This window comes from Lampris incognitus, chromosome 8 (assembly GCF_029633865.1).
Source record: "Lampris incognitus isolate fLamInc1 chromosome 8, fLamInc1.hap2, whole genome shotgun sequence".
NCBI classification, from domain to species: Eukaryota; Metazoa; Chordata; class Actinopteri; order Lampriformes; family Lampridae; genus Lampris; species Lampris incognitus.
The window spans coordinates 12,220,054-12,292,142 of record NC_079218.1 but is presented as its reverse complement, the minus strand read 5'-3'; the positions used below and the strand labels follow the sequence as shown (position 1 = coordinate 12,292,142).

Below are 72,089 nucleotides of genomic sequence, written 5' to 3'. Positions count from 1 at the left end.
GTTGTAATAAAACATCAGCGAGACCCAGTTATTTTACCAACTGGTGAGGAACTGAGAGATTTTACATTTCAGACAAGCAGCCCATTCGTTGCCATGCACTTTCCTGTTACAAACTTCAACACACGTTTGTCCTGCTCAGGTTATTCTTTTAAATAACAGCCATCCTGCTAGTAAAGTTAGTATAGATTTACCTTCAAACCTACTCCGCTATTAAGGAATATCCAAACTGCCTGTCACAGGAGGAGAGCAAAATGTTGGTTACGTTTCCAAAGCAAGCAATAACTACTTTTACTCGCTTTGGTCCAGGCAGTGTATTTGGTTCAATGAGCAGAAATTCACCACAGATAACTGGCCATCAGCTGAATGAATTTCGGGTCAGAGCACACGCACACACAAATGTTTCATTCGCAACACACACATCGATCATTCACAACACACACCCCATTCTGGATCTCCTCCACTGGATGTTGGGTCAACATCGGTGCAGGTTTCAACATTTTGAATGTCAACACAGGAAATTAAACATACACAACCCAGAGCTCTCAAATGTGTTTTCTATCTGGCTCCGAACCCCCTCACCCCCCACCCAAATCTTGTTCCTTCCTCCAACCACATTCCAGAAATACAGATCTAGTTTGAAACTCGGGCGGGAAGAATGTGTACGGGGGGAAGGGAGGGGGACAAACTGCAGCGGAGACTGGAATTCTTGGGGTGGGTGGGTGTGGAAGAGGGGGACAGTCACCCATTCATTGGCTGCTTCTCTGAGACCCATTTTTGAACGGCAGGAAGTGGAAATGGACTTCACCGACACCGCCCTCAAATAAACAAATCATTGTCATTGACTTCAATGCATGCACAAACACACACAGAACACTCAGCATTTTCACTTCAGTGTTCTTTACCCACAAAAATGTAAAACATCAAGTCAGACTTAATGAAGGGATAAGCACACATCCTCGCAAACACACACAATAGCTCTCAAAAGAAACTTATGTCGATGTTCATGGTATCAAAATACATATATCTTGTATTACCTTAGTTAGTTATCACTTTTCTAATGAGGAATGCATTCAACTGCAATCCTAAGTTTTTGAAATTGCAAGTCATTTACCCGTTGTCTCTCCCAATGAGGTCATCGAAGGCCCTGGACAGATGCTTTAGTTTCCTGAGTCCACTGGACACACACTCCAGGTCCTGGTCATACTTTCTGTGAAGGAGCAGGGATATGAAAAATAAAATCTCATAGCATACAGCACATCCCAAACAGCTCATTCTACTTTCACAACAAGATGAGAATCTGGATCAAGGAAGGAGGAATTATTATCTACCTGTCAGCTGTGTGATTTATAGATCTTATTGTTTGAACTGGCATGAAGGTACATAAGGTGGACAAACACTCACTGCCTCTGGCTCTGTGTGTTGGGTGATGCAAAAGGACTCCGCAACGCTGCCATGCGGACAAGCTGCCTCCGGCCTCTGCCTGTTTTCACCCCCCGACAAACATCAGCATCGGCCTCAGGGGTCCCCTTTGTCCCCGGCATGTGTCTGGAACCTGGGGTGCATTTGGGTGTGGTTTTGGATCTCGGAGTGCGCCTGGGGGTTGCCGTGGTGACGGGGTTTATGGGTCGGCGAGGGGTTCGCCTCGGGGTTTGTGAAGTTGACACACCCTGCTCTTCCTCTTCCCGTATCTGACATGGGGTCGCCACCAAACACTCCTCACGTGATGACTCCCTGCTCCTCTGCAGCCTCTGAGTGAAGAACGAGACACAGGGTTAAGGGAGAGAATGAGGATAGAGGAGGTGCAATAAATCATCCAGGATGAAGAAGAAAAAGAACATAACGGGATTTTCTTCACATTTTATCAACACGAAATAAGCTTATATCTGTTCTGTTCAGTAAAAAGCACTACATGGACTGGCCCCTTCCTATGTTTTGGACCTCTTTTGCCCCTAATTTTACCTCCAGGTCTCTCAGATCCTTTGGCCAAATTCTTTTGTCTGTTCCAAAGTCTCTGTTAAAACTAAAGGGGATTGTGTTTTTGCCAATGCTGTGTAACACTTAAAAACTGTTTAAAAACTCATTTGTATTCCCTTGCATTTGAGAATACCCGAGGTGCTTTGCTTATCATGCGTAGTCTTTTCTTTGTAACTATGCTTTGTTCCAATTAATAACTATGTTATCTACTGATGTAAAGCTCCTTGTCTCTTTTTAAATTTGGTATTGTACAGCACTTTGATCAATGTAGGTGGTTTTTAAATGTATTCTGCAAATAAACCTGACCTGAGTAAAAGTAAAGTCGACGATACTTGGTCTTATCTGACAGAGAGGTAAGACTTAAAAGTCATCCATCGATGTGTGTCTGGTAAAATCATACAGATTGCTATACCTGATACACCCCAGTAATGGAGTTCCGTGCGCTGCGGGTGAGTTTGCGGGCAGCGCTGGGTTCGGCCTGCGCCGCCTGCAGGCTCTCCCAGGTTGGGTTCTCCGGCAGGGAGTTGGTCTGGACGGACTGCAGAGGGAGACGCTTCCGCAGAGACATCTGCAGAGAGTTGAGCGAGGAAGAGGAGCGGAGTTTACGGAAACGGTCGGGGGCTTTGGGGGAGCTGTCCTCCGCCCCATCCGACTCATCCAGGGCGGTGTGCGCTCGCCAGACTCCCACCATAGCCAAACCAACACTGTTCATAAAGGAAGACGCCATGCAGGGCCTATCTGCAAACAAAGAGAGTGCATTCAAAATAGTGCTGGGCGATACAGAGAATTATCATGACAATCATATGGAGTTTTACACAATACTGAAATAGAGTGATATGTTTGCATTTGCAGAAATACCAGATTTAAGAATCCCACCGAGGGTCATCCTATTGAGCTGTACAGTAACACCTCCATCATTATAGTATAATCAGAGTTCTGATCGTCTCTCTTTATTTGGAGTTTTTCTATTCTTACATTACCCGGTCATGTAGTGGGCAGTAAAGAGGTGGGCAAACGATGACCTTTATCATCATTAGGAAACTAATGCCTAATACCTTAATGTATTTCCCTATTGAGATCCACTATTATTATTTATATCTTAGCCGAGCGGTTAGTGATGTCGCCTTGTGGTGCGGTACACCTCGTGTCGAATCCCGCACCGGGCAAGAAAATAACCGGTCACAAAAGTTTAGTTTGATGGACATTATGACTTCATGTAAGGGAAGATATGTCAGGTCTAACATAAAAGGGGTAGATAATCAACAGCCTGCAAATAAAAAGGAAGGTTCTCCATCACTACAACTCGGTGACCCCTGGATTGTGGCAGGAATTCCGTTTGGCACACACAAGAGCAGACGAACGTGTACGACCTGAGGAGAGAGGCGGTCAGTAACGGCCAGTGAGACCGGGACCAAACGACGCAGTGCAGTTATCTAAACCTGCGTCCAGCCGTTAAATCACATCACCTGCACTGTTCGGTTTCGCCGACGCGGCTTGACGACCCCCTCCGTTATTCGACGCGGCGGCCATTTCGAGAAAGTTCGACGTGTTGCTGCGAGACGGTCCCCTTATCCCAACGGCGAGCTGACCGAAAGACCGTTTTCCCGACGCAGGAGCCGAGCAACTAACGGTAAAACAAAACCCCCCCTTTACCCGGAACAGAACCGTGAGACCTTTACGTGCGCGGCAGTGTTTATGGGGGAGGTTTTAGTATCTCACCTAAATTTCAGTTCGAAAAGAGGTGATTTTTCCGCCTTGCTCCTCTTCTGATCCTTTCTCTCTTCTTTCTCCGTTTGAATTTGGCGGCGGAGCGCGCGCGTAACACGCACACACACACACACGCGCGCGCGCCAGGGGGACGCGTCCCTCAAGACTCGCCCCTCCCCCGCCATCCCAATGACGTCACTCCGGAGACCCCTCCTCTCCAGCCGGTTCCCCTTTGGCCCGGCGGCGCTGGGGCGGGGGCGGGGGGGGGGTTAATGGGATGAGTCAAAGAAAGGCGCTCGTCTCAGTGACGTCTCCGGTCTAAAGTGACTGCGGGTAGCCCCGCCCTTAGAAACAACACGGGGCATAACGACCGAAACTAATGATCGTGTAAACTACTAATAAGACCCGTTAGCCGAGCGGTTAGTGATGTCGCCTTGTGGTGCAGCACACCTCGTATCGAATCCCGCACCGGGCAAGAAAATAACCGGTTACAATCGGTTTCATATGCTAATTACCGTGACCATTAACTAGAGTTTCAATGGCCGCGTGTAGTTGGTAGTCAAGTCAAGTTTATCTGTACAGCCCAAAATCACAACGTAGAGCCAAAGGGCTTTACGGAACAGCACAATATACAGCAGTAGGTAGTAGTTTGTAATATCTGCAGTGTGCAGTATGTAAAAGCTTGCCAGTGGCCGAGTACTCTGCTATGTACTACATAGTAATTACGGCTCGCTAGCAGTGTTAATGTCGTAAACGAATAATAAGACTAAATATGTTCGTTAACTATTCATATTCAACATGTCAACACGTGGACTATTCCCAGAGGACCGAGGAGTGCTTGCAATCACAGCACTGCTAAATGGAGACAGATGTACTCTTAGGCCACCCCCGATTCAGTGATGGTCGTTCCCTCTTGGGAAGGATTTAAGGATTTAATGGGATGAGGATCCGAAGCAGTGGCGGCTCCAAATCTCTCAGGGGGGCAATTGTTGAGAAGATGGTGAAGGTGACCCGTTCAATGGGTGGATTAACCTAAATCAGCCAGCTAACTTGACATTGTCACGTCGCATTGTACGATTTTGTTTCGTTTTTTCACCTCACACAGCAATACCACCTGTAGCCACTAGATGGCAACATAAAACAACACTTGTTCGTTAGGCTACAATACTTTCCAGTATACAGTCCAGTTGCACTTCGTTCAACTCCTTTGGATAACCATGACCTGGATGAATGAGAACATTCACAGACATGTTTACAGTATCTGTGGAAAGCCACGGCTACCCGTAAATGTCTTGCATAAAATGATTTTGGCTCTACAATGACTGAACAGTCCCCTGTGGTCATCAACAGATAAATTGTCATCTATCAGTTTGCCCTCACAAATACATTTGAATGCGAAAAGAGAGAGACTGCTTTTCCATTAATCAAATTAAACTGAGTAAGGTCTAAATTCTCACAATAATCAGAATCGGTCTTCACCGGGTAGCCTCGCTTTCATCAGATAGCCTTCGAATTCTTGAAGACGTCACACAGTCAATAAGACGGGCTAGAGTATGGCGGTTCCTGCTCACTTCATCATTGTGGCAAGGCACAGCTGTCCTGTAGCCCTCGTCCAACTGTGGGGCCGTGCTGACCCCCCTCAAAGCCGGAAGTTTCAGGCTATATGCATCGCCAATGTTTCACGCTTTTTCGCCTTCTACGACGCATGTCGGTTACACATGTAGTTGTCCAAGCAACCAACAACGTAATAGATATCGAAATCTACCTTTTTGGAGAAACTCACAAAAGCTGAAATTCTAAATGATTTACACTTGATGTTGCCTAGTCATAGACTGGCGCGTGCATGTCCCAGAGGAGGTTGTGGCTGTTCAGCAAGTTAATATTTTGGTCTTAGAGCGGATTAGATCTGCCCCAGTAACAATTTAATTCCAATAAGTGAACAGTAAAATGTTTAATTTCTCGTGTTTATAATAAACCATATTTCATGAAAATGGTTCAGAATTAAAGGAGGTACAGTCCATAAGTAGACCCGTTGGCTGACGGGTCCGACCCTTTAGTCGACTGGTTAACGTTGTCGCTTGCGGTGTGGGAGCCACGGGTTCGCGTCCCGGCTGTGGCGACGGTCTCCCAGACTCCCCCCCCCCCGAATTCGCTACAATATTGCATTTACTAGCAGGGCTTGAACGTTCCAATATGGCGGACGCGCAGACGCATAGAGGCGACGCATGGCGGCGTATAGTGCAAGCCCTCCCGGAAGCCAGCCTTGCAACGTCTGCGGTTCGGACAAAAAGCCGTACCGTGAAAATCTGTCAGAGCGACGCCTCAAATGGGCGGTACTCCACGGAACACGACTTGACACTGATTGGACAATGATATTCACAAGACAAACGTCTAGAAGAGCCACAGCTAGTGTAGCTGTCGATGTGATAGAAAAATCCCCTCCCCCTTCCCCCTCCCCCTCCCCTTTGGTAGTGCGCCACCCAATCGCCCTAAGGAACAAGCCACCCATGATATGGTTTGGAGACGGTGGCACTGACGACAAGACAGGAGGGGATTTTTGCTGCTGCTGGCTATTCTGCTTCGGTGCTTTGTTTTATTTGTTTTATTTATTTGTTCTTTCCGGATCAAGAATGGATAAAGGATTTTCCTCTTTTTGAGATTTTGAGACAAAACGCAGCGGTGTGGTTCCGCCCCCCCTTTTTTTCCCCTCTCCCCAATTGTACCTGGTCAATCCGGTGTCGGCGCCAGGACAAATCTGACGGCCGGGCCCACGGTTTTCACGGGGGGGGGGGGGGCATGAGCATTAGGGCTGTCAAATTTACATTCTATATTTGAATATTCTTCGATTGTGAATTTTTTAATTAATTATTTGCTAAATTAGCCTTCGAATGTGCGCTTAGAGTCCTTCCTTGTGCTCTGCTCCCCCCCCCCCGTTGTTTTCCATTCGCGCACAGACGCTACAAGCAGATCGTAGCCATTTTCTTATATCCACTGTAGTGGTTATGGGGCTCCATAATTCCCCTTATTGAGCTGGTAGGAACGTTAGTTTACAGCTGCTGTTTCCTCGGTTCGGGTTTACAGTGACACACTTCCGCTGCGCGGGTTTTTTGTTGTGGTAATGGTGGAAGGAATAAATGGTGCACGTTGTGTGGCCGAACGAGAAAGTTGTCACGACTCCTGCTTGAGCTCCTCTACACCGTCACGATTTTACAGTTAGCTAGCTAGCTAGCTAGCTCAGTCGATTTTGCCGCGTTTTTAAAGTATCCTTTTCCTGTGTGTCACACGCAATTACCACTTGAATGGACAAAATCGCACACTGATGTTCCGCTCCGGTGTCCTGCCAACCCCGCTCCTCCACATCACGAAATTTAAGCATTTTATTTCATTGATTATTATTATTATTGATTACGTATTTAAATGTGCTGTGCATTAATTAATTTTAATTTTGACATGATGTTTAAGTACTAATTTTCACATCATCACTGGGTAATTGGCGGGGGGGGCGCAACTTTCATTTGGGGGGGGGGCGAGGCCCGGCCAATGCCCCCCCCCCCCCCGTAGCGCCGACACTGGGTCAATCACCCCGCTCACCGAACCGGGGAGGGCTGCAGACTAGACGCCTCCTCCGATACATGAGTCGCCGCCAGTCGCTTCTTTCACCTGACAGTGAGGAGTTTCGCCAGGGGGGATGTAGCGCGTAGGAGGATCACGCTATTCCCCCTCCCACCCCCCGAACAGGCGCCCCGACCGACCAGAGGAGGCGCTAGTACGGCGACCAGGCCACATACCCACATCCGGCTTCCCACCCGCAGAGACGGCCAACTGTGTCTGTGGGGATGCCCGAGCAAGCCGGAGGCAACACGGGGATTCGAACCGACGATCTTTATCATTTCCATCATTTGTCATTTTCCATCAGCAAAAGTCCAACATAAGAGCACAATCACATTATGCAGGGCACTTATTGTATTCATATTGTCATTCTATTATATAATTGTGTGTTTTCAATGACAAAAACACAACAGACGTTTTACAAACATGACACGATAACTGCCAACTAAGTGCTGGGCCCAAATACAAGACCCAGGTTAGCAACATGTTTTATCTCACTCTGAAAAGCTAACATTAGCACAATATCATCCCCATTGAGACTTATTCATGCTTGCCCTGTCCGTAGTCTCCTTTCACAATAAAAGTCCTAGAGTTCACCAGCTGGTGCACCTTGTCTTTCGTACTAACGCCAAGCTGTTACCACTCATTCGTTCCTGCTGATAACCGAATAGGAGTTTCACAATGCTGCGCTATTCTCATTCCGTTTTATGTGAAATTGTTAAGTGTGCTTTTATTGTTTCCAACACAGCGACCCAGTCCTTCACTTTGACCTTGATGAGATGAGACCACAAACACTGGGTGTGTGTGTGTGTGTGTGTGTGTGTGTGTGTGTGTGTGTGTGTGTGTGTGTGTTCCTGTTGCTTCAGAAAAGTAAATGTGTAACATGTTTTAACAAGCCTTGTGTGGATTAAAGTTCAATAAAAATCGTAAACTAGAAATCCCAAGTTAGACTCTGGGCTTCTCTTCTCTCTTCTGCATGAGACGTCAGAATAGATCTGACATCTCATGCAGCCGCTTTAAACACAGTAGCAAACCACAGAACGCCAGATCCTCCCCACCGTGAGCACTCGCGGTGTGATTCTGACACTCTGGGTTAGTATTATGATGGTATGTGCAAAAAAGGCCAAAGTAAGGTCAGAAATAAACCACAATGCACCACACAGCAAAGCCGCTTTGGAGAGCACACAACCTTTAGTCAGTTATGAATAAATGTCAAATGTTTAATAGCAATTAAATATCATATAAAAGAGCATATTCTACACAGGGTCCTTGAGATACACAAGAATGCTGAAGCGTTTTGACGGCTTTCCTCATTTCTTTATGAGCATGAGCGGTCCAGTTACCTCAGATCAGTTTGACTTGCAGCACTGTTGAATGGATCACACAAGAAACACGTTAATGATTAAAAAATTTTATGTATCACAGTATAATGCTATCAGTAGGATGTCCGTTGCCATTTATGAGTTTTTAAGGGTTTGCATTTGTTACCTTGGTGATCCTCTCCCACCGTGAGACAACAGCGAGAACAGAAGTGCAGAACACCACCACCAGACCTGCCACCAGCGGCATCAGAGGGAAGCCCATGACTTTATCTACGGAGACGGGCACCATGCAGGAGAAGATGGCAGAAAGAAGACATTTTATGGACTGCGTATCATTTGATTTGTCATAGCATGCAGTGATTGTACAGAGCTAAAATAATCTATAGAATTATGAATCAAGGACTAGGGAAGGCATGTCTGTATTAAATCTACATGTGGCTTAAAGGGCAACAATCGGTTTTTTACATTCTATAAAACTTCGTTAAATGAAACAATCATTTGAAACGTCAAGTCAAACACACTCGATTATATATATATATATATATATATATATATACAGTGTTTTTTTCCGAAACCATCAATGGTGTTGTTATAAGTGCTCAGCTAATGAGGAGTGAAATATCAATACAGATACAGCTGTATCTGTATTGCGATATATATATATGATGTGTGTGTGTATATATAGCGTCCCCCGCCCCCCCCCCGGAAACTATCAATGGTGTAGATAAAAGTGCTCAACAAATGAGGAACGTCATATTAAGATGAAACAATACCCTAAAATTAAGATTTTATATATATATATGATAGCTATAGATAGGTGTAGACTGTGGAGTCCTGGCCTGGTACTCCACAGTCTGCACCATCTATAGGCCAGTGGCCACTCTTTCAAGGATGAGGATGTGCACATCCTTGATAGGGAGGAACGCTGGTTTGAACGGGGAGTCAAAGAGGCCATCTATGTGAAGCGGGAACAACCATCCCTGAACCGAGGGGGGAGGGGGCTAAGAGTATATCTGGTGCCATCTTACAATGCTGTGATTACAAACATTCCCCAATCCTCTGTGAATAGCACACATGGCCATTGAAAACTACTTAATGGTCACATCAACATTTGCATATGAAACTGGTTGCTGGTTTCAGTTGTTATGCCCCTGTATTGTTTATGGGGGGGGGGGGGGGGGATACCTGCAGTCAGTTTAGACTGAAGAGGTCACTTAGATGAGTGATGAAACTTATCTGTAAATAAACCTTGTATCCAGATGAACAGATTCAACTTTCTGTGATATGCAGAAAAGTGAATCACTGTCTTTATATGTCATTTGGTGGCATTTGCTACAACAGCGTTGCAGCGTTGTTATTCATATCTTCTAACAGAATATAGCCTATTCCAATGAAGTCTACCAAAGGTAGCAGCAAACCAGGAAGTATGGGTTGCATCATAGATTGTCAATGAGTGACGTCACCAGCAAAAACTTTTCTGCACAATTTCGGGGGCGTTTTAGAGACACCGAAGACTGCTCAGTATCATGACTGCTAAGTAAGTGTTATAACTACAACACATATAGAGATAATGTTAAAAATCATGACCGGTTCCCTTTATTCTGGGTGCACACTACACGATTTTGGCCCCGATCTACCTGTCCTCGACAACAATTTGAGATCTGTGACAAAAACCCCAGATCAGAGTCAGATTGGTTCTCGTGCCCGTCACCGACTCTCCTCTAGTAAAAGTGGTTCATAGAGGTGTCCTGACCCAGTCTGTGTCTTGTCCCAGATGCCCCAACATTTTCAAACTTCAACACAATCATGGCTTTGAAAGAGATTTGTTCGGTCCGCGGTGGTGTAGCGGTCTAAGCATCGGCTTTGTGTCGATGCAGTTGCCCACTGGGGACTGGGGTTCGCGCCCCGGTCTCGTCAGATCCGACTATGGCCGGACTCGATGAAGCAGCAATCATTGGCAACGCTGTCTTCGGGAGGGGGGCGGAGTCGGCTTGTGTTCGTCACGTGAATGCGTCTCTGTGTGTGTCGGAAGAAACAGTGGTTCGGCCTGGAGTCGCCTTGTCACGAAAGTGGGGAGGCGGTCTCCTTCGAGACTGCCGGCCGGAGAGATGCAGTTGGCGAATGCCTGCAGTACGAGGGTGGGTGGTTGAATTAAAATAGGGATCGATTGGCCACTAAATTGGGAGAAAAAAGGGAAAAATCAGAAATAAAAAAAGTTAAAAAAAAAAAGAGAAAGAGATTTGTTCATGGTGGAATGAGGCAACAAATGAGTGCACAAACAACTTGAATGGCAAGTTGCTCTTCCACATCAGCTTCCACTTTGGCCTTCACAAAATTTGTGAACTGTCTGCAATTGATTGCGTAGTTGTTGGCACCACTACATCAACAAGACAGACAGACTCCAAGACAGAACTTCTTGTGGTGTGAGTGGTACAGCAATTCTGGGATTTTGAAAGTCGTGTAGTGTGCAGTCGGTATTAAGCAAAATGCGACAAGCTCTAGGAACCACAGTAACATGCACTGACCAGTGATGGTGACGTTAAAGGCCTTGCTCTGCGTTCCATACATGGGAGACTTTGTTACACAACGATATGTGCCCTGATGCAAGCCTCTGTCCACCGCGCCAACTTTTAGCCAGGTTGTAAAGCCGTCAGTGGTCACCGTGAAGCCACCGGCTGATAGGTCCAAGACAGCGTCCTCTTTTTGCCATGACACTTCTACAGGTGGATTGGCGCGGATGTCGCATTGCAGTTCCAGCGTGGCCTTCTCCTCCAACAGCACATCCGCCGTCGCAGAGAGCACTGGGGCATCTGACCAGCAAACATCACAAGATAAGACTTTCAGCCTGTCATGTTGTTCTATGCAAAGCAAATGGTATCTGGTATCTTATGCCTAAATCCCACAAATATACCTGGCTAGTTAAAGCTGCTACAGGGAGTGTTTCACTGATTATTTATCAGTCTCAATTTAACTTTGGTCCCTTTATTTGATGGCATGATCAAATGAGACCATCAGCAAGAAGACTGGAGTGGAAACGACCACATCCGTTCAGGCTGAAATAATTACCTATAGTCTATTTACAAATTCCTGTTTGAAGCAGCTGATAGTTTGTCACACTACAATAGCCGACAGTGCTTCAATCACTAAATCCAGTAAAATAGAGAAGTTTTATGTTTAATTACGTTATTTTCATTTAATATTTGTAAATGATCATCCAAACAAAATCTCTACTTCACTTAAAGTGATCGACTTATGGACACAGTGACATTACTCAGCATTGTACGTGTTAAATGAAAGTAAGCCGATGCTACTTTAGGCTATCTGGTGATTTTTGAGGTAGATTTTCCGATTTCTAGAGCGGCGGCGGTGCTCTTCGGTATCACTGGACTAAGTGAAAAAACAAACATTTCAACATTAGAGCTCCTGAATGACCTTGCTTTGAAAATAGCTTTTGTTCTTTTTTTAAATTTCCTCTGTATGATGACCCAAAATGACCTCTTTAAGCAGCCTATTTGATCAGAATAACCAGATTATTTCAACAGCATTTATATTGGATTGATTCCATCCAGGGACATCTGATCAGTATAAACAGTTGATCCCTATAACCGGGAACACTGCAAGTGGGCTCCAGTGTATTGTGATATATTGATTCCAGATGTTTGTCTCCAAGTGTAAAATCTGATGAAACCGTTTGCGGCACGCAGATGGGACACATAGCCACAATTAGAGATACACTATCTCATGGCTGAACATTTTACAACTATCTACTTTTCCAACACCACTACATCTCTCGCTCTTCTCCTCAAAACAAACACACCAGATACCAGAGGGTGGATGGCGATGTTTGCGACAAGAGTTAATACTTAGGTGAAATGAAAGTGTTCTTCTGTTAAACACTACCGCTATTGTCCACAGGGTGCACAAAGTCTGCCAAAATCCCAAACTCCTTGTAGCAGCTTTAATCAAAACCCTGTAATCTCTCTTCCATCAATTTCCCCCCAATTTGTCTTTTGGAAGGGACTCACATGTGACGTCCAGAGTGACCGAGGCGTTAACGCTGGCATCTCCCTTCATCTGGCAGGTGAAGGTGGCGGCGTCATCTTCGCGGGTGACAGGCGACACACATAGTCTGCTCTGACCTTCCCTGTTGCCCTCCATTAGATTTACCAGAGCCCCATTCCTCAACCAGACTAACTCCTGATCCTGCTCTGCCCCGGCACTTCCACTGGACAGACAGGTCAGAGAAACCGTCTTATCCAGCTCTGTGCGGATGAGTTCTTCTGCATTCACAGCTGGCTCTGACTGAATCTCTATACCTTCATGAAGAGAGGTAAGAAGTTAAAGTAAATAAGCAATTAAGTCGGTAAATAAGTAAAAGTAAGTAAGTATGTAGATGGGTAAGTAAAATTAAGTAAATAAGTACACAAGTAAAAGTAAGTAATTAAGGGGGTAAGTAAGTAATTGAGTATGTAAGTAAAAGCAAGCAAGTAAAAATGAGTAAAAAATGTAAGCACAATTAGGTAAAAGTAAGAGTAAAAGTAAATGTAAGTAACCCAGTAAAAGCAACTAAACCAGTAATTAGGTGGGTAAGTAAGCAAAAGTCGGTAAGTCATTAAGTAATTAAATACTTAAGTATAAGTAAGTAGGAAAGCGAGTAGTTAAGTGGTAAAGTAAGCAAAAGTCGGTAGTAAGTATTGGTAAGAAAATAAGCAAGTAAAAGTAAGTAGGTAAGCAAGTAAATAGGCAGATAAATAACTGAGTGAGTAAAGTAAGTACAATTAAGTGAGTTAAAGTAAGTAAGTAGGTGTGTAATTAAGTAAGTAACATTAAGTAAAACTCGCTAAATATGTAAGCAAAAGTGAATAAAATAAATCAGAGCAAATAAAAGTAATTTGGTGGGTAAGTGGGTAAGTAAGTACATAGAAGTAAGTGAATAAGTTCATGAGTGAAAGTAAGCACGCAAGTAAATACAATCGAGGAGTAAGTATTTATACTGTGCCTTCTGAAGCTTTTCACAAAGAACACAATACAAGTGCATCGACAATATAATGAAATTCTTAAAATAAAAGGGCTTAAACACCTTCACAGATGCCAAGATAAGAAAATAAAACACAAGTAATGAAAACAAGGGACTAAAAAGTAGACTACTTCTGAGGTAAACAAAGTTTAGGGATAGATTGAGAAAACCATGAAAAAGCTGAACTTTGAGCAAAAAGTGGACTCAAGTATTGAGGTTGGGGTAGGAAAATGTCACATAATAGATATATAATAATATATATAGATATGGTGTAATGGATGTTGAGAATGAGGGGAGGGTCACCTGCTGACAGGGTCACAGATTGAAACATAAAAAGAAGAGGGGCCGTCTGAATCCATCTCATTTTACTGGTTCTTTAAGGTTCTTTAATCCACCTGGAGAGGAGAAAAGATCACGGGAAAAGACAAATCATTTTAACTATCTGTCAGTGCTGTTGTACTGAGAACATTTAGATATTATCATTTTATGATGCACGACTACTTTAATGTCCCGTTTCCACTGTTCCTCTACTCATGTTCTCTTCTCAAACTCCACCAAGTCAACATTCATTTTTGGCTGCTGATTTATTTTCTGCCAATCTCAACTGCTTTTTGAATAAATGTGGGGGTCTTCTCAGTGCTGGTCTGTGTTAACAACTGCAGAAAAGACCAGCTTATTAAGACTTTTTTCTATCCTGTTTTAAGTGTCATATGCTTATTTCAAGATATCGCTGGTAAAATTTCCTCGCCCCTCATGGGGATGTTGGCTGTTTAAAGTAAGCGCACCTGTTTTGGGACGATACGAGTAGTCTCAATACGTCTACTTTAAGAGTAAGATTTTCTTAGATCAGGTTTTTTTTTTGGTAAATAAACACTACACCCCTTTTACAATGGCTTTTACTCCACTTTGCAACTATTAGAGATTATATTTAGGATATTATGACAGTATTAGAAGAGCCACAGAGACATGCTAACGCTGCTTAGCTAGCTTGGTGGTGGTTTTTGTGATTCGTATGGCCTCTCTGTCAGTGGTAACATCTGCAATATTCTGCTCCAACATGTTTTTTTGCTGTTATTTGTGAAATATTGGAAGACCAGAAAACTGTCAAAGCAACATAACATACAGTAACTAGAGCAGCAATATGTAGCACTTCCCCCCCTGTAAATCTTTGACTGCTACAATGATAATATATCTTTCTGAACCGCACCGCCCTTGGCAAGTCTTCGTCCATCCGCTATCTACATCCAGTTCAGGGTTGCAGGGGATTCTGGTCAAATAAAGATTAAATGAAAGTGATACTGACACTTCACAAGCTGACACGGGGAGGCTCTGGGAGTCAAATTCAAGGTTCTGTTTTCAGATCTTGGTTCTTTTTCCAAAAAAAAAAAAAAGTATGTGAAGAACATCGAAGGATACTCACAGGAAAATGGCCGGATTTGTCTTTGGTCGTGTCTCGGGGTTAATGGTGCGTCCCTGGTCCTTGTCCTGGTGTGGTGTGTGTGGGTGTGTATAAGCTGGAAGTTGTGGAGGTCTGACAGATTCCTGAACTTTTAGACTTTTTATGTGTGAGTCTCTTTGTGTGTTCACGGGAGGGGCACTTTTACTGCCATCACCATCTTCAATCTCTCTCATCATCCAGTTTACCGTCAGCACCACACACACACACACACACACACACACACATACACACACACACACACACACACACACACACACACACACACACACACACACCAGTTATTTTATTGTGGTACACTTATTTTCTGCAAACACTGAGAGGAAAAGAACGTCTTTATTGGTTATTGTGGCACTAAAAATTCTTGCATGGGTGAGGCTGCACGTATAAAAATATTGCCCACGTTTCACCGCTCCTTCCACCGCTGACTAAACCCGTGTACCCATGTCGGACTCTATCTATCTATCTATCTATCTATCTATCTATCTATCTATCTATCTATCTATCTATCTATCTATCTATCTATCTATCTATCTATCTATCTGTCTGTCTGCATATTTTCAGAAATAATAAAGCAGGAGAATATAGGTGGATGTTAAATGGCTGATAACCATAGTGGGTTCATGGAAATGTACAGAGGAAGTACAAGCATGAGTAAGTGGAGACTGACAACCAACTGCAATGGCAGTCATGTATCAGGTCTTTGTACACTGGCTTACTGCTGTTACATCTTGTATTACTGTTGCATACTGCACATTTTGTCCATATCATATTTTGTTTATGGGCTATACTTTTTATTTGTATTTTTTTTTTTTGCATAGTACTGTCATAAATTTTCCTCTGCACTCATTACAACCAGTTGTCCTCATATTTATTTATGTATCCTCATGGGGACCGGCATCTTGTTAAGAGTCCAAATCCCATTTCAGTAATCCCAAACCCTGAAATTAACCCTTACCTTACTGCTCCCCCCCAGCTCCAACCATAACCCTGAACTTGACTGTAAACTGAATCCATACACCTCACATTTAAATCTCACCGTAACCCTGATCCTAATTCCAGTGCCTTCTAAATAATAGACCTAAACCAGAATCAGAAACACTTTGTTGTTTCATTTCATGCACTTGTGCACATGAAATGAAACGAAACATCGTTTCCCCCCCCCCAGCCCACAGCAGCGCAACACAAAGACAAAAACACATCCAAAAACTACAAGAACTACAACAGGGTTCCTCAAACTTTTCCTTCGGCGGGCCAGCTCATGCTGCCTGGCTCTTTGGGGGGGCCAGTGTGTGTGTCAGTAACAGTAAATAGTACTGTGGACAACAACAGGTCTACCTTAGTTGAACATTAACCCATTACATCTAATGATATATTTCAATATACCATTGTTAGCTGGGTTTATTTTACATTGCCATGGCACATTGTCAAAGATGTATATAAAACATAATGGGGGGTTCAGTAGAATTTAAAAATAAAATCAAACTAATTCTTACACATTAAACCTGTGATGGACTGGCGGCCTGTCCAGGTTGTCTGCCCGCCTGCCGCCCAATGACTGCAGGGATAGGCTGCAGCATCCCCGCAACCCTGAGAGCAGGATAAGCGGTTTGGATAATGGATGGATGGATAATTCTTAAGCATTCCAACCATTATAGGTCATTTAATTCAACCATTTTGGTGCAAGTAGTGATATACAAAAGAGTGTAGTATGCACTCTGCAGGCTTTGCATGAACAACTCAACGAGTGAAGGGAAAGACAAGTCCCAAAATAAGTCCTTTAGAAATCTTATTAATTAATGAGCAACTAATTAACGATTTGGAGGAAAAGCTTCGCCTTCCTTCTCTTCTCTGACTGACACAGCATCAGCGCGCATAAAGTCATTTTAATCACATATGATAATTGAAAAAACAAACAAAGAGTTCACCTCCCCATGTTTCTTAGTGTGAACTGTGGGCTTGCATCTTTCTGACGAGTAGGTTAATGTCAGGCTCCATTCTGGTCACAGCCAGTCTCAATGAATGAATGGTGCAAATGTTCATCAGTGAGTCTTGATCTCGTCTGACTTTTCAGAAGCTTTATCCTTGAGAACGTTTGCTCGCATATATAAAGTGCTGCCGGAGATTGTGCACAGCTTGATACTGTGCATTTTAATGTTTGGATAAGTGTCACTGGGTAGGGCAGAATAAAAGTCAATCAAACTGCCTGACTCGAATGCATCTCTCAGGGCATCACAGTTTTATAGGTCGGCCAACTCGAGCTGAAGAGATGGCGGGGCCTCATAGCCGTCCACAGCAAATGGGTTCTGAAATAGACGAATGTCTTCCGCGCTGAGTTGTAGCTCATAGAGTCTCACCTCAAACTCCATCTTCAACATTTTCAGTGCCTCTATGCACTTTGTGACAGGGAACGGCACCCGTGGGTCCTCAGTGGCCACATTTTGCGTTGTAGCAAGATGAGTAGTTTCTCTCACGCACCTGCCGCACAAGCAGCCGTAGTTTCACCTGGAATGCCTTAAACTGGGAGTACATTTCACAGATTACTTTCCCCTTGCCTTGAAGCTGAAGATTGAGACCATTGAGATATTCTGTCACATCAGTTAGAAATGCAAGGTGGCATTTCCACTCTGGGTCCGTCAGCTCCATAACAGTTCTGCCTTTTGACGGAAGAAACCCGTCGACCTCAGGAAGCAGCTGATAGAAATGCTTCAAAACTCTACCGCGACTTAGCCATCGGATTTCCATGTAGTACAGACAGTACATCTCCGTAATCACATTCTAGCTGAGAGAGAAATTCTTGGAATTGCCTATGGTTGAGTCCGTTCGCCCGGATGAAGTTCACACATGACACCACGACTTTCATAACAGATTCCCACTTAACTACTTTGTGGCACAGCACTTGCTGGTGGATAAGGCAAATAATTTGCAATGGCCGTGCATGTCCTCGCTCATCCATCTTCCTGTTAATGTGGCCGATCCCAGATAACAAAACTGTTGTGGCCCGGACCTGTCCCACAACGACACTTTCATCTGGCCCACATACTGCGTGGAATGATGGCACTTGGGCGGTCCGCTCCTGTTTGCCAGATCTGGGCCAGAACCAAGCCATAGCAATGCCGCATGTGCCACACATTTGCAAGAGGTGGCCCATATTTGTTTTGTGATATTTGGGCCATATTCATCATTTACCACATGGGCCACATCCAGATTACATGTTGCCGAGAGCACCGCATCTTTGCCAAAAAAGGCCCACATTTGATTTGGCATATTTGGGTCATATTTGCTATTATACATGTGGGCTACTTCAGGCTCACATCCATTTTGTCAGGGCCAGAAGAAGGCCATCAGTGCCAAATCATTGCCTGATGGGCCCACATATGGATGCTATCTGGGATTAGTCCCCTTGTAGCGCCAACCATGCTCGGTGCGCCGTCCGTTGTTATGCTTGCTAACTTTGCCCAGTCAAGTCCCAAGTTTCCAATGGTTTGACAAAACTTGTCAAAAATGTCTCTGTCAGTCATTGTGCCTTTGAGGCTTTGTAGTGCTGCAAGCTCCTCGGATACCTCGAAATTGGTCCCATGTACGCCACGAATCAAAATTAACAGCTGCGCGGTGTCCTTAATATCGTTGCTTTCGTCAAGTGCAAATGAGAAAAAAAAAAACAAAATTTTGGATTTCTCTTGCAATTGATTGTGCACGTTGGCTCCATCCACCCATTATCCAAGCCACTTATCCTAATCGGGGTTACGGGGATGCTGAAGCCTATCCCAGCAGTCATTGGGCGGCAGGCGAGGAGACACCCTGGACAGGCTGCCAGGCCATCACAGGGCATAAGCAATTTATCATGCAAATCTTATTTGCATAATAGTCTCTTGAATAGGGGAGAGTAGACATAATATAAGTCTATATAAAACTATAAAATATAAAATATATATAGTAGATGTTCTAGGGCTGCCGCTTTAGCGGTCGCGAAAGCAAAAACTCAGGTGTGGGAGGAGTTTGGCGAGGCAATGGAGGAGGACTTTTGGTTGGCCTCAAGGAAGTTCTGGTAAACCATCTGGCAACTCAGGAAGGAGAAGCAGGGCTTGACTCAGGCTGTGTTCAGCCGGGGAGGGGAACTGTTGACCCAGACTGGAGATGTTGTCGAGCGGTGGAAAGAACACTTTGAGGAGCTCCTGAACCCAACTAACATGTTCTCAGTGGAGGAGGTAGAACCTGAAGACTCAGGGGAAGCCCAACCCATATCCCTGGCAGAGGTCTCTGAGGTAGTTAAAAGCTCCTCGGTGGCAAGGCACCGGGTGTGGATGAGATTCGCCCTGAGATGCTGAAGGTTCTGGACATTGTTGGGCTGTCTTGGCTGACACGCCTCTTCAGTGTTGCGTGGAGGTCGGGGACAGTATCTGTGGAGTGGCAGACTGGGGTGGTGATTCCCATATTCAAAAAGGGGGAACGGAGGGTGTGCTCCAATTATCGGGGCATCACATTGCTCAGCCTCCCTGGGAAAGTCTACTCTAGGGTGCTCGAAAGGAGGCTCCAACCAATTGTCGAACCCCAGATCCAGGAGGAACAATGTGGATTCTATCCTGGCTGTGGAACAACGGACCAACTCTTTACTCTTGCGGAAGTGCTGAGGGGGGGCATGGGAGTTTGACCAGCCAGTCTACATGTGTTTTTTGGACTTGGAGAAGGCTTACGACCGTGTACCCCGGGGCACTTTGTGGGGGGTACTGTGGGAGTATGGGGTACTGCGGCAGTTGCTACAAGCCATCCAGTCCTTGTATAACCATAGTGAGAGCTGTGTCTGCATTCTTGGCACAAAGTCAAATATGTTTTCGGTGGGTGTCGGATTTGTCCCCTCCATCCCGCTGACGGAGGGGGACGGAGTGTGATCCCTGGTTCCGATGCCCCAACTTGGGGCTGTCCAACTTGGGGTTGAATGCCGCTATTGTCAGTGCGCCAAACTTCAAATTCATTCATCTTTAATCATTTCCTCTTAGAAAGTCTGCCTGGCTTCAGGATGGGGTCTGGAAAAACCTACAGTGGCTGTCCTGTTCTCTATCGCAAGCGCCTTGCTTGAGTCGACCTCTTCAATTCTCAGTGTAATTGTACTACTTGCCGAAAAACTCACACAACACAGGACAACACAGGACACACCACCTCTGTGATTGTGATAAACAATTTTATGAACTCACCTTTGGTGAAGGCCTTTCTGTTCTTAGCTATCAGTCTTGCCACATGAAAACTAGCCCGTAGGTATGACTGGTTCTGTTGAGATTGTATTCTGCTGTGTAGCAAGCAAACCCCTTAGTTTTATTATCTCGTCTTTCTGCACTTGTCCTTTCATATTACCATATTTGTCTTTGTATTTTGTCTCAAAATGTCTGCGCAACTAGTAATCCTTGAAAACCGCTACCAATTCCTGGCATATCAGATTAACTGCCTTGTCCTTGCATTGATAAAAAAATACTTATCAGTCCATTGTTCACTGAACACCCGGCACTCATGATCATTTTTTAATATTCGATTCATCTTTGACATTTCCTCAGAAAATAACAGAAAATTATCGAGCTAGGCTAAAAAAAACAAAACACATGTGACAACAGTGAGGCATGAACTGTGGCGGGAGCCTGTGCGGCGTGAACGGATGCTATGGTGACTAAATGACCGTCTAAATACGGTAGCCAGCGAAGAAAAAAATATGGAATTTCAAACGACAGGCACCTTAAGGCGGAAAATCAAACTAAATAAACCAGAGCGCTGAATACGATATATCACACACAATGCTTTGAGGGCCACCCAGAATGTGGGGGCCTGGGGCCGTAGTTTGGGGACCACTAAACTACAAGAACACTTACATCCAAACTAGCACATATATCTAAATAAAAAATAAATAAAAATTCCCTGGTCCCTGGGCTCCCAGAATGCAGCAGACCAAGCTCTCCCAGTCGATCCAGTGCCAGCTCTCCCAGCCATCAAACGAAGACAAACTTGGACGCAGACGTGGACAAAGACACTGCGTGGATGGTACTGGGTGAGGCCGCCGCAAACATGAATTCGCGCCGCCATCTTCCCACACTGGAAGCGGAAGAAACCACAACCCCGCTGAAGCCCTAACTGTTAACATAACCCCTGGCCTAGAAATAACCATTGACAATATCGCCACAGGGGCAGGGGTTTTGATTTTTCTATTGTGTGTGTGTGTGTGTGTGTGTGTTCATTGGGTTGGGGTGAAGGTGTGTCCCTCCCTCTCTCGCCCACTAGAGAGGCAGAGACAAGTCTGCTGTAGATATCTTCAGCTGGTTCGAGATGGACTTCCATTTTTAAGAAGCACATACCAGTGATTTTGTACTAAACGTCAATAAAACACTGTTTGTCAGCAGAGACGGTTTCCCCTGGTTCTGCAGCTGTCTAGTTTATGTACTGAATCCAGCTGATCTCAAAGAGGAACTTTGTTTAAGAGCCAAAATCATGGGCCAGTGTAAATATTGTCGGATGAGATTAATCTGTCAATCTGGATGTTAATCTAATCTCTTTTAATATAATCTGGTTTAATGAGTCCTAACAGAGGTCTCTCTTATTTTCCTCTGTGCTGGCCAACAGGCCATTTTAAAATATCTCAGTTAGACTTGCTCTGTTGATGAAATGGCACATATCTACACAAAAAGATGCAAACGATTAGCACATGCTAAATGGATTGTTCCTTTATTTTCTGCACCAATACCCACTATGCAAATGGGAGTGGAGCATTGTGTTTGAAATGCAGTATTAAGTGACTGAAAGGAGGAAGATGATTTGTTTTGTTGTATCCCTCTTTGTCTACGATAGTACAATATTGGCCGGTTTTCTACTGGAATATCGGTGCACGCACTTCTTGCTCTGAATGTAACATGACAGGAAATTAATGCTGGCCATGTCTTCACTGAGAAACAGCCTCAGAGCGAATTACACATGAACGAAGGTATATTTTACATATGCAAAGTGCTTGTAAGCCTGTCTATCACTGAAACGTTGATGTTGGGATTGTTATTTCATTGAAACTGCTGAGCGAGGATTGGAGCAAACAGTGTCAGATGCTCCATTATCCAGTTAATGTTGGGACACTACTGAAAGCCGGCACTTTGAACAGGATTTTACAGCTGTGTATCAATAGAGAACAGGTAAGATGAAAACTGTATACTACAGAGAAGGAAAGACGTGATGAATGTTTCTTTAAAGTACTTGTGGGTAACCAGACCATATTGCTGAGCTTCCTTAAAGATCCAGTCCAATGGACATCATATTTTCCAATCACATTGTATTTCTTAAGAGGATTTGCTAATTAGCCAAAATATTAGAACATTGTTGTGAAAATCTGACTAAAGCCCCCCAGGAAACTCTCCTTCTGGTTGTCAACATAATTAAACTATTTAAAAAAACAATTAGTTTCTGGTAATAAATTACATCTAATACTCTGATTTGATTGGACAGCCAATAAATTGTCATCATCAGTCTGTCAACTGGTCTGTTTTGAAATAGTTGCCTAGCAACATCATACTAGTAAGTGAGTTAGCTAGCTACAATCAATAGAGTCTAGTGAAGTCAACCTGCTGAGAATTGTCTGTGTTCAGAGAGGGGGCGCTAACACGGTTACAACAAATCAAATGAAGCTGAAAAATGATGCTCTTTATATTAATATTGCACAATAAAACTTATCTGACTGATTTAAAGTCACTGGAATGGATCTTTTCTCTTTCCAACTGTACTTGGACAATTACCCCACAGTTCTGAGCGCCCCGGTCGCGTGCTGCTCCACCCCCTCTGCTGATCCGGGGAGGGGCTGCAGACTACCATATGTCTCCCCCGATACATGGAGTCGCCAGCTGCTTCTTTTCACCTGACAGTGAGGAGTTTCACCAGGGGGACGTGGCGCATGGGAGGATCACGCTATTCCCCCCAGCCCCCCCCCCGAACAGGCTCCCCGACCGACCAGATGAGGCGCTAGTGCGGCGACCAGGACACATACCCACATCTGGCTTCTCACCCGCAGACGCGGCCAATTGTGTCCGTAGGGACGCCCGACCAAGCCGGAGGTAACACGGGGATTCGAACTGGCGATCCCTGTCTTGGTAGGCAATGGAACAGACTGCTACGCTACCCGGATGCCTCATTGGATTGGTTCTTTAAAGCACCGTCTCACGTTATGAAAATAACAACGTACATGACACCCCAACCAAAACACCCCCGACATACGACTGAATGGGGGTTGTTACGACAGCAAACAACACCTGTGTAAAACTGAGCAGCAGTTGTTAACACCAGTACTGGCGCGCAGACGTTCTGACAATCTCATTCACAGCGAGCTAATGACCAGCGGCCTCATATCAAAGCCACATATCTTGCTTAAATTTGGCTTGCACAAGGCCACTTCATAATAGATGAGCTCCTGAAGTTTAATCTCGTCTGGCCCATTAAGTATATTCAATAACCATATATCAAATTTTTGACAGCCTGTTAGTTTTAATTCCACAACATCCCCGTAGCGTGCCCTCCAGGCAGACCAAAGGTTAGCAGCATTGCCGATCTCTGTATGTGATGGGTGTATGTGATCACTGTGTCTGATCTCTGCATGATCTCCGTGTGTGATCTCTGTGTATGATCTCTGTGTGTGATCTCTGTGTGTGATCTCTGTATGTGATCTCTGTATGTGCTCTCTGTGTGTGATCTCTGTATGTGATCTCTGTGTATGAGCTCTGTGTGTGATCTCTGTGTGTGATCTCTGTATGTGATCTCTGTATGTGCTCTCTGTGTGTGATCTCTGTATGTGATCTCTGTGTATGAGCTCTGTATGGGATCTCTGTGTGTGATCTCTGTACGTGATCCGTGTGTGATCTCTGTGTGTGATCTCTGTGTATGAGATCTCTGTGTGTGATCTCTGTATGTGATCTCTGTGTGTGATCTCTGTGTGTGATCTCTGTATGTGATCTCTGTGTGTGATCTCTGTGTGTGATCTCTGTATGTGATCTCTGTGTATGAGCTCTGTGTGGGATCTCTGTGTGTGATCTCTTTGTACGAGCTCTGTGTGGGATCTCTGTGTGTGATCTCTGTGTGTGATCTCTGTGTGTGATCTCTGTATGTGATCTCTGTGTGTGCCCAGAGGGGTTTGTTACATCATATGTCATTCAGTGACCCTGTGAGGACGCTCATACCATGAGTTTGTTTTTGTCTCTCTCTCTCTCTCTCTCTCTCTCTCTCTCTCTCTCTCTCTCTCTCTCTCTCACACACACACCTGCAGCCTTTCCACCAGTATTGGTTCGGCTGATAGGTAATCTCTGTGCCATCTCAAATTCAGATTAATAAAAATCCTCAACAGACCTGCTCCTTTCCGTGACTTCGCCTCGCAGAGAGTTGAGATGACGATATTAACACGGGCTCTGTAAATGTTCAACTTTTAACATTTTGAGATTAAAAATCTTCTTGTAAAACTGATGCATGATGTGTATGTGGATGATTCCGTGGATAAGGTCATGGGTCAAAGTACACTGAGGAACAGATAAGAGCACATGGTCTTGTCAACAGTTTCCTGCCCTGTCATTAATCACAGCCGTGCAGCTCGCTGCAACAGCACTGAACAGCACAAAAACACACATTCCTCACCAGATTACTGTGTGAGCACTTTCCTTCTACATACTTTATGACACACACGCACACATGCAAACACATGCAAACACAAGCATACATAAACACATTCACATTTATTTACACACAGACTTACACACAAACACATGCACAGAAAACATATGCAGACACAAACGTAAGCATACACATGAACACACACACACACACACACACACACATGTACAAACACAAGCATACACATGAACACACACACACACACACACGTACAAACACAAGCATACACATGAACACATACACCCACACACAAATAGACACACGAACACAAGCATACACATGAGCAAACACACAAATACAGAAACACAAACACAAGCATACACATGAACACACACACACAAATAGATACACAAACATAAGCAGATAAATGAACAAACACACACACAAATACAGACACACAAACACAAGCATACACATGAACAAACACACACATACACACACAAACACAAACACACACACACACACACAAATACAGACATAAAAACAAGCATATATCCATGTACCCACACATTCTCACACACACACACACACTTAATATGTTCAATAGACACAATTCACAAAGCCTGGAGAAAATGCTCTTACTGCCTATGCATACATTAAGATGCCCTGTGGCTCCTCCCAAACACACACACACACACACACACACACACACACCCACACACACACGGAGCAGCTTTGCCCCCTCTGGCGACAAACGAGCAGTGTTTTGGGGCCTTACTCTACTCTTTTCATCTGCCCTCCGTCACACTCCCCTCTCCCTTTATTCACGCGCTCGCCTCCTCCCTCCCCCGCAGGGTTGTGTGATATCTAATCAGTAACCCTGAAGAGGTGTGTGTTTGACTGACCGGCCTGTGTTGAGGAGCAGGGCACCATTCCCCCTTTACCCTCTCTCTCCGTCTTTCTCTCTCTCTCTCTCTCTCTCTCTCTCTCGCTCTACCCCTTTTGTGAAAATGGAGAAGTTTGGTGCGGTGGGTTCTGTTGCCAAGAACACGGGGGCCGAGCGAGCCGAGGCAGCCGCGGTCAGCTCTAAACTGTTCCAGTGTGCAAGTCTGAGGCGTCTGCTCCCACTGGCCTACAGAGAGGAACTCTACCACGTCCTGCGACTCACAGGCCCGCTGGTGAGCACATGCAACTCTGCATAGATGAGTGTGTGTGTGTGTGTGTGTGTGTTTGACGCCCTGCAGCTGGGTCTGATGTGCTTAACAAATGCAGTCTGTCCTGTTATTCCCTTATCACCATGCTCATACGGCTCTCCTGGTGTTTTGTTTTGCGCTGGATGGTTTGTGTGATGAGGTGCAGATCTGGAAAGTCTGCATGTTCTAATGCAAAGCACTGGCTAACCAGTCACACTTGGGTCATGCTCAGTTACTCCGGCTTGTGAATGCACTGAACTTAAAGGAAAGCAACCAACTGACACATCTATCTATCTATCATCTATCTATCTCCCTGTGTCTATCTTTCTATGTCTCTCTCTCTATCAATCTGTCGCTCACTCTCTATCCACCTATCTATCCACACACACACACACACACACACACACACACGTGTTGTGGGGATAACGCTGCATTGGCAGACACAATACTGAGCAGTCTTCTGTGTGTCTCTGAAAGGTTGCCAGAGCTGTGTGGAAAAGAGTTGTGACGTCATGGGCAGATAATTCATGAAAGTGAGCTGTGTCCAAATATTCTGCTAAGTACTGCACATGAGTAGAACAAACTGCATACTAGCAGTACTACATGCTGTATGGTACTGTACTGTACTTACTAGTCCGTGAAAATGCATCTAGTTCAATTCAACCAGCTTGCACAACCTATATCTCCATGGAAACTGGGCACAGTCAATAATTTTCTTCATTGTTAGGAGTGAGGGGAGATTACGTACTGTTAATCAGTAGTATACACTGCTGTTCATCTACATCCAACACAAGACTTGTACAACACACTTACGTGACAAAGTCTGCCGAACTGCAGCCTCTTCACAGTCCGCCATCTTGGCTGAGAAATTTCGGCTGGCCAGAAACTGCCTTCGGTATCGCCATGGTAACCAGCCGCCATTTTCTTCTGGAATGATGTCCAGTCGATTCATGTTAAGATTTTACAGTGAAATTAGTACAAATCCCGGTATATTTAGTAAAGGGATTCCAGATTTTTTCAAACACAATGAAAATATTGACTTACCGTATTGAAAGTGCACGTCACGTCAGGAATCAGCAACATTCGTCATTTCATTCCATGCAGCTGCACATGTGAAATGAAACGAAACATAATTTCCCCCAACCCACAGCAGCGCGACACAAAGAAAAAAACACATCCAAACTACAATAACTACAAAAACACAAATATCCAACATATATAAAAATAAATAAAGAAATAGAAAATAAATAAAATTTCGCTGTCCAAGAGAGCGAACGCCAGGATGACTGTCGTAACTGCCGGTCTGCATGGGCTAGCAGTTAGCTTAGCCTGCCCCGCTTCCGCGTCCTGTCAGAAGGCTCTCGGTGTTTCCTCCTCAGGCGCAGCTCCAGGCAGGGCCGTGGTCCCAGGGCCCACCGGACGCAGCAGACCAACCCCCTCCCCCCTCCCAAGCCGATCCAGCGCCAGCTCCCCCAGCCAGACACCTTCATATTGTAGCGAATTCAGGGGGCAGTCTGGCAGACCGTCGCCACAGCCGGGACGCGAACCCGTGTCTCCCACTCCGCAAGCGACAACGTTAACCAGTCGACTAAAGGGTCCGACCCGTTAGCCAAGGGCCAACATGTCTACTTATCCATGCACGTTACACTACCCCCCCTCCTTCGGGAAGTGCGTCCCCGTGCTTAAGCATATCAGCTCCTTCACGCCTCTGGGCGCATACGCTTCCGATTGCCTTATGGCCTCACCATCCCACTTCTGACACCAATGCAGCGAATTAGGGGGGCAGCCCGGGAACCGCCACAGCCGGGACGCGAACCTGTATCTCCTGCACCACAGGCGACAACGTTAACCAGTCGACTAAAAGGTCCGACCCCTTAGCCAAGGGCTACCGAGCCTATTCATCAGTGATCGTTACAATATTGTACAAACTACAGCTATAGAAGGGATAGTCAGACACAGCCTTACCTCAGGGTTTGCCAATAGGCTGCATTGTGTAAGAAAATGCAAATAGCATCACTACATACAGCTGTTGTAGCATATACCATATAAAGACTGCAATGTACAGATTTTCCGCTAGTGACGTCATCGGTAGACGATTTCTGCAGTGTTTCAGCATCACACAAAAGACCGCTCAGTTTTATGGCTATTAATGGAGTGTGTTATCCCTACAAAAACAAAGATAATGTTGAAAAATCGATTGTTTTCCTATTCTAAGATTACGTTCTGCACATAAATTGCTGAAGCACAACAATAAAGCTGAGAGCCATAACACATTGCATCTGTCTCATCTGTTGAGTTTATACCAGTCTTATGAGTTTAACATTGCTGTCTGACATTTGTGTTTTCTTCTACAGCTGGTGTCTCGGATTCTCAACTTCCTCCTGCCATTCGTTATTACCATTTTCTGCGGTCACATAGGCAATGCAGAACTGGCTGGATATGCACTTGTCTCTGCGGTAAGACGTGCACTTCTGACAGGCAGACTTAACATGATTGAAATGATTGTAAGGTTGGAATTGCGTCAGAAATAATCTTGATAAACTGGTGTGATATGGTCTTTTGTAAAGCAACCGCAGTCCTACTGGCATTCGAGCCAATGCATCCAGTAAATGATAGTTTGAGAATTACTGACGTTATCCCATATGATGTCATATAACTATAACCATAGCTCATCTAGAGATGATGGGTGATGATTGCTTGAGGAACTACTTCGGATGCTGTTGAAGGGAGGACAGGTTTGAGATGAAAATAACTGAGTGAGTTCTCACTGCTCAGTGCTGATGCTGACATTAAGGTTACACATCATGGTTGGTAAAGGGAAAAGTCTGGACAGTTTTAAAAATTAGGCCAATAATAATAATCTCCTCATAGTCAGTTTGCTTTAAGAGCTTTTTGGTGCATTGGGAATGTGATATGCAATACGGCATTGGATGTTGGAGAGATGGATGGTTTTTGTGAAGAGGTGTAGCTGTTTGTAATTTGCATGTTAATGAAAACGGAGCCAACGAGGGATAATTTCATTCAGTGGAAGCCCTGGAGGTAACGGTGTCTCCAGTGGCCAAAACTAATTTTTTTGAACATGTTCTATACTTGAGATTAAAGAGCGTCTGATTCCGAGTTCAGAGGCAAAGGCTGTTGAGACCATCTTTGGCCGGGTTGTGTGGTTTTGGTTTGAAAGAGACCCCTGCTTATTTTTTTTAACGAATGGTCATCATGAATATGGCTGGAAAAGCGATGGGATGTTGCAGTATTACTGAAATGCCAAAATTCATGCTTTTATTGAGGATGCTAAAATGCTAACACACAGCGATACAGGAACGGCACATTGTGAGGTTGTGCAGCAGCGAGGTCATTTTATGTGTTCACCACAGTTTTGACATCCATGTTGCAGCTAAAGGCCACATCTAGAACGACCTGACTGAAAGGGCAGGTTGCGTGTGCACGTCTTTATAAAACCACAACAGGCATAAAATCTGTTGACGTACTTACATTAGTGTTGCAAATGCATTCTGCTGGTTGATTTGTAGAGAATATGTCAAGTGATTTATGACAATTCAGTTTGTATTTGTGAACATTTACTGTTGTCTTGGTCATGGTCAGAGACAGGAAATGGGGTTAATGCAAAGCTCTGATCTGTCATGTCACACTGACCAGGAACCCACTGGGATCCATATGAAAATATGACAGTTTATCAATAGGGACCGCGAATACAAGTGTAAAATAAAGCTTATTTCACCAATTAAACTCAAACAAGTATTTCACAAGTCCGAATTCTTTCCTATGATGTAGATATTTACATCAAATGTACGTCTCAGAGGAGGTTGTTATACCCCTGGATTGAGTTTTATCTCTTCAAAATGTTGACTTGAGGGGCATCCGGGTGGCGTGGCCAGCACGGGGGTCAGTGGTTCGAATCCCTGTGCTACCTCCGGCTTGGTTGGGCGTCCCTGCGGACACAATTGGCCGTGTCTGCGGGTGGGAAGCCGGATGTAGGTATGTGTCCTGGTTGCTGCACTAGCCCCTCCTCTGGTCGGTCGGGGCGCCTGTTTGGGGGGGAGGGGGAACTGGGGGGGAGCAGCATGATCCTCCCATATGCTACGTCCCCCTGGCGAAACTCCTCACTGTCAGGTGGAAAGAAGCGGCTGGTGACTCCACATGTATCGGAGGAGGCCTGTGGTAGTCTGCAGCCCTCCCTGGAACAGCAGAGGGGGTGGAGCAGCAACTGGGACCGCTCGGAAGAGTGGGCTAATTGGCCAAGTACAATTGGAAGAAAAGGGGGGGACCCCCCCCCTCCTAAAAAAAAAGAAACATGACTTGATAGCCTGAAGACAATGGATTGAAGAATATTAATTTGATAGAGAATCAATTTTATTTGGCATGCACAACACATTCATTATAGAGTCACAACTGCATCATGTTTGTAACATGACATAACCATAAAGCATTCATAACACATTAACTGGCCATAACTATTATGTGCTATTCACTACTGTTTTCAAGGCTAAAGGTCTCTGCAAAATCAAATCTACACAATGCTGCAATTTGAAACGGCAGATTGATCTATTTTGTCGACATTCAAGCAGCGCTTTAGCTGCACATTACCGACCGGTACATCCTGCTACGTCCCGGTTAAGGGTGAACACCTAGCTCCTCGTTCTGTCAACTGTTACACACACACCTGGATGGTTACCTCCGACAACGTCACAAACCCTTTCAAAAAAACTGCAGAGATAATCTCAGATGCTGAGTAACAAAAGAACAGTCTTCGACTCCTACCCTTTTTTTGTTTAAATCACATCAATCTGGTGACCTTTGGACCATTGGAGATGACGAGGTCAACATCAGACAAACCCTCAGCAGCCTCGACACCCACAGGAGCCCTTTCAGGACCTTTAAGGACATGAGCAGAGTGAGAAACAGGAAAGTCATCAAGACAGAGATTGATCTTGCCTACCACAAAACAGACAATGTACAAATACTAAAGATCCCACGAAGTGTGTAATGATGTTAACAGACAACTTGCACAACGGTCAACCCGATTTCAGGCGCCATAGTTTCATTATTAATCCTCATGAGGAATTAAAACAATGGGTTTCAGACATGTTCCCGTTGCAGCTCCCAGTCTCCGCAGTATAAAGGACTAGATGTCATTAGGTAATACTTCCAACTTACCACTAATATCACTTCTACTGCCACTCACAAACCCTGGTTTGGATTAGACACAAGAAAATGCCGTTTGCAAACAACGCTAAGCTGATTTAGAGAACAATCTCTGCCGTGCAATCTCAGGATTTCTCACCTTTGTGATGGTGTTGAGAAACTCTAAGGAATGTTCACCACATAGAAACGGCCTGATATTTGTAGTGTACTACTCTGGAAACCCCTTAAAGTAAAGTCTTGATGCATGCTCAAGAATCCAGGTAAGAAAATCAAAGAAGGTTGAACCAGTTCATCTGGATACGTTTATCGACAGGTACGTTTGATCATTCTTTGACCTTAAGGTAAAGGTTTACCCAACACAGAGATATAGGCCATCAGTAACCCATATATAACTGCGGCTGCATTTAACTGTATTTTAAAACAGCTATCATGTAGGACAGACGATTTTATCAAAAGAAGCCAAGGGTCTGAATAGACAGGCAGGTAAAATGAGTAAAACCAACACAACTGCATCCTATCGTGTTATATAGCCACACTTTGCCAAAGCATCAATGGATGATGTGCAAGGTACCCTTCAGCATCTGTACAGAGATGTGGCTGTTGCCCCATAGATTCTATTATCTAAACTTCCAGCCAGATACACTATATAGACAAACGTATTGGGGCACACCTCTGAATCATTGAATTCAGGTGTTTCATTCAGACCCATTCCCACAGGTGTATAAAGTCCAGCAGCTAGCCATGCAGTCTGCATTTACAAACATTTGTGAAAGAATGGGTCATTCTGAAGTGCTCAATGAATTCAAGCGCGGTACTGTCATAGGATGCCACCTTTGCAATAAGTCAGCTCGTGAAATTTCTTCCCGGCTAGGCATTCCACGGTCAGCTGTAAGTGGTATTATTGAAAAGTGGAAGCGTTTAGGAACAACAGCAACTCAGCCACAAAGTGGCAGAGCACGTAAAGTCACACAGCAGGGTCAACGACTGCTGAGGTGCATAGTGCGTAAAAGTCTCCAACGCTCTGTTGACTCAATAACTGCAGAGCTCCAAACTTCCTCTGGCATTAACATCAGCACAAAAAAACTGTGCGCCGGGAGCTTCATGGAATGGGTTTCCATGGCCAAGCAGCTGCATGCAAGCCTTACATCACCAAGCACAATGCCAAGTGTCGGATGGAGCGGTGTAAAGCACGCTGCCACTGGACTCTGGAGCAGTGGAAACGTGTTCTGTGGAGTGACGAATGATGCTTCTCTGTCTGGCAGTCTGATGGACACAACTGGGTTTGGAGGATGCCAGGAGAACGTTACCTGCCTGACTGTATTGTGCCAACTGTAAAGTTTGGTGGAGGAGGGATAATGGTATGGGGTTGTTTTTCAGTAGTTGGGCTAGGCCCCTAAGTTCCAGTGAAGGGATATCTTAATGCTTCAATATTCCAAGACATTGTAGAAAATTCTAAGCTTCCAACGTTGTGGGAACAATTTGAGGAGGGCCCTTTTCTGTTCCAGCATGACTGTGCCCCAGTGCACAAAACAAGGTCCATTAAAACAAGGTTGGGCAAGTTTGGTGTGGAAGAACTTGACTGGCCCACACAGAGCCCTGACCTCAACCCCATCGAACACCTTTGGGATGAACTAGAACGGAGATTGCGAGCCGGGTCTTCTCGTCCAACATCACTGCCTGACCTCACAAATGTTCTTCTGGATGAATGGGCAAAAAATTCCCAAAGACACGCTCCAAAATATTGTGGAAAGCCTTCCTAGAACAGTGGAAGCTGTTACAGCTGCAAAGGGGGATCAACTCCATATTAATGCCTATGGATTTAGAATGGGATGTCATAAAAGCTCCTGTAGGTGTAATGGCCACGTGTCCCAATATGTTTGTACATATAGTGTATATGAATATTACAATTTTTCACATTTGCTTGAACACATTTGTCCATGCAGAAGTTATAGTTTAAAAACAGTTCACACACGCAGGCCTAAACTGCAAGTCGCTGGCCAAAATGACACATTCAGTTTGCAAAATGTTCTAACACTCACAAAACATTAAAAACATGCAACAAAACCAAATATTTCCATCAGACAACACAACTTGTGGTCAACTTAATATAATCTATCAATCAATCATTACACAATGGACAACAAAATATAAAATGCAGCTATCAATATGAACTGGTTCAACCTTAATTTGTACTATATGCCTGTGTCATTGGATGATACTTTACATGGTTTTAGTTTGGGCAAAAAAGGCAAGCATGCATATCACAGCATGCATTGTATTCTTTTCTCCAGAATGATTTTACTAGCGATAACAAGCCCTGCTGCACTTCGCACCTGCACTTTTTATACTTTTTTGAGATGTCCTGTTGAAATACTGTAAAAAAAAAAAAAAAAAAAAAAGAACCAATAAAGAATTTCACCCAAAATCAGAAATACACAGAATTTTTTTTTGTTTTTTATTGTACTGCATCAGATTTTTCCATGTCATCCTGTTTTCCATACCTTTCAAATACTGTAAATAACAATAAAATGAACATAAAAGCAACCAAAGGAAAATTATTCCATTATCCAAACCGCTTATCCTACATAGGGTCGTGGGAAGCTGGAGCCTATCCCAGCAGTCACTGGACGGCAGCCGGGGAGACACCCTGGACAGGCTGCCAGGCCATCACAGGGCCCCAAAGGAAAATTATGGGTGGAAATATTCAAAAAACAAAAACAAAATAAAGAGTGGAAATATTCAGAACTTCACAATTAATCCATTCACGATTAGGCCACAGGTTCCCTTGTTTTCCATTGCAATGCACCAAGGGAAAAACCTCCTTGCATGGTGTATCCATTGCAGGCAGTCCTCTGCACCTATAGCCAGGAAACCAACATTCATTGCCTCCAGGAGGGACATCTGGTCATATGGTCGGTGATCATATATCTTCCATCTCCAAGCAGAGAAGAATTCCTCGATTGGGTTCAGAAAAGGAGAGTATGCAGAGAGGAATTGCATCATCATATTGGGCTGTGTTGAAATCACTCATTCAAGAGTAGTGGAAGGCAACATTGTCCCAAATGATGACATACAGAGTCATGCCAGGCCTCAACAGCCCTCTCTCTTCAGGTGGAATCAGTATCTTCTTCAATGCATAGAGAAATGTAACGAGGCGTTCTGTATTGTACGGGCCGATTGGTCATCATCATCAGCGGTCACTCGATGTCGAGTATGACCATCGTCCCTTTGGGTCCCACTGGGTCCTCAGGTGGGTGTAGAGGCCGATCCTGGAGCCACATAATGGGAGGACTCCTGCGCGTGACAGCTTTTTACATGGAGTGGCTGATGTGCCTGCAGCCACCACACAGTCCTTGGCAGGGGGTGGCCAGAGTCCAATGGCTTGGAGAACCAAGATAATTGGGGACTGCTCACTGTTGCAGCCTTCATCCACCTTCACTCCTGTTGTGACCTGGAGACATCTTCCACCAGTTCCGCCGTTGAGGTCTTTGTTGGATCTTTGTTGGCTCACGCTTCATGCGGAACCTCCTGCTTGACCAATCCGCCTTTGGTGACGCTACCAGGAGCCAAGCTCTGGATGGCATAGCTCTTGGAATCATTGGTACATACATTCAAGCTTCTCCATAATGGCAAGATGGCAATCCAGGAGAAGAATAGTTGGTACGTGGCAAAGGACACCATCACTGGAGATAGCAGCACACATGGTGATATTGGCGTCCCTCTGGCCTGGCACTGTAACAGTGACCCATTGCCCAATGATGTTCCTCCCACATCCTCTCACTTTAGAGAGGTTAAAGCCAGCTTCATCTACATTAATGAACGTGTGATGTACCCCTTCAACTTCAAACTCCATTATTCTTTAAGAAAAAAGCAATTTCACAAAGCAGATTATTCCAGTTGCATGTAACTGTAGGGTATGACAAGGCATTACAATAACAAATCCTTACCTGCACATACTGGAGTATTGATGACATGGTCAATAATTGTTGCCCAAGTTTCATTTGAAACTTGAGCTCTATTTTCTCCTTTTGCTGCGGCTCCTCAACCATCATGCAAACTCCTCTTCCTCGGGCCCCTCGACCATGGCCTCCTTACGTGCCTTTGGCCCCTTTGATCCATGCTTGCAAATAGCAACACAGAGGCAGCAATTTTGTAGATGGAGGACTGGTTGCTGATTGAAGAGTTGTGCAAAGGAGTTTCACACAGGTGCATTAGAGATTCATAATTCTGTAAGTAATTTCTATAATCTGTGAATAGACGTCTTCCTTTTATTTAGAACAATCCAATAGAATTTGGGTCTTTCTATGAGATCTGTGTTAACTGCTCTGAAAAACGATGTAAAAAATGTGTGAAATCAAAGAAAAGGTGTTAACAAATTTGCAAGCAACTTCTGCTAATCTAAGAAGGCAATCAAGTGGATCCCAGTTTCTATAAGCATCTTAGCAACTGAGAAAAACTGTAATGAGATACAAATCAGCTAATGGTAGAGTTTAGGGTTGATGTTAGCTCGTGGTAGAGTTTAGGGTTAACGTTAGCGAGTGGTAGAGTTTAGAGTTAATGTTAGCTAGTGGTAGAGTTTAGAGTTAACGTTAGCTAGTGGTAGAGTTTAGGGTTGATGTTAGCTAGTGGTAGGAGTTTAGCTAGTGGTAGAGTTTAGTGTTAACTTTAGCTAGTGGTAGAGTTTAGGGTGGAGGTTAGCTAGTGGTAGAGTTTAGGGTTAATGTTACCTAGTGGTAGAATTAAGCTAGTGGTAGAGTTTAGAGTTAATGTTAGCTAGTGGTAGAGTTTAGGGTTAACGTTAGCAAGTGGTAGAGTTTAGGGTGGAGGTTAGCTAGTGGTGGAGTTTAGGGTTAATGTTAGCTAGTGGTAGAATTTAGCTAGTGGTAGAGTTTAGAGTTAATGTTAGCTAGTGGTAGAGTTTAGGGTTGAGGTTAGCTCGTGGTAGAGTTTAGAGTTAACGTTAGCTAGTGGTAGAGTTTAAGGTTGATGTTAGCTAGTGGTAAGAGTTTAGCTAGTGGTAGAGTTTAGCGTTAACCTTAGCTAGTGGTAGAGTTTAGGGTTGAGGTTAGCTAGTGGTAGAATTTAGCTAGTGGTAGAGTTTAGGATGGAGGTTAGCTAGTGGTAGAGTTTAGGGTTAATGTTACCTTGTGGTAGAATTTAGCTAGTGGTAGAGTTTAGAGTTAATGTTAGCTAGTGGTAGAGTTTAGGGTTAACGTTAGCAAGTGGTAGAGTTTAGGGTTGAGGTTAGCTAGTGGTAGAGTTTAGGGTGGAGGTTAGCTAGTGGTAGAGTTTAGGGTTAATGTTAGCTAGTGGTAGAATTTAGCTAGTGGTAGAGTTTAGAGTTAATGTTAGCTAGTGGTAGAATTTAGCTAGTGGTAGAGTTTAGAGTTAATGTTAGCTAGTGGTAGAGTTTAGGGTTGAAGTTAGCTCGTGGTAGAGTTTAGGGTTGAGGTTAGCTAGCGGTTAATCTGTTCATCTCTAAACAGACGCTGATCGGTACCTTGTGCGTCCTATATTTACAATTTGGCAAAAGTGTTGAAATATGATGCCATCGAAGGTGAATGGACTCATAAAACACAATATGATATGTGTAGACACTGTGTACTCCATTTATCGTCTGACTCAGACTTCAGTTTCTAGCGTTTGATATCTGATTTTTTTCCCCAGACCATCAATGTGACCACAGTACCCGTAGGCTACGGCCTCTCGTTGGCTTGTGACACACTCATTTCTCAGGTGAGAGCTGCAGTTGTATGTGTGTGTGTGTGTGTGTGTGTGTGTGTGTGTGTGTGTGTGTGTGTGTGTGTGTATGTGTGTGTGTGTGTGTGTGTGTGTGTGTGTTTAGTCTAACTTGTGCTCGGTAGACCTTTGGCAGTAAGAACATGAGGCGCGTGGGAATAATTCTACAAAAGAGTTCGTTGATCCTGCTGCTGTTTTGTTTGCCCTGCTGGGCCCTCCTCATCAACGCTCACAACCTGCTACTCATCCTGCAACAAGAGGAGGAGGTGGCCAGGTACATTCAATTATTCACCAGCAGAGAAAGCATTTAAAGTACCGGCACTCCCGTGGTTTAGGAAATAGCAAAAGTGGATTTTATGTGCGTGCATACACTATTATGCATGTCCGTCTGCCATTTGGTTATCAGTGCAATAAACAATAAACCACATATGCTCTTTGAGGAAATTGATTTTTCAGTCGTTTTTGTACAGTTTGGTACATTTCTTTGTAGATTTTTTTTCTTTTTCCAATATATTTGCCAAAAAAATAATAACGCACAGTCATAAAGCCTTAACAAACACATGACTTTACATGAATCCATTCTCTCTTCCAGAATTGCCCAGCTCTATATGTGGGCATTATTGCCAGCTGTTCCAGTGAGTATACCGAGTGTAAATGTTACATGGGAGTATGCTGTTTAGATTCTGAAAATTTCAGGTTCTGCCATTTTCTATTTTAATACATTACTAAGAAAACCCATGCAGATAAACAGCCCCCGTCACCAAACTGCCCCAATTCATCATCTCTGACTGACTTCAGCTCCTGATATGCGGTGGAGAGATATTTTTGAATGCAACAGCCGGTGCCTTATTTGCCTGGCTTTTTGGTGGATGATGCTGAGGTCTGCTAGAGATGATAGCAGCCGCTATAAAGGGATTTCATTTGTGCTTCAGTAATTGGGAGAGTTGACAGTGGCCAAGAGTTAGTCAACTGAGCGCTAATTTGCATGGGCCTTGTCTGAAAGTCGTTATTGTGTCGCACCAAATAAAACTGAGAATTACATGTGCAGCGCAAACATGGGGGCAATATTGCTGCATGTCCTGACAGCTCTGTTAGAGAGGTATGACACTGTTAGAGACTGGTTAATAGCACTGTATAGTCTACTGTGGTGTTCTGATCTGGTCAAAGGTGTAGCACACATGTTCAGGGCTTGGACAGCTGTCTTTGAATCCTGTCTGTAATCTAAATGGCAGTTGAATTTTCTATATTAGTCTCTGGAAGATCAAAAAGTCGACAGGAGTGTTAGTTGAACTGCTTTTTTAAACATATCTTACTGTTTTTCGAGTTATTCAATGAGCAGTATAACACAATTCCCTATTCCACCCTCTTCCACCCAGCCACAGAGCAAAAAAAAAAACAGAAAAATTAAAATGTGAATTAATGTGCAGGTGGCAATTACAGGGTGGGTGTTATTCATTGAACACATCATACATATAAACACTGTGTGTGTTTGTGTGTGTGTGTATATGTATATATATATGTGTGTGTGTGTGTGTTAAGATAGATGTAGGAAAAAAAACTTTAATGCATTATTTAGTATAAGCTTGTTTCATGCATCACACACTCATCAGCTGCCAATGGGATGAGTATCACACTGGCAGCTGATGAGTACGTGACGCATGAAACAAGCTTTTACTGAAATAAAAGTTTTTTTTTCCTACATCTATCTTAATATTCTGCTCCTCATCTGTTGAGCACTTTTATCAACACCATTGATGGTTTCTGGAAAAAAAATGCTATATATAGTATAAACTCTTAAGCGCTTACTGGGAGCTGAATTAAAGTAATGTGGAAGGTGTATACATCTTGGTGTGATTTTTACCCATGTATGTTCCATCCTGTACAACAACCTCTCTTCCAAATTGAAAATCCCAGAGAATGTTCATTTTTCAGGAATTCCAAGAGTGCCAAATTTTGCAGAATTCCTTTATTTTTCCTTTTATAATGCAATTTAGTCTGTCCATGGCCAAGATTCAGGACATTTGGGGGTGTCCAGGTAGTATAGTGGTCTATTCCATTGCCTACCAACACGGGGATCGCTGGTTCGAATCCGTGTTACCTCCGGCTTGGTCGGGTGTCTGTACAGACACAATTGGCCGTGTCTGCGGGTGGGAAGCCCGATGTGGGTATGTGTCCTGGTCGCTGCACTAGCGCCTCCTCTGGTCAGTCGGGGCGCCTGTTCTGGGGGGAATAGCGTGATCCTCCCATGCTCTATATTTCCCTGGCAAAACTCCTCACTGTCAGGTGAAAAGAAGTGGCAGGTGACTCCACATGTATTGGAGGAGGCATGTAGTAGTCTGCAGCCCTCCCCAGATCAGCAGAGCTGGTGGAGCAGCGAGCCAGGATGGCTCGGATGAGTGGGATGACTGGCCCAATTGGGGGGAAAAGGGGGACCCCCGTCCCCAAAAAAAGATTAAGGACATTTCCTGGATGCATCGACTAGTTTGAATGACATCTTAAAGTTCTGTGGAGGACGTCTGTCTCATGGGCAAGATGGGTCAAGGTCATGGGGTCAGGTGGTGTACAACGTAGGTCCATCTGTCTTCATGTTATAGTGATTTCCATATACACATCCGTCTCTCTCACTCGCTCTCTATCAATATATTCAAACAGGCTATGTTCCTGCACCAGTTACAGGTTGCCTACCTCCAAAATCAGGTACGTGCTGGTTTTTTACAGCCTGAAACTGTCTCACGCCAACGTTGAATGTGGATTCATCTAATTCTGATAAAGATATTTTTAATTTCTCTCCATCTTTCAGGGGATTATTCTGCCTCAGATGTACACAGCGGCGGCAGCCAACCTCATCAACCTGGCTGTCAACTACGTCTTAATCTTCAGCCTGCAACTGGGAGTGATGTAGGTGTGCTGACAGTTAGCTCTCCTCCACCCATCTCATCTTATCAGGCCTTTGTTTAGGTCTTTAGGTCTGAAGTTTATATGAGAACAATCATTTAATCCAAATCTTATTTTGAGGCTTCTTTAAAATCTCTAGTTCCCTAATGTTAGGTAATCCTCTAGTTCTCCTTTTCCCTCTCAGGAACTATGTCAAACAGGAAGGCTAATTCTAGACTTGGACATATTTGAGTTTGACATATTCGAGTGGTACCTTTACATAATAGACATGCTAACTGACCCCTTGTGGGGATTTTCTGACCCTTCAGTGGCTAGGATTCAATGTTTTATACCAACTTCTCTGGTAAAAGCTGGTGTTTAATGATTGCTATGAGATTAGTCCTGGTAGTCAATGAACAGACATGTTCTTCAGCTCCTTGTCCAGATGCTTGCTATCTCATAACTTGACTACTGCAATGCTTTACACACATTCTGTCAGGCATCAGGCCATATACCCCAGCCCACTCCCTGAGGTCTATAAATGAGCAGCTGGTGGTGCCCCAATGGTGGAATGAGCTGCCCAGCTCATGGTCCACAGAGACACTCACCACCATCATAAAATACCTGAAGACCCCACTCTTTTGGGAACACTTTAATTCCTGATTCTAACTTAGCTATGACTGCTATTCTTGTTGATGCTGACCCAATTAATTCTAAGTTGTTGTATTGACATATTGCACTAACCACTTATCACACTGTGCTAACAGATCAGCTAACAAAAAAACAAAAACAAAACTTCTACCAACAACTTTTACTTTTATTTCTTTAATTTCTATTCTGATTCCTCACAGCTAACTTGCACTTGGATCCGGTTAAATTTGGAAACGGGGCACTCAGGCACTTAAATTCAAGGATGCTCCAGTGTTCGATGTGTGCTTTGATTGTTTGTAGCCTCTCATGTAAGTCACTTTGGATCTTTGGATATCTGCTGAATGAATAAATTTAAATGTTTTTCTGCTTGTATCTGCAGTGGATCAGCCATCGCTAACAGCTTCTCTCAGATCACCATCTGTCTGCTTTTGTTTGGTTACATCCGGTGGAAAAAACTCCACCAACAGACGTGGGGAGGTGAGCTGTACTGCACATTAACACACACACACACACACACACACACACACACACACACACACACACAAAATGGTCATTTTGGGGAACACTGCATTGACTTACATTCATTCGTTGAAGGCTCACACACGCTGTCACCAATCAACTGGTTTACAGCAACAACCAACGACTGAAGTTAAAGCCAATGAGGTAGTACTTAAGTTGCAGTTCCACCATGGCCACTAAGTGGCTGGCTCCAAAAAACTTAAACTCCATTGTAAGTCAGTGAGAGAATTCCCAACTTCTACTTTCTCGTCTGTCAACCTGTCCATCACCATTGCAAACAAGAAAGGGCTCGGACCCAATCTTTGATGTAATCCCACCTCCACCTTGAACCCATCTGTCTTTCCAACCGCACACCTCACCAGTCACACTGCCCTCATACATATCCTGCACCACTCTTACATACTTCTCTGCCACTCCCGACTTCTTCATACAATACCACACCTCCTCTCTCGGCACCCTGTCATATGCTTTCTTTAAATCCACAAAGACACAATGTAACTCCTTCTGGCCTTCTCTATACTTCTCCATCAACATTCTCAAAGCAAACATCACATCTGTAGTGCTCTTTTGTGGCATGAAACATACTGCTGCTCACTAATCATCACCTCTCCTCTTAACTTAGCTTCCACTACTCTTTCCTATAACTTCATGCTGTGGCTGATCAACTATTGGTCTGTTAAAAAGATATGAACGGTTAAAAAAGTAGTATGCTGAGGCATGTCTGCCTTCATTGACAGGACTGTCAACCTGTCTGCCACCAAGAGATAGATACTTTATTACTGCCATGCAACAATATTCAATCAATGAATCAATCAAGTTGCATTTTTATATAACTTTTCTAGCTGCAACAGCCACTCAAAGCGCTTTACAATTAATTAATTCACACACTGCCCCTATACTCTGTGGAGTTCTGCAGGGTTCAATCCTTAGTCCCATCCTTTTCTCAATCTACATTTTACCTCTAGGCAATCTGGTTAGCCAGTTCAATTGCATCTCTCACCACTGCTACGTTGATGACATGCAGCTGTTTAGAATAGTATCAAAAGCAGCAGTTAAGTCAAGCAGGACCAAGATAAAATGTTTTCCATTGTCAGCTCACATGAGGATGTAATTTGTCACTCTTAGTAGTGCTGTTTCTGTACTATGTTGGTGGCGAAAGCTGGATTGGAATTTATTGAAAATATTGTGTCCTTCAATGACCTCAAGGAGCTGCTGTGCAATAATTTTTTCAAGAATATTGGAGACGAAGGTTAGTTTAGAAATAGGTCTGTAGTTATTTGGTAGGGTTGGAATGTTGGTGGTAATTGTTTTGGTACAGCATGCTAGCTCAGTTCCAGTGCAAAAAGAAAGGGAGAAAAACAAGCAGTACCTGGGATCCGCGGTGGTGTAGCGGTCTAAGCATCGGTTTTGTGTCGATGCAGTTGCCCACTGGGGACCGGGGTTCGCGCCCGGTCTCGTCAGATCTGACTATGGCCAGACTTGATGAAGCAGCAATAATTGGCAGCGCTGTCTTCGGGAGGGGGGCGGAGTCGGCTTGTGTTCGTCACATGAATGTGTCTCTGGGTGTGTTGGAAAAAGCAGTGGTTTGGCCTGGATTCGCCTTGCCATTTCCGTGACAAGGTGTCTCCTTCGAGACTGCCGGCCAGAGAGATGCAGTTGGCGAATGCATGCAGTGCGAGGGTGGATGTTTGAATTAAAAATAGGGAGCGATTGGCCACTAAATTGGGAGAAAAAGGGAAAAATCATTAATAAATTATATTAGAAAAACAAGCAGTACCACAAACAATTACATCAACACACACAAAAAGGAAACACATGAATTTGAGAATATGTGCAGTGGCTATATATATATGATATGTACAGCTCAGTTTCCAAGCATCTCAAGTAGCCCAACAGGCAGAGAGTACAATGATTGATGTAACAGTGCAAACAAGTCCAGTCTGACTTCACTACAGTGCATACAGTTCATTCAGGTCAGTATGTGGGGTCTTGTAGCAAGGGAGGCTAGCAAGGGACATTAAGTGTCGTGACTGCTATAGGAAAGAAGCTGTTTTTTTTAATCAAGTGGCTTTTGTTAATATGGACCTGTGGCGCATTCCAGAGGGGAGAAGCTGGAAGAAGTGGTGGGCTGGGTGGGAGGGGTCAATGGTTATTTTAGCTGCCCAGTTGAAGGTGCACTTTATATACAGTGAGTTGACTGGGGGAAGGTCATAACCAAATATGTAGGAGGCTTTAGTAACAACCCACTCCAGTTTCTTTTTGGTGTGACTGCCTGAGCTCCCATACCAGACAGTGAGAGATGATGTGAGGATGCTTTCCATAATGGCTTTAAAGAAGTGGACCACCAAGTTTCTTTTTGACATGACACTTGTTCAGTTGCCAGAGGAAGTACAGTCTTTGCTGAGCTTATTTTTTTCTCCCCAATTGTTCCTGGCCAATCACCCCACTCTCCAAGCTATCCTGGTCGCTGCTCCACCCCCTCTGCTGATCCAAGGAGGGCTGCAGACTACCACATGCCTCCTCCGATAAATGTGGAGTCGCCAGCTGCTTCTTTTCACCTGACAGTGAGGAGTTTCACCAGGGGAATGTAGCACATGGGAGGATCACGCTATTACCCCCAGTTCCCCCTTCTCCCTTCCCCCTGAACAGGCGCCCAGACCGACCAGAGGAGGCGCTAGTGCAGTGACCAGGACACATACCCACATCCAGCTTCCCACCCGCAGACACAGCCAAATTTTGTCTGTAGGGACGCCCGAGCAAGCCAAAGACAACACGGGGATTCGAACCAGGATACCCATATTGGTAGGCAATGGAATAGACCGCTACGCTACCAGGACACCCCCTTTGCTGAGCCTTTTTGATGATGTGGTTGGTGTTTATATTCCATTTCAGAGTGTTACTGATGTAAGTGCCAAGGAATTTGAAGGAGTCTGCCAGGGTTATGGGTTAGTCAGAAATATGAGCCGGGGCTTTGATGCTTGTCCTCGTCCTGAGGTCTACAGGTATTTCCATTGTTTTTGAGGTATTAAGAGATTATTGTTGCTGCACCAATGTACAGCCCAATTCACCTCTTGTCCGTACTGAGTCTTGTTATTGTTATTACGAAGTCCAATGATAGTGGTGTCGTCTGTATACTTGAATATTTTCACTGAGCTGTGGTGAGATCAGGAATCAGGAACAATAAATTATTCCTGATGTAAACTCATTGGTGTAGATGGAGAAAAACAGAGTAAATAACACACAGCCTTGTGGTGCACCAGTACTGAGGGTCAGAGGTTATGATGTAGCATTGTTAACCTTGACAGGTTGAATTCTGTTCTGAAGAAAGTCCAGTATCCAGTAACACAGAGTTGGGTTGATGTTCATGTAGGGAAGCCTGGTGAAGAGTGTGAGAGGATTAATGGTGTTGAAAGCGAGCTTAAATCTATAAACAGGATGGGTGCATAGGTGTTGGTTGATTCCAGGTGTTGCAGAGTGAAGAGCCAGGTTTATAGCATCCTCAACGAATCTATTAGCTCGATAAGCAAACTGATATGGATCCATCAGTGGGGATATACAGGACTTCAGGTAGGAAAGGACTGAAGTGAGGGCAACTGGCCTCAAGTCATTGAGACACATTTCTTCCTGTTTTCACTGTTAATGACAGAATTATTTTTCCTGCATAGTGCAGCTAGTTCTTTTGAAAACCAAGGTGTACTATTATAAAAAATTGGATTACATTTATATGGCGCTTTATCTAGACACCCAAGGTGCTTCACATTGCTGGAGGTAACTCACGTCAACCACCACCAGTGTGTAGCACCCACCTGGGTGATGCACGGCAGCCATTTTGCACCAGAACGCTCACCACACATCAGCTTGAGGTGGAGACGGAAGAATCATTGAGCCAATTACATGGGGGATGATTGGGTGGCCAGATGGCGAGAGCCAGGTTAGGAACTTTTCCAGGACACCAGGGACCCCTACTCTTTGTAATAAGTGCCATGGGATCTTTAATGACCACAGTGAGTCAGGACCTCGGTTTAATGTCTCATGTGAAGGACGGCATCTCCTACAGCAAGGGATGCCCAATTCCAGGCCTTGAGGGCTGCAGTGTCTGTAGGTATTTGTTGCAACCATGCACTATACCACCTGATTTAACTAATTCCATTCCATCCTTGGTCCAAGAGGTGAGCTAATTAGTTAAATCAGGTGGTGTAGTGCATGGTTGGAACAAATACCCACAGACACTGCAGCCCTCGAGGCCTGGAGTTGGGCACCCCTGTCTACAGCATTGTGTCATCGTCACTGCACTGGGGCAGTGGGATTTTTTTTTTTTATTATTGTACATCATCACGGTTTTGGTCAGGATACATTGGTCCACACAAAAACCAGCTGTATAACGTCACTGTGCCTGTGTATTTGTCGAGGCAATTACACGTCTCTGAAGATGTCCCAGAGTGCATTCAAAGTAACTTCTCAGAGTTTCAATGACATCTGTGGACCATATTTTTATAGTGTTGGACTTTGGTTTAACAGTTTTGAGTTTCTGTTTATACCCTGGGACAACGAAAAGCATTGTGTGGTCGGACTCTCCCGGCGGGGTTCTAGGGAAGGCATGGTAAACTGACATGATTGTTGTATAGCAGTGGTCCAGCATTTTATCTTCTCTTGTGGGACATGTCACCTGTTGCATATAGTTAGGGAGTTCGTTGGACAAATTGCAGTGGTTGAAGTCAGCCAGTACTATTATTGTGGAGTCTGGGTGTGTTCTTTCGACTGAAGATATGTGGTGTGCTAGTTCACTGGTGGCAGTGTTAGCATTAGCTTGCGGTAGAATGTAAACACCAGTTAGCACAATGGATGCAAAATCCCTTGGGAAGTAGAAGGGTCTGCATGTAATAGTTAGGAACTCAAGGTCTGCGGAGCAGGACTATTGTACAATGGCGGAGTTGGTACACCAGCATTCATTAATCACAAAACATATAGAGTTCAAAGACAGTTGAACTGACCTGTCAGCTTGGTGGATAGTAAAACCTGAGGGTGCTGCAGCCGCATCAAGGGTGTGTTGATCCAGCCAGGTCTCAGTAAGGCAGATGGCAGAGCAGTCCTTATAATTCCAGTTAGTTTGGATCAAAAGTAGGAGGTCGTCCATTTTATTCCTGAGCAATCTAACGTTGGAGAGTAGCAAAACCGGCAAGGCTGGTCGACAGGGCTGCTTTCTGAACCTGGCGATTGTGCCGTTATGTTGTCGTCGGGTATTCCTACCTGTTGGCAGTATCTGCCCAGGTAGGCCTATATCCCCAAGCATGGTGTTAAGTCTATAATTGATCAGGGATGGAAAGATGTTGTGGGATAATCTGTACGATTTCCCCCAGAAATTTAATAGATCCAGTCTGTTGTATTGGTGTATACATGTTGCTTTCCATAAGAATGACACCAGTAAAAGTGAGAGACAGCAACTGTACTTGTACCTGGAGAAGCCTCACGGCCGCCATCTTGCTTTGCAGACATGGGAGTTCCATGCACGCTCCATCCTGTTGCCCAAATTCGGAGTTTCTAGCTCCAACAACTGACAAGATGGCAGCGAGCATAAATCCAAACTTTGGGCTTCATGATGCTCCCTCTGAAACCAAAGGGTGATGATACAGGCGCTACGTCCTTCTTTTTTATACAGTCTATGGTTTGAAGTGCAAAATTCGTCCCCAAATGTGGCCTATGACAGAAACACACACAGAGCATCAACAAACAGTAACACACGCAAGTCCATAGAAACACAACTCTAAAAATAGAGCGATTCGCTATGCAGTACATATCTTCTCTTCTTTTCGTCACATCATGGCTTCTCTTGTTAGGCTGGTCCAGTGAATGTCTTCAGGATTGGGGTCCATATATGCAGCTTGCGGTTCCCAGTACGCTCATGGTCTGCTTCGAGTGGTGGATCTGGGAGATTGGAGGCTTCCTGGCGGGTCAGTGGTTTTGCTATGCATCTGTGTGTGTGTGTGTGTGCGCGCGCACAGGGTGTGTGTGATGCGTCAGTGCAGTAGTACTGGGGTAATAGTGCTTGTAGTTAGTGCATGCTGCATGCTGCTTCTGCTTGCTACTCTCTGCTTTCAGCTACTGCCGCCAGCTAGCCCTCCTTTGTGGGGGTGAAAAGAGGAGCTGAGTGCGTAAGTCTCCCCTGCCAGTACATAGCCTCTCTACTGCCAAGACTCCTGCAGTGCCTCCTCGTGGCCACACACAGTAACTGGGTACCTTGCGGTCCCTGGCTAAACTGTAGGGGATCTCAGAGCTACAGTGGTCCCCAGAGGTCTAATGCGCAGGCCCATGTGAAGTGGATACGCCCTGGCATTGGCCAACCACTGTCCCACTGCCTTGTGGGTAAGTCTAGGATGACAAAGGCTAGGGGAGCACACCCTGAGAGAAAAGCAACGTGCATGGCGGTGCACGATAGGCGGTCCTCTGACAAACTGGAGCTCCGGCAGCCTCCTGCAGCTGCGGAAGAGTGCTGGTCGTCTTGGGCCCCCCTTGCCACCGGATCCCACCCTCTCACAGTGAAGAAGTGCTGCTGGGACATGAGCACCCCCAGCGACACTCTTAATAATCTCTTTGCACAGGTATCCACCTCTGCCTCGGTGAGACCAGCAACCGGAATATGGATCAAAGTCTGGCGGCGATGGGGTGTCTGGTGACGGGAGCAGGTATGAAAGCACTGGAAGCTCCTAATCAGACCCCTGCACGCCAGCGGCACAGGGCTATTCATGGTTGCCAGCAGCTGGGTTTGAGTGGCAGCTGCTCTTGGCAGACCCCTGTGTGTCTGAGCAGCCCTATTTAGGAGCCACACTGCTCACCCCAACTGGGGAGGGGCCTAGAAAAGGTGGCCTAAACATTGCCCACTCAAAACATCCTGGATAGGCTACCGCACCTGTTGGGACATTCCACTCTGCGGTCGAAATAAACAAAAGAAAATAATTCCCTTTAAACTGGCAACATGGAACATAAGAGCTCTGCTGGATGTTAATGCCGAAAGACCTCAGCCACGTGTAAATTGCTGTATGGCCAGCTATATCTTGGCCACTGCTTGGCAGGGGGCCAGAAAAAATGGTACAAAGACCAACTGAAGACCATCATAAAAAAGTGCGGCCTGAACCTGAGCCAGCTGAAAGACACTGCTGCCCAACACTCCATCCGGCGGCAGCTCTGTCAACAAGGGGCGCAAATGCTCGAGAAGGACTGCGGTGATCGATGGACCAGGAGACGTCTGAAGAGACATGAAGCCAGTACCACACCTACATCCCCAATCCGTGATTTCACCTGTTCTGTCTGTGGCAGACAGTGTGGATCGCGGATTGGGCTTTACAGCCATAAGAAGACTCACAAGTGACAAGTGGCAGGATTGTCATCGGACACGACGGACAACCTAAAGCAAGCAAGTGTGTGTGTGTATGTGTGTCACCATCTTTTTAAAACAATGCAATAAATTGTATGCATGCGTGAGGAAGAACACACAAGAAACGACAATGTCCCCTCACATGGTTTATGAAATAGCTCCTGTTACCTGGCACTCATCCTCAGTCTGAGTTATCCAACTGACCCATTTACACTGTTGGAAAAACGAGGACTCCCCTCTTCCTCTCTAGATGTTACCATTCACACGTCAAGTGAATTTTAAGCTAACTAAAAAAAAAAAGAAAAAAAGAAATAACAAACAATAGGCGAATTGGTTGCACTCTCATCAGATCTGTTTGAGCGGATAAAACCCCGATCGTAGTTTCAGGTGTCACACGTCATATGTCCACACTTCTACACCCACGGACGGCAAAGATGGAGCAGTTCAGATGAAGAGACAGGTGATCATGTCGTCATTAAATTCTACTCGCTTTTCATTTCAATTCCGCAAATGCATTTCAGTTGCTCCCTTAACACATGAACTCTATTTTTGACAAAAGCAAAAACCACTCCAAGCGGGGGTAAAACGTTTTTGCGATATTTGTCCCCCCCACCACAAAAAAATGTGTCCTTTCCGTTCAGCATTTCCCCCATTCGAAACTTCACATTTCATATAAAGTGGCTTGATGGAAACCCCATTACCATGTCTGCCAAGACACACACACACGCATGACTGGGCAGGGGGTTGATGGGTTATGACCAGGTGTTCCTCATTACACAGGTGAGCCCAACCTGATTCAACCCCTGAACGGCTGCCTGAACAACAGCCCGAACAACAGCCCTGACACAATCACATCACATCACATCACACAAAACACATCCATTACCTCCCATCACTCAGCAGTTCGGCGTAGCATCATGACTGTAGCTGACCGTGTCCCAGACCATCTGGTTTGGGAGACTTGTTCAGGATCTTAAGGGACCCAAACCATGACTGATGAAGTACACTCTGCTGGTATTTGTCAGTATAACAGTCTAAATCGGTGGGTTAGAAAAGAATTGCTCTTCAAAATACGCCCTTTTACACACCCTGCTGCTGACTTTCATTCCTTTTTTAACTGCTGCAACACAATGAAGTGCTTGAAGATGACTTTTAAAACGAGTTTTCTCCATCATGGTCGAATCAATACACCGAGATCTTTTTCAGTCAAATATTTTCTGCAAGCGTTTGTCTGTGTTTCTCTTTAGAATGCCTCTGCTTTATAAGATTCATGGCCAAACTGAATCTCACAGAAGATCAACGTGGTCACTTTCATTAGTCTGGTTTGCAAGGCCAAGATCTGATCATACAAAACACAAACTGCAAAGGGTCATAAACAGGATTGTTCATTATCAGAAGCTGGGTGTACATGGGACCATAAATTATGTAATGAAAGGATTCTGAAGTTTGATAATTCTGCAGTTCAGTATTTGTCTGAAAGCCCTGAACCTTTCTTTTGATGCAGGTGTACTGGGTGAGAGTGATCTTGCAGCCCAGCATGTGTTGTCGGAGATTGGAACGATTACATATATGGTGGGTACGACTTGAAACTTACCTTTCACAATGTTTAACCTGACGTAACAGAGACTAGTGAGTCATGTGGGGTCCTTACAGTTCCCTCTAGGTGTCCACGCAGCTGCCTGTGTGCGTATTGGGAATGCACTGGGTGCAGGGAACACGGCCAGGGCCATAGTCACGTGCAAAGTGACCCTGTTTCTGTCAGGTAGACACACACACACACACACACACACACACACACACACACACACACACACACACACACACACAAACAACAATTGATGTTGTTGCAATGTTTCTCTGCTGCAGGCCTGCTTGCAGTGTTCCAGGGCATTGTGCTTGCTGGCTCCAAGACTGTGATAGGTTACATATTTACTTCTGATGAGTAAGTTTCAGTCCAACATTCATTCCTGTAACATGCAAAACGGACAGCTTTTAAACAGAGTTTTATATTCCACCCACAAATAGACTAATGGCTAAATCTGATTGAAATGTGTTTTGATAGTTTAGTCTAAATAGACCAGTTAATTTCAGTTTAATATTCTTTTTCTTTAGAAGTGGTGGTGAAAAGCTCACACTATTAAATGTAATTTAAATTCTCATATATACATATAGCCCTGTGATGGCCTGGCGGCCTGTCCAGGGTGTCTCCCCGCCTGCCGCCCAATGACTGCTGGGGTATGCTCCAGCATTCCTGTGACCCTCAGAGCAGAATAAGCAGTTCAGATAATGGATGGTTATATACACTCACTGGCCACTTTATTAGGTACACCTTGCTAGTACCGGGTTGGACCCCCTTTTGCCTTCAGAACTGCCTTAATCCTTCGTGGCATAGATTCAACAAGGTACTGGAAACATTCCTCGGAGAGTCTGGTCCATATTGACATGATAGCATCACGCAGTTGCTGCAGATTTGTCGGCTGCACATCCATGATGCGAATCTCCCGGTCCACCACATCCCAAAGGTGCTCTATTGGATTGAGATCTGGTGACTGTGGAGGCCATTTGAGTACAGTGAACTCATTGTCATGTTCAAGAAACCAGTCTGAGATGATTCGAGCTTTATGACATGGCGCGTTATCCTGCTGGAAGTAGCCATCAGAAGATGGGAACACTGTGGTCATAAAGGGATGGACATGGTCAGCAACAATACTCAGGTAGGCTGTGGCGTTGACACGATGCTCAATTGGTACTAAGGGGCCCAAAGTGTGCCAAGAAAATATCCCCCACACCATTACACCACCACCACCAGCCTGAACCGTTGATACAAGGCAGGATGGATCCATGCTTTCATGTTGTTGACGCCAAATTCTGACCCTACCATCCGAATGTCGCAGCAGAAATCGAGACTCATCAGACCAGGCAACGTTTTTCCAATCTTCTATTGTCCAATTTTGGTGAGCCTGTGCAAATTGTAGCCTCAGCTTCCTGTTCTTAGCTGACAGGAGTGGCACCCGGTGTGGTCTTCTGCTGCTGTAGCCCATCTGCCTCAAGGTTCGACGTGTTGTGCGTTCAGAGATGCTCTTCTGCATACCTCGGTTGTAATGAGTGGTTATTTGAGTTACTGTTGCCTTTCTGTCAGCTCGAACCAGTCTGGCCATTCTCCTCTGACCTCTGGCATCAACAAGGCATTTTCGCCCACAGAACTGCCGCTCACTGGATATTTTCTCTTTTTCGGACCATTCTCTGTAAACCCTAGAGATGGTTGTGCGTGAAAATCCCAGTAGATCAGCAGTTTCTGAAATACTCAGACCAGCCCGTCTGGCACCAACGACCATGCCACGTTCAAAGTCACTTAAATCACCTTTCTTCCCCATTCTGATGCTCAGTTTGAACTGCAGCAGATCGTCTTGACCATGTCTACATGCCTAAATGCATTGAGTTGCTGCCATGTGATTGGCTGATTAGAAATTTGCGTTAACGAGCAGTTGGACAGGTGTGCCTAATAAAGTGGCCGGTGAGTGTATATTGGGCAGCAAGGTGGTGCAGTGGTTAGCACAGTCGCCTCACAGCAAGGAGGTCCGGGGTTCGAGCCCCGGGGTAGTCCAACCTTGGGGTCGTCCCAGGTCGTCCTCTGTGTGGAGTTTGCATGTTCTCCCCGTGTCTGCGTGGGTTTCCTCCGGGGGCTTCGGTTTCCTCCCACAGTCCAAAGACATGTACAGTTGCAATCAAAATTATTCAACCCCCATTGCATATTAGGTTTATTGGCAAAATGTACAATTTTTCAGCTTTTTGCAATAAGCAAATTACACAATAACAGTTTAAATAGTTCAATAAAACTAATATTACAAGGGTTTTATCCAAATTCAACACAAAATGTTACTTTTAATGACTACTGCAGTCTCAAAATTACTCAACCCCCTGAACAGAATCCCTCATAAGAGCACACATTTGCAAATCAGGTGTTGTCTCAAGCACACCTGATGCAACTAATCAAGGGTTTCATCAGGTGTGCTTGAGATAGAACACAACAAATACCTGAACTGGCTAGGGGTTTGTTGACGGTGACGTTTGATTACATGTTAGAAACATGGCTAAGTCAAGAGAGTTGTTAAAAAAGTTAAGAGAAGAGATCATTACCTTGCACAAACAAGGAAAAGGATACAAAAAGATAGCAAAGGCACTGACTGTTCCTAGAGATGCAGTTGGAAGCATAGTTCGCAAGTTCAAAGTTAAAGGAACAGTGGCTACACTACCTGAACGTGGCAGAAAGAGGACGCTATCAACAGCTGCCACCAGATTCTTGAGGAGGCAGATGGTCAAAAACCCTCGAGTGACTGCAAAAGACCTGCAGCAAGACTTGGTGGCAGCAGGCACTGAGGTTGCAGTTTGCACAGTAAGGCGCAACTAAACGCTGAAGGGCTCCATGCCTGAACTCCAAGACGTATACCACTACTGACCCAAAAGCACGAGAAAAGTCGGCTCCAATATGCTCAAAACCATATAAATAAGCCAAAGAGGTTTTGGGACTTTGTTCTGTGGAGTGATGAAACAAAACTGGAACTTTTCAGGCCTATGGATCAGCGCTGTCTGGAGGAGGAAAAATGAAGCATACGCTGAAAAGAACACCCTGCCTACAGTGAAGCATGATGGTGGTTTGGTGATGCTCTGGGGCTGCTTTGCTTCCTCTGGCACTGGAAACCTGCGGCGTGTGGAGGGCAAGATGGATTCAATCAAGTATCAGGAAATCCTAGGAGAAAACGTCATGCCGTCTGTGAGGAAGCTGAAGCTTGGGCGTCATTGGACCTTCCAACAGGACAATGATCCCAAGCATACCTCAAAGTCCACCAAGGCTTGGTTTCAGAAGAAGTCCTGGAAGATTCTAGAGTGGCTGTCACAGTCGCCTGACTTGAACCCCATAGAAAATCTCTGGTGGTATTTGAAGAAGGTGGCTGCAGCACGCAAACCCAAGATTATTAGTGAACTGGATGCCATTGCCCATGAGGAATGGGCTAAGATTCCTCAGGAACGGTGCCAGAAGCTGCTGTCTGGCTATGCATCACATTTGCAGCAGGTCATAACAGCAAAAAGGTGCTCTACTAAGTACTAAAGATGCTTGTCATGAAAGGGTTGAATAATTTTGAGACTGCAGTAGTCATTAAAAGTGGCATTTTGTGTTGAATTTGGAGAAACCACTTGTAATATTAGTTGTGTTGAGCTATTTAAATTGTTCTTGTTTGATTTGTTTATTGCAAACAGCCGAAAGTTTGTAAATTTTGCCAGTAAACCTAATTTGCAGTGGGGGTTGAATAATTTTGATTGAAACTGTATGTGTGTGTGTGTGCATGCGCACTCTTCCTGCACATGGAAAATTTGGTCTCAAAAGTCCCCTTCGGGAACATTTGAGACTTTCCAGAGAAGCCTAACGATATTGCATGCAGAAATTGTAATGTGAAACTGAAGTTGAAACTGATGAACACCTCAACAGTTTGTCTGGCGGGGCAACAAAACAACAAATCTATTACATTCTGGAAAGATTAAGTAACTTACCTACATGTAAGGAGTTTCCTCAGGGACACTCATCGGGTTTGAGTTCATTCATAATGACCAACAGGTCTTCCATCTACCGGCTGTTTCTTGCAGCCACATCGTGGACCTGGTCTCCCAGAACCTCAGCCTGTACACGTTCATCCAGTTCTTCGACGGTCTGCTGGTGAGTTTCAGCAGAGTAGGTTGGGCTGTATTTTTTGTCTTCGAATAACATGCGTACCTGTTTGTGGTGCTTCTTTGCTTTGTTTTTGTAAATCCGTGTGTGTATTCAGTGTGTTTGCACAGGAATCCTTGTAGGAAGTGGAATGCAGAAAATCGCAGCCTTGTCCAACTTGGTGTCGTACTACTGCATTGGTCTGCCGCTGGGAATCGCCCTCATGTTTGCTGCAGACTTAAAGATATTTGGTAATGATCCGATTTGAAATTCTCTCTGTTTTTATCTAAAGTTGATAAAAGATAAAAGTCAAGCCGGATGAAGAGAAATCGCCAGAGCAGATGCCTAAGAGTAACAACACATACATAAATACAATAACACGGGGGCATCTGGGTGGCGTGGCGGTCTATTCCGTTGCCTACCAACACAGGGGTTGCTGGTTCGAATCCCCGTGTTACCTCCGGCTTGGTTGGGCGTCCCTACAGATACAATTGGCCGTGTCTGGGGGTGGGGAGCTGGATTTGGGTATGGGTCCTGGTCACTGGAATAGCGCCTCCTCTGGTCGGTCGGGGCGCCTGTTCGGGAGGCGAGGGGGAACTGAGGGGAATAGCGTGATCCTCCCACGCGCTACGTCCCCCTGGTGAAACTCCTCACTGTCAGGTGGAAAGGAGCGGCTGGCAACTCCACATGTATCGGAGGAGGCATGTGGTAGACTGCAGATCCTCCCCGAATAGGCTGAGGGGGGTGGAGCAGTACCGGGATGGCTCGGAAGAGTGGGGTAATTGGACGGATACAACTGGGGAGAAATAAATAAATAAATGCAACAACACATGCATAAATACATGTGTGCATGCAAAGACCTGCACACACACAGATACTCACATGAAAGCACACAAGCCCTGACCTGATATATTTGTTGCCTTGTGTTTTTACGCCGCTCTGCAAAGCCGCTGGCGACAAGCTTGTGACGCTCTTCACACAAAAGTCTGACCTGACAATGTAGGCCTGAATTAACAAATGAATGTATTAACAATGTTTACCCAGTTTCATGACTTGGCAGTGAATATACAATACAGATATGTACTGAGATACTGCGTGTGTGTGTGTGTGTGTGTGTGTGTGTGTAGGCTTGTGGCTCGGCCTCTTCATATGTGTTGTCCTTCAGGCGGCTTTCTGTATAACGCTCATCTTCAAACTAGACTGGCAGAAAATTACACGGCAGGTAACGAAGCACTCCCGATCCTGTAACACGCCTCGTGTCCGTCGCACAACTCTGACAAGCAAAATAACACATTGACAGTGAACACAGGCGTAACTATGACAGCTTTTATAATCCGGATTGGGATTGGGATAAAATTGCACCTGACAGGTTTGTGCACCTCCTCACAAGCCCGACTCCTTTCCAGGCCCAGATGCGAGCTGGCAGGAAAGTGTTGGTGACGTCGAAGCGTCCCGTCAGTCAAATGGTGGTCGAGGCCGTCGTGCCCGACATCCCAGACATGGTAAGTACTGCGTGAGACTGCATGAAGGAATGAGAGAATGACTGAATGAATCTTTTTTCTCATCTGGCCCATCCAACAGGGATTAGCTACATGACACACAATAACTATGGCGAATAAATAAATAAATAAATAAAGGGCGGCACGCTGGCGCAGTGGTTAGCGCGGACACCTCACAGCAAGAAGGTCCTGGGTTCGAGCCCCGGGGTAGTCCAACCTTGGGGGGGTCATCCCGGGTCATCCTCTGTGTGGAGTTTGCATGTTCTCCCCGCGTCTGCGTGGGTTTCCTCCCGCAGTCCAAACACATGCAGGTCAGGTGAATCGGCTGTACTAAATTGTCCCTAGGCGCATGTGTGTGTGTGTGTGTGTGCGTGTGTGTGTGGGCCCTCTGGTGGCCTGTCCAGGGTGTCTCTCCACCTGCCGCCGGATGGATGGATATAGTATATAGATAAATTGAGGAAAAATTAGTACATAAATATAAAACACCATCCCTGTCAGACAAAACAAACCTGTCCAAAAGAGTCCAACACTGACAACACAGAGGCAGCTAACATACGCCAAAATAACTTCCTGTGTAAGAGGATCAACTCAAAGTCTTTTTTTATCACCGAACCCTTCCACTGATGAAGAATCAAAAGCTTCTCTCTTGCATTTCATTTTCAATTTAACTCAAATAAATAACTAAGCCTACCCTGTTCAACAACAACCTCCATGTCCCATATGTAAAGGCAACAGAAACTGGCCATACAAAGATATTTTCCTGTTGGGCAGAGTATTTCATATCAGTTATGTTTTCATCCAGCTTTTAAACACATTTGAAATGAATTATTAGATATTGTAACATAAATCATGCAAATTAAGTTTTATTTCCATCAGATTTGTTCAAGTGAATAAAAGCCTGAACGCAGGCCTACGCCACGTCCACATTTCCACACCCATGATAAAGGTGGACCAATCAGAATGAAGAAACAGCTGGTCATGTGATTAAAGCTGTTTGCGTTTCTTTCTTTTTTTTAAATTTCATTCCACAAATGCGTTTCCATGGCAATTTGGTTGCATTTCGTTATATTGAATAAAAAGCTTATACATCTCAAGCGAGCGCACAAGCTTTTATTCAAATTTTGGAGATTTTAGTTGATATTTTCAATTTTCATCAAGTCTTTTTTTTTTTTTAAGTTCAAAACGACTAAATGTGCATAAAAGCACCCAGGTAGAAATGCGGTTATAGTTTCAGGACTAAACTTATTTTTAATCAAACCACATGTAAACTACATGTATTAACTTTTACAGTAGTTGTTCAGGTGTGTGTGTGTGTGTGTGTGTGTGTGTGTGTGTTCATACCACCCTTCCATGGTGAGTAATGCTGCCTCTGTTTCTTTCCTCAAGGTCCAGTTGGAGGGTGATGAGGCCACCAAACCGGCCGTTTACTGCCTCGTCAGCAGCGGGGACCAGGAGCTGAAACCAGGGCCGGAGGCCGATGGAGGCGGTCTAGTGGCCGGGGGGGCCGAGCGAGGAAGCGACAATCCAGGCAGCAAAGATAAACCTCTGCTTTCTGTCACTCAGCTCGTCTTGCGTCGGGGCCTCTCCATTCTGGCTGCCGTCGGCGTCCTGGTCGTCGGCGTGTCCATCAATATCATCTTCCCCCCGCCAGAGCCGTCCGCACAGATCAGGACCAACCTGACTCTGGACTGGATTAACTCCACCGTTTCCCCCACCGCTTCATTAGACATGAGCACCATGTTATAATCAGTAGTTTCACGAGCACAACCACACACAAACGTAGCCCGGTTCTTTGGTGCAAACCAGCTGGTGAACCAAACACCTTGAAGAATTTTGTGTTTAGTCCGCTCAGGATTCACAACACCGTTTTTGCAAACGAACCAAAGTTAAACGCGCTACTAGCTTATGTGTTTTCCAGTATGACAGCTGAAATAAACTTAGCTGATGCCTGTTTGAGGGAGACACACAATTCTCCCTTAATGGTTGTTTCACATCAATATGACGTGTCAACGCCGTTTCATTCGGGCGCCATCTTGGAAACGGAGGCTGCCCATTGTTCTGACACCCCAATAGTCCGAAAAATGTCCCATTGGACCGAAAGCCCATTTGTCAGACAGCCTGTTATCCCGAAAACAAAAGCCCACTGCTCTGACGCCCCGTTGTTCCGAAAATACACTCTCCCTGCAGTTTTTTTACCCTTAATACTTTAGTGTATTTTGACACGCAAACGCGAATATACCCTTTACTGCTATTTCACCTGAATAGGAGGTGTAACGTTAAAAGCACTTGTGAGAATATCCTCTCTATTTCACCAGAAATATCATCCATCCATCCATCCATTATCCAATCTGCTTATCCTGCTCTCAGGGTCACGGGGATGCTGGAGCCTATCCCAGCAGTCACTGGGCGGCAGGCGGGGAGACACCCTGGACAGGCCGCCAGGCCATCACAGGGCCTGAAGTATTAACTTTCTTGTATTTATCTCTCTCTGGCCAGTTCAGATCAATGATTTGCAACGAGACTGGGTGATAAACGGTGTTGTGTCAAACTCTGGTTCCCCGTCAAGATCTGTTTCCCCCTATGGAAACAGGTTAGCTATTGGTTCTGATTAAGTCAAGGTTAGGTTAGGGTTAGGTTGAAGTTAAGGTTAAGGTTAGGTTAGGTTAAGGTTAAGGTAAGTAGTTTAAGGTTAGGTTGAGGTTAATCAAGTGTCCCGGGGTTGTATCGGACTCTGGCAAGGGGTTAAACAGATCTCTGTGGGGAAACAAGAGTTCGATAAAACACCGGCAGTCACTGAACTAACAACTGCAGGGAGTGTATTTTTGGAGCACGGGACTTCAGAGCAGTGGACGTTTGTTTTCGGGATAACGGCTGTCGGACAAATGGGTTTCGGTCCAATGGGAATTTTTTTTGGACTATTTGGGTTTCGGAATAATGAGCCGTGGGAACAATGGCACTGCACCCTTGGAAACTACGGGTGTAAGAAAATATCGATACACTCGAGTATCGCGATATTATCTTTTGTGATATGGTATCGATTCTCAAAAACACAAACGATTTTTAATTGTTTACATGTAAAGGTTCGTGACACACATTTTGTGTTGTGTGTAACCCCACGACCGCTAGATAACAGTGTTGAAATCTACCTTCAGCCATTTGACTCTTCCACGCCAACGTAACAACGTAAACTGAGACAGGAAGTAGCACAAAGAACACAGGCCTATGAAATCGCAATATATCGCCTTTCTTACAGTATCGCAATATATTGTATCGTAACCACTGTATCGTGATGTGTATCATTTCATCATTTAATCTGTGGTGAATAACAGAACTGTGACTGTGCGAGTCTAAACGTGTGACTGGTGGATTTGCGGGGCTTTGATTGGCCACTTTTGCTAACAGCGTGATTTCACATGGTCATACATTGTCAGTGCCGCCATCTTTAGCCTTTCACATTGTCCGGTTCTAAACTTATAGAGAGCACTCTCTATTATGATTGAAACTGTCTCTGGATGTGTTTCCTCCTTCAGTTGCCCCCCCCCCCGGTTATGACGACAGATTAATAAATCTACTCACAGTCTGTAAGTCATAATGCTCATGTGCTGCTTGGTGGTAAACCCACCAGAGAAACACGATGACAATGAGGGTAGTGAGCACCTCCATCATGTGAATCAGATACCTCCCTCAAAATATATATATGCCCGTCCGAGCCATCCATCTATGGGGGGGGGGGGATCTTCTGATTTTGCATCATTTCCTGAGCTTGGTATGAGAAGTGTTCACACATCAAATGAACAACATCTCAGTTCACCGGGAAGCAGAATGAGACTCATCTTCTGGTGAGTCTTTTTTTGGTCGTGGGTTCAAATCACATCGTGTGCACCAGCCCCAATGAACTGGATCAAACAGGCAAACAGGCCAGGCTTCATTCATACCGGACCAAACATATACAGTGTGAAGACAAACTAAGTCCTGCTGGTAACAACAGTTTCCCACAACAAACGATTCCCCCAGTATTTAGTTGGTTATTTTTTTCCACAGAGAAATTAAAATACATTCCCATGTGCTGTGTTAATTCCTGTTATATTTGTACATTTTTACTTTTGAGTGTCATAGTTACACCTGAACTCATAATCGAGAGTCCTCGTTTTTTGGCCGTGTGTTTTAAAGGTCATGTAGTGAAAGTAAAACCCCCAAGACTTGTTTTCTCTCTCCCCAAGAGACCAGCTGACAAGGAATAAATGGTCTGCCAGCCTTTTAACCTTAGTTCTGTATTTGTCCTGTTTACGATGGCCTTAGATCGTTAGTGGGAAGGGCTGTTAACTTTCATTTTTCAATGTATTTGTTTCTTGATTGACATTTTACTTCCCTCTTTATTAAGCTCACATACACATGTGGTCTTTTTACTTTTGAGTCCATTATATTCACTGTAAATATCTGATGTATAATCCACGTATGTCATGTAAATACTAATGCAACGTGTACCTATATGAACTTGTAACTTTTAAGGGCTGTAGTTGTGTGTGAAAATTTGTATATTTCTAAATAGTTGGTGTATCAGGTAGACACGCCACTATCTGCATCTGTTCATTCAGGACAATCATCTGTATTTGGATAAAACTGTCAGTGTGACTCAAACTATAACTGTGCTATAACAAATATTTACCTGCACTTCAAATCACTGTAAAGATTTTTCCATGAAACCTTTTTGAAACGTTATGAAGAAAGTGTGGGAAGATGGTGGCGCGAACCTACATTTGCGGCGGCCTCACCCAGTATTGTCCATGCAGTGTCTTTGTCCACGTCTAAGTTTGTGTCTTGGTTTGATGGCTGGGAGAGCTGGTGCTGGACCGGCTGGGAGAGCTTGGTCTGCTGCGTCCTGTGGGCCCAGGGACCACGGCCCTGCCTGGAGCTGCGCCTGAGGAGGAAACACTGAGAGCAGTCTGACAAGACGCGCAAGCAGGGCAGGCTAAGCTAACTGCTAGCCCATGCAGACCGGCAGTTCCCACAGTCATCCTGGTGTTGGATATATGTGTTTTTTGTAGTTTGGATGAATGTGTTCTTGTAGTTTGGCTATGTGTTTTGTCTTTGTGTTGCACTGCTTTGGGCCGGGGGGAAACGATATTTCTTTTCATTTCGTGTGCGCAAGTGCATGAAATGAAACGACAAATAAATGTTCCTGATCCCTGAAAGCCTTACTGGTGCTTTTAAATGATCTCAATTTACTTTGCAGACGTTTTAAAAACTGCTTTTCAATTAAAGGAAATGCTTCATCCAAAAACTGACCCATTCATCTGAACAATCACATGATGATTTTAAAGTCACGTGACGATTTTGGACCCCTAGAGGTCACCAGAGGTCACCAGCTGTCCCTCCACATGACCCACATTGTCAAGAGATGACGTTTAGTAGCTTTACAAACATCATTTAATTTACAATGATTACTGTCCACCAATGCTTTGATTGTTTGTAGACAAACCAATGTTTCCCTCAAATCCTTGGACTCACCAGAACATGACATCATTTCCTCCAGTTTGAGGATTTGTGCTTGCATAGGGATTAACACAGCCGTTAACTAATTCAATGCAATTAATTATCTGTACTTTTCTGAGTAACACATTTCAAACTGAGCACATCTACCACGTGGTGTCTTCTGTTTGACAAATCGACTGTATGAACATGGCGGAGTTAAATGGAGCGCAGGACTCGCAGGACAGAGACGATAAATCAACTTAACACGGAGGAGGTATATTCCTCCACTCTTTAGGGGATAATGTAATTGACCAACGGACTTAAAAAGCGAATACTCATATCATGATATCGAACAAAAAAAAAAAATCACTTCAGATATACTGACATGAAATGAGCCTCGTCGGTTCCTGGTCACAATTCAGATTCCTGCAACAGAACCGACAGTAGAATTAATTCAGCCGTGATCGGAAGGACAAGCTGATCGGATCGCAATGACTCATTTTGTCTTTTGGCTTTGAGATTATTATGGAAAAAAATCCCAAAGTGACTTGATAATTGGAAAAACGTACTTTTCTGTATTTAGTTGGGGTGGCAGGCTGGTCGCCTCACGGCAATCAGGTCCTGGGTTCGAGCCCCGGGGTAGTCCAACCTTGGGAGTCGTCCCGGGTCCTGTGTGGAGTTTGCATGTTCTCCCCGTGTCTGTGTGGGTTTCCTCCAGGTGCTCCGGTTTCCTCCCACAGTCCAAAGACATGTAGGTCAGGTGAATCGGCCGTACTAAATTGCCCCTAGGTATGAATGTGTGTGTGTGTGTGTGCCGGCCCTGTATGATGGCCTGGCAGCCTGTCCAGGGTGTCTCCCCGCCTGCCGCCCAATGACTGCCGGGACAGGCTCCAGCATCCCCGCGACCCTGAGAGCAGGATAAGCGGTTTGGATAATGGATGATTTGATAGAAGCTTGGTGTTATAAGGGCTGAGAAACAAAAGATTTGAGTTTTGCTTTTTTTTTTTCAACTAAAACAAAATGTCTTTGGGGAAAAAGCCCCAAAACATGAGATGCAGTCTGATTACTGATTGCCGCCATCTTATTGTGCCATGACGTGTGTCCTGTTAGCGTATTCAACAAGCAACCTCAGTCAGACTGTATTTGTGATGTCGGTCACTGGCCGGTGGGTTATTTATGTGTAATAAAAGGAAACAGGTGGTTGATTTGCAGAGTGTGACTTGTGTCTGTGCTCAGGGACGGGCGGCCTTCATTATGACCCGGCCGGCGTTTCACATCAAAGGGGGAAGAAAGCCGAACTCAAAGAGCTGTTTTATACCTGGATGATGCTGCGCGGCATCTCCAGCAACACAGTGTCCTTATTATAGCGCTCCGTCGTACCATCCCTAATCACAGCAGCATTCATACACACTGTACCAAACACCGAGCCAGGGAATATTTATGCACCGTGGAAAATCATCTCCTCTCTGCTTTCCACTGAAGCAGCCCCTCTTACGCAACCCGGTCCCTATTTAGAGCAGGTAGGTTCACGTCATTTTTTCCATTTTAGGTTTTTAAGAGGTAGTAAACCTTTAATTAGGTGTATTTGTTTTTTGAGTTAAAAACATGTTGTTATGGGTCTGGGATGGTCGAAATAATTGCCTTCATGATAAATTCAATGAAAAAGAAAACGCATTACATGGCAGCTTTGAGGACGTAAATCTATGCATGTTCTTATTTCGGGAGGAAAACACCACTGATAATATATATATATATATACACACACACATATACACTGCATGCACAATTATTAGGCAAGTTGTATTTTTGACGATTAATTTTATTTTTTAACAACTACAGCGCTCTCACTCAATCCAAAATGTTAATAAAGCTCAAACCTGAATATTTAAGAAAGTAAAAGTCAGGTTTTGTCTTTCTTAAGAGAATATCTCAGTGTGCACAATTATTTGGCAAATAAAAACTGGCAGTAGTTCTGGGAGTTGATTTTAAGTCCATCTTCAACCCGAAAAGGTCCAACTAGCTCATCTTTAATGATACTGTGGCGGACACTAGGGGCTATGCCTCTGAGATGAGCTAGTTGGACCTTTTCGTGTTGAAGATGGACTTACAATCAACTCCCAGAACTACTGCCAGTTTTTAGAGGACACTTTCTTCAAGCAATGGTACAGAAAAAAGCCTGCAACTTTCAAGGAGACCATGATTTTTATGCAGGACAATGCTCCATCACATGCATCAAAGTACTCCACTGCATGGCTTGCCAGTAAAGGCCTTAAAGATAACAGGAAAATGACATGGCCCCGTTCCTCACCTGACTTAAACCCTATTGAGAACTTGTGGGCTCTTCTTAAATGGGAGATTTACCATGAAGGAAAACAGTACACCTCTCTGAACAGTGTCTGGGAGGCTGTGGTTGCTGCTGCACAAAAAGTTGATTGTCAACAGATAAAGAAATTGACAGACTCCATGGATGGAAGGCTTGTGACGGTTATTGAAAAGAAGGGTGGCTATATTGGTCAGATTTTTTTTTGTGGAAATGTTAGAAATGTTTATTTGTAAATTTTCAGTTGTTTGTTCATTATTTTCACTTTAACAGATGAAAATAAACAAGTGAGATGGGAAAATATTCGTTTTTCATTTAGTTGCCTAATAATTCTGCGCACCAATATTTGCCAAATAATTGTGCACACTGAGATTTTCTCTTAAAAAAGACAAAACCAGACTTTTACTTTCTTAAATATTCAGGTTTGAGCTTTATTAACATTTTGGATTGAGCGAGAGCGCGGTAGTTGTTAAAAAATAAAATGAATCGTCAAAAATACAACTTGCCTAATAATTGTGCACGCAGTGTGTATATATATATATTTTTTTAAATTTATTTAGTTATTTATTTATTTATAGGGGAATCCGTGGTGGTGTAGCGGTTTAAGCATCAGCTTTGTGTCGATGCAGTTGCCCACTGGGTGAGATCACTGATACAAGCAGCTGAAATGAGTTTCCTCCATAGGGTGTCTGGGCTCAGCCTTAGAGATAGGGTGAGGAGTTCGGACATCCGGAGGGAGCTTGGAGTAGAGCCGCTGCTCACTTCGTGTTGAAAGGAGCCAGTTGAGGTGGTTCGGGCATCTGATTAGGATGCCTCCTGGGCGCCTTCCTTTGGTGGTTTTCCAGGCACGGCCAAGTGGGAGGACACACCGGGGTAGACCCAGAACTCACTGGAGGGACCACATGTCCAATCTGGCCTGGGAACGCCTTGGGATCCCCCAGGTGGAGCTGAAGAGCGTTGCTGGGGAGAGGGATGTCTGGAATGCCCTACTTAGTTTGCTGCCGACCCCGGAGAAGCGGCTGAAGATGAATGAATGAATGTTTGTGACTCTTCAGCAGTAGTTCACGTTCAACTGTTTCAACATGGTGTAAAAGACAAGTGCCGAACCTTGGGGGTCATCCCAGGTCGTCCTCTGTGTGGCGTTTCTCCCAGTGTCTGCATGGGTTTCGTTCTCCGGTTTCCTCCCTCAGTCCAAAGACATGCAGGTCAGGTGAATCGGCCGTACTAAATTGTCCCTAGGTGTGAATGTGTGTGTTGGCCCTGTGCTGGCCTGGCGGCCTGTCCAGGGTGTCTCCCTGCCTGCCGCCCAATGACTACATGTTAGATTACTTATTAAAATGATGAATAGTTTACAGACAGATCTAAAAGGGAAATATGTTGTTTGCTTTTTTCCATTAATTATTTAGCAAGGGTGTAAAATTAAATCTACTGTTGAGACAGTCATTACCATTAGACAGCATAAAAGGCCAAGGAAAATGTAAATGAATGTAAATTAAATCTGAATTGGCAAGCGATTCAATCTTCTCCATCAAAGTCCTGTTTCAAATTAAACCCACTTGCAATTGGGGGTTGACATAATTACAATTTTTTTTGAGTAGTTTGTTTTGAAAAAAAAAATTGATTGGTCACAGAATCCAGTTCATCCAGTGCACCACACTGAAGAATATTTGATAATTGTCATGAAGAAAACTCTGATATTTCCACTGAAATAAAACTTTTGTTATTACTCTCAATACTTTGTTGGGTGGTGCGACAACACAAAAACATGTCAGGATTGCAAGTTAACGGTTTCATCTGAGGATTGGTACATTTTACTGTTCATTATTTAGGGAACAGCATAACAACAAATTCCCCCAGTTATAATAAACACAACACATCCTTTGACACAACTCTTAGTTTAAGGGGTCTTTCAATTAACTATTTACAGAGCTTTCTGGAAAAAAAATGGCATTTCTGCTAGTAGCTAACCAAGCTACTACTATCTAACCGGTCTTTTAATGGATAGAGGGGGAAGGATAGAAGGTCAAGTGACAGGCATTGGCGCAAGTCCATGAATACTGGGATGCCATCCAGTGCTTTCTTTACATGTTACCCCATCCATGGGGTTAGTGGTTGTGTCAGGAAGGGCATCCGACGTAAAATTCTGCCAAATCATTATGCTAACTGATAAGATCAGGAATGACATACCAGATCAGTCGAAGCCTGGGTTAACGACTGCAATTGATGCTGTGCCCTCACAGGGTACTGATGGAAACTATGCACCTGTTTGGGAACATAGGAAAAGATGGAGGAGAGGAGAGGTACCGGCAAGGCAGAAAAGAGAGAAGAGACAGCTGAAGAATAAAGACTTTAGAATGGCCACACTTGATGTTGGGACAATGAAAAGCAGATGGAGAGAAATAGCAGACATGATGAACAGGAGAAGAATACAAGTGATGTGTCTTCAGAAGACAAAGTGGAAAGGAAGCAAGGCAAGAGAGATTGGAGGCGACTATAATATATACTACCATGGGACAGATAGTGAAACGAATTGTGTGGGAATAATCCTAGACAGAGCTACAACAAAGTCAGAGAAGTAAAGAGGGAATCGGATAGGCTGAATCGAACGAGGTTGGATTTGTATGGACATCTGGCTAATAAAATAAGTTCGTATGCACTATAGGTGGGTGGGCTGCGATGGGGAGGAAAAGGTGAATTTCTGGAGACAACTGGACAATGTAAAGGCAGGCATACCAAGGGATGGAAGAGTTTTTATTGGTGCAGAGCAGACATGAATGGACACACTGGAGAAGGAAATAGCAGCAATGAGGATGTCATGGAAAATTTGGGTTTGGAATGTTGAAGTCAATAGTTGATTTTGCTACAAGGAATGTTATGGCTATAGTTAATACATCAAAAACCACATCCAAGGATGTAGGGTAGCACACGCCAATTTGAAAAAGGACAGGGATAGTGCCTCATTTTCACCAATTTATTTTGGCCAGCAAAACATGCTAACGTTTCGGCCTACTGCTAAATAAATAAATAATAAAAATAAATAAAAAATAGTACTTTTGAGTGGCTGTTGTAGCTAGAAAAGCGCTATATAAAATGCAACTTGACTGATAGATAGATAGATAGATAGATAGATAGATAGATAGATAGATAGATAGATAGATAGTAGTAGTAGTACAGGTCTGACGGCCTGTAGCAGTAGGCCAAAACCCTGTCCTTTTTCAAATTGGTGAGTGCTACCCTACATCCTTGGATGTGGTTTTTGTGTTTAGCACCACAGTAAGAGTTTCTTTTTGGGAAGGCGCATCCAACTCCTCCACTACAATTAATACATGTTTCAAAAAGAGGGAAGATCAGCCAGCAACATACATGAGTGGAGGCAGAACTACACAGAAAGACTACATTTTATGAAGACGGCACCATTTGAGGGAAGTTGTAACACCAAGCAAGTGTGTAACAAAGCAACATAGACCACTGATCTGCCAAATAAAGACAAGAAGCAAATTCAGAGACAAAGACCAGTAGTATGTATGTAAGATTCAATGGTGGAGGCTGAAAGAGGAACTTTGTAGAGAAACAAATTGGAAGAAGGTAAGAGAGCTGTTAGGAGATAGATTGCTGCTAGATCGGAATAGAACAGCAGAAGGACTAAGGGAAGCAGGCAGGCGGGTGCTAAAATAATCTCCACGAGGGGAAAAGAAGGGACAGGGATGTTGGTGGTGGGAGGAGGAAGTGCAGCACTGCATAAAGAAGAAAAAGTTGGTCAATATGAAGCTGGTCAAAAATGAGAATAAGCATAACATAAACGAAGGAAGCCAAGAAAGAAACGAAGAGTGGTAGAGATAGCAAGGGTGACAGCGTATGAGGACCTGTACAAAAGACTAGATACAAAGGAAGGAGAGAAGGATATATATAGAATCGCCAAACAGAGACAGAGCAAGCAAGGATGTTGAACAAGTAAAACTGATCAATTAAGTTATTAAGTTAATTAAGTTTCCTTTATCAATCCCCTTGGGGAAATTCATTTACTGCAAATTAACCCATCCTAGCTGTGATGTGTGTAGCTAGGAGCAGTGGGCTGCTGCCATCCCGCTGCGCCCGGGGACCAACTCCATCAAGGACGCAGATGGAAGAGTACTGTCAAAAGATAAGGATATTTTGAGCATGTTTTTGGAACAGATTGAGGGAAATGCCCCTGCGGTTTCCGGCTTCTGCCTTCGTGAGATCGAGATTCGTGAGATTGAAACTGCTGTTTATTCTCTTACTCTCTCTTCTATATTCTGCTCTTACCTCTTCATTTGTCCTACTGATTTCGCTATTTTCTGTGCTTAGTTCACTTATTGTTAGATGTGCTAGTTTTCTTTCCCAAACAACTCTTGTGTTAGTGGGTAGGCTTTCATTCCTAGTCTGCTTCATGCTTAGCCTAGCTTAGCAGGTAGCTTTATTGCATTTGCAGTCAAAGCAGCCTCATTAAAACGATGGTGTGTGGTGACTGTTCCATCAATCCATCCATCCATTATTCAAGCCCCTTATCCTCGTCAGGGTCGTGGAATGCCGCAGCCTATCCCAGCAGTCATTGGGCGGCAGGGGGGGGGGGGATACCCTGGACAGGTCGCCAGCCCTTCACAGGGCCACAATTACATATAGAGACGTGTCCGGGAGTTAGAGCAGCTTCTTTCGACTAGGATTATGTTATACATGACGGGCACACCAGACAGTCTTAACCCTGGGCCCAACAGCAGACCTGCTATTATTAGCAATAACTCAGCCTACTCAGCACATGCGGCAGTTTGTCTCTGTTTGCCAGTGTGGGGAAGGCTCGCAAGAGCAAGCCATCAGTCGTGTGGCCTGGTCTGCAGTAGCCTCTCTTAACTGCAAACCGGTTTTTGCCCCTCTCCAGCCTTGTTGTTAGTCCTACGGCCAACGTGCCTCACCGTCTCCTGTCAACAGAATAAACTAACGCACGCTAATGATAGGAGACTCCATTAGCCGCAATATAGGATTAGCTTTGCCAACCTTGGTTCAGTGTTTACTCGGGGTCAGAGTCTCTGATAGAGGATATTCTTAGGGTGCTGGCATCATGGAGGGAGAATCAGGGAACCCAGGCACACAACACCACTTCATTCAGCAACATTATTATTCATGTTGGCCCAAATAATTCTAGAATGAAGCAATCAGAGATTACAAAAGCCAGCATAGTCAGGATGCTTGAGTTGGTCAGAAAGACGTGTCAACATCTATTAATTGTCTCTGTTCCCTTACTGGTGAGGGGTAATGATGCAGCACAGTAGGCTCACCTCAATGATCCACTGGCTGGCTTCCTACTGTAATGAACAGGGATTCAGTTTGTGGATAACTGGCCTTCTTTCTCGGGCTGCCCTTACCTGCTGAAAGTGGATGGCAGACACACTACTGGGGATGGCACTTCTCTTTTGTCTAGCAATATAGATAACAGTTTATATTTAGTTTGACACTAGGGACTTATCATTCAGCAGGCTGCGGGTGATTAAAGAGCCTGCTAGGTTTAAACCTAGTGCAGATGTGGAGTCAACTAGTTTAGTTAATATGTGTAATCAGGGAATTTACCATAGTGTAGATTACCAGACTGACAGCTTGGTCTATACATTGAGAAAATCTCTGTACCCTGCTATATTGCTCCAAAGCTCTCCTCTCTCGTGTGAATCACAATAATCGAATCATCATTCCCACCACTGGTGGTGGTGAAATGTGCAACAAAGCACCTAATAATCTACATCATCTACAAACATCTAATGTTATCAAAAGAGTGACCACTCATCGTTCAAAGCAAAAGTCGTCAAAATTGTCAGCTAATAGTACTACTACTACTTTCGGCTGCCCCCATTAGGGGTCGCCACAGCGGATCATCCGTTTCCATCTCTTCCTGTCCTCTGCATCTTCCTCTGTCACACCAGCCACCTGCATGTCCTCCCTCACCACATCCATAAACCTCTTTGGCCTTCCTCTTTTCCTCTCCCCTGGCAGCTCCATATTCAGCATCCTTCTCCCAATATACCCAGCATCTCTCCTCCACACGTCCAAGACATCTCAATCTTGCCTCTCTTGCTTTGTCTCCAAACCGTCCAACCTGAGCTGTCCCTCTAATATACTCATTCCTAATCCTGTCCTTCTTCGTCACTCCCAATGAAAATCTTAGCATCTTCAACTCTGCCACCTCCAGCTCCACCTCCTGTCTTTTCGTCAGTGCCACTGTCTCCAAACCATATACATAGCTGGCCTCACAACCATTTTGTAAAACTTCCCTTTAACTTTTGTTGGTACCCTTCTGTCGCAAATCACTCCCGACACTCTACTCCACCCACTCCACCCTGTCTGCAGTCTCTTCTTCACCGCTCTTCTGTGCTCCCCATTACTTTGTACAGTTGAGCTCAAGTATTTAAACTCATACGCCTTCATCACATCTACTCCTTGCATCCTAACCATTCCACTGTCCTCCCTCTCATTTACGCATATGCATTCTGTCTTGCTTTTACTGACTTTCATTCCTCTTCTTTCCAGTGAATACCTCCACCTCTCCAGGCTCTCCTCCACCTGCGACCTACTATCGCTACAGATCACAATGTCATCTGTAAATGTTATAGTCCATGGAGACTCCTGCCTGATCTCATCCGTCAACCTGTCCATCACCACTGCAAAGAAGAAAGGGCTCAGACCCAATCCTTGATGTAATCCCACCTCCACCTTGAACCAATCTGTCATTCCAACCAAACACCTCACCACTGTCACACTTCCCTCATAAATATCCTGCACCGCTCCTACATCTCTGCAACTCCCGAATTCATCATACAATACCACACCTCCTCTCTTGGCACCCTGTCATATGCTTTCTCTGAATCCACAAAGACACAATGGTACTCCTTCTGGCCTTCTCTATCCTTCTCCATCAATATTCTCATAGCAAACATCACATCTGTAGTGCTCTTTCGTGGCATGAAACCATACTGTTGCTCACTGATCGTCACCTCTTCTCTTAACCTAGCTTCTATTACTCTTTCCCATATCTTCATGCTGTGGCTGATCAACTTTATACCTCTGTAGTTACTACAGCTCTGCACATCGCCCTTATTCTTGAAAATCGGTACCAGTAGGCTTCCTCTCCACTCGTCAGGCATCCTCTCACTTTCTAAGATTGTATTAAACAATCTAGTTAAAAACTCCACTGCCACTTCTCCTAAACACCTCCATGCCTCCACAGGTATGTCATCTGGACCAACCGCCTTTCCACTCTTCGTCCTCTTCATAGCTGCCCTCACTTCCTCCTTGCTGATTCAACGCACTTCTTGATTCACTATCCCCACGTCATCCCATATTCTCTCTCTCTAACTTTTTTCTTTCATCAGCCTCTCAAAGCACTCCTTCCACCTTCTCAACACACACTCCTCACTTGTCAGCACATTTCCATCTCTATGTCAGTTCCTTCAAGATTATTTCAGACCATCAAGAGATTTTTTTAACTTACATACTAACTTCTCTCCTGTCTTTTCAAACCCCTCTGGTTGTTCTAAGATGTCTTCATCTATCGGAGCATATAAGTATGCCGTTTTAACATCCATTTGATGAACAATTAATTCTTTTCGGACTGCTACCTGCATCAATGCCCTTACCGAAATAAGATTTGCTGTTGGGGCAAACGTCTCATGGTAGTCTATGGCTTCTGTCTGGTAATACAAGGTGTCTAATTCCAATTAATATTTCATGTATTGGTGGCTCTAAAGTTCTGCCCACTACCCATCACATCAACAATACATTTACATTTGGTTTCATAAATATCAGATCACTGTCTACCAAAGCCTTACTAATAAATGATCTGATTCTTGAACATAGTTTTGATATGACTGGATTATGTGAAATATGGCTAAAACTAAATGTTTTCCCTCCCCTAAATGAAGCTTCCCCACTTGACTATACTTAAGCCCATGTAGCTTGGAAAAATAAACAAGGGGGCGTAGTCTGTCCTCATCTAACGTTCCCGTATCGGACTAGACAGACAGTTGACATGGCTGATCCAATAAACTTAAGGCTTGAATAAGTCCAAGTTCTTTACTTAGTTTCCTTGGTTATCCAGCTTTCTGACTGAATCTTTTCTTTGTAAAACTGAAACAAAATATATAAACAAAATACTTCTGATTACAACTAAGTATACAGTCACAAAGATAAACAATATATTCTCCAGGACATTTCTATAGCAAACAAATTGTCAAATAAAACAACTGTAAAAACACTAAAACAACGAAATACAGTATTTTCAGGTAGGCCAAATCAATTCAATTGGAAGTGAACCTGAGCACATGACTAGCTAACCAGCTAGTGTACGTCGCTTACTAAACAGTCTAGTACGAATAGCAAGATATTAGCTCTGCCAAACATGTTCAAATATTTGCAGAAACAACTCAAAAAGGATACAATTGTCATCCAACTATCATCAATATACAACACATCAAGTAAAACTCACAGGCATATATTCGCAAATCTTCACTGAGAGAAAACGCTGAGCCGCGCGCTAGCCCGTTATGCATCAACTAAAATGGCGACTGGTACAACGGACTTTTATGTAAATTAACAATGACCACTAGAGGGCGCACAACACCAGAAAATTATTCCCGGAGTCGGACAAATTATATGAATTACCAGCACGGTGTCACCTTAATATATGTCTATATTCAATTTAACTTTTAAACTTGAATCTAAATTCCAATCTTTTGAAGCTCTTATTCTAAGTCAATCTCCCTCAGCCATGAACAGACTCTGCTCAGTCACATTGTGATACACTGTCGACCTCCTGGTTCTTACCACTTCTTGAAGAATTTGGAGACTATATTTCAGATCTTATTATTCATTCTGATGAGATTATAATTCTTTGTGATT

At 44.4% G+C, this 72,089-nt stretch overlaps 2 protein-coding genes across 2 annotated transcripts; one reads left to right on the top strand and one right to left on the bottom strand.

The window, feature by feature from the left end:
* Nucleotides 1-8,470: 8,470 nt before the first annotated feature.
* On the bottom strand, nucleotides 8,471-15,182 carry tmigd1 (transmembrane and immunoglobulin domain containing 1). Its single transcript, XM_056285496.1, has 6 exons — nucleotides 15,050-15,182; nucleotides 13,933-14,024; nucleotides 12,638-12,928; nucleotides 11,138-11,422; nucleotides 8,779-8,882; nucleotides 8,471-8,657 (listed from the first exon to the last, which is right to left on the bottom strand). The coding sequence occupies exons 2-6, from the start codon at nucleotides 13,991-13,993 to the stop codon at nucleotides 8,640-8,642; spliced, it is 759 nt and encodes a 252-aa protein (XP_056141471.1). The 5' UTR covers nucleotides 13,994-14,024; nucleotides 15,050-15,182; the 3' UTR covers nucleotides 8,471-8,639.
* Nucleotides 15,183-25,619: 10,437 nt separating this feature from the next.
* On the top strand, nucleotides 25,620-57,172 carry slc47a1 (solute carrier family 47 member 1). The gene is made up of 17 exons (XM_056285063.1): nucleotides 25,620-25,872; nucleotides 28,242-28,343; nucleotides 36,715-36,783; nucleotides 36,912-37,060; nucleotides 37,379-37,421; nucleotides 39,439-39,483; nucleotides 39,587-39,684; nucleotides 40,691-40,788; nucleotides 46,665-46,778; nucleotides 49,704-49,771; nucleotides 49,853-49,961; nucleotides 50,066-50,141; nucleotides 53,840-53,909; nucleotides 54,019-54,151; nucleotides 55,028-55,122; nucleotides 55,307-55,402; nucleotides 56,786-57,172. Exons 1-17 carry the CDS (start codon nucleotides 25,705-25,707, stop codon nucleotides 57,143-57,145), a joined length of 1,893 nt encoding a protein of 630 aa, XP_056141038.1. The 5' UTR covers nucleotides 25,620-25,704; the 3' UTR covers nucleotides 57,146-57,172.
* Nucleotides 57,173-72,089: the final 14,917 nt, after the last annotated feature.

What these genes read in the sequence shown, in the direction of transcription:
- tmigd1 (XM_056285496.1), bottom strand. Translation starts at nt 13,993, where the DNA reads ATGAGATGGATTCAGACGGCCCCTCTTCTTTTTATGTTTCAATCTGTG. An exon ending in GGTCACTCTGGACGTCACAT is followed by an intron (nt 11,423 to 12,637) that starts GTGAGTCCCTTC and finishes TTTGCTGGTCAG; the next exon opens with ATGCCCCAGTGCTCTCTGCG. An exon ending in CTTTAACGTCACCATCACTG is followed by an intron (nt 8,883 to 11,137) that starts GTCAGTGCATGT and finishes CCGTCTCCGTAG; the next exon opens with ATAAAGTCATGGGCTTCCCT.
- slc47a1 (XM_056285063.1), top strand. Translation starts at nt 25,705, where the DNA reads ATGGAGAAGTTTGGTGCGGTGGGTTCTGTTGCCAAGAACACGGGGGCC. An exon ending in AGTGACCCTGTTTCTGTCAG is followed by an intron (nt 49,962 to 50,065) that starts GTAGACACACAC and finishes TCTCTGCTGCAG; the next exon opens with GCCTGCTTGCAGTGTTCCAG. An exon ending in GGCAGAAAATTACACGGCAG is followed by an intron (nt 55,123 to 55,306) that starts GTAACGAAGCAC and finishes ACTCCTTTCCAG; the next exon opens with GCCCAGATGCGAGCTGGCAG.